Raw genomic sequence first — 72,089 nt, forward strand, 5'->3', positions numbered from 1 at the left:
CATGCTTTGGTGTCCATGACCTACAGTAAGTAGTTATATCCTTGCATTTCCTGCCAGGATCTATTACCTGTGCTCAGGATCCTATTTCTCTGCCTGGTGTATCTTCAAAGCTGAAGAGAGGAGATCTAAATACATACACACAGTAATTTAAACACATAAACACACACACATAGTGCAGTCAACCATGACTCTCTTTTCAGCTGGATTTATGAGTTAATCAATGTTCAACCGACCGTAGCACACAACTGCAGGAGTGTGTGTGTGTTTTCTGAGAGCATCAGCAATAGTGTGTTCGCGCTGTCTAGGATAGAGGAGTATGTTTAAGTGATGTGTGTGTAGCATGTGCTTTTAATTAGAGACATCTTGCAGGTGCATGAGAGCCATTATTAAGTGCATTCCAGTGTACTCAAGTGTGTGTGGCAACTCATCTAATCAGAAATCTGCTTTCAATATCTCACAGACTGATGCTATCAGACATTTAATAACAATGCCAGCCTATGTGGAGAGGGACACATGTGTGTGGGTCTTGCAGAAAGTGGAAGCTGGTGAAGAGGCTATTTTCCAAACCCTAGAGAGTCAACCTGCGGTCTGCTGTCATTTTAAGGCAGATTACAGAACTTTTGACTGTTTTGAAATAATCTTTTGACTGTTTTGAAATAATCTTATATAGGACAACAACTCCATTAACAGGCCCCTAAGGAGAGACATATAAAAGAAATTTGATTTGCTTGTTTCCTTAAAATAAAGTTAATTCCACTAGTCTGACAATATCATGTTACTCATCTTTAATAAAATCAAAAATAGTCCATTTTACATTTCTTAATTTGAAATAAGATGGAACTATTTTCTGTTGGTTACAGACTGTTAGATGCCATTAAGAGTATTGTTTATTCATAAATTGATTGTTTAAAATTCACATTTCAATGTCAGAGGTTTAATTCCCATGGAATGCATGAATTTATCAAATGTATACCTTAATTGCAATTTAAGTCACTTTGGATAAAAGCATCTGCCAAATGCATAAATGTAAACTCTGTCTCCATCTTGAATTAAACTGCTTTAACATTTCCTGGCTAGGTAGGCAGCTGACTAGAGTTTGGAACAGAGCCAGCAGGTGTTTCTCTGTACATTTCATTATGATACTCTTTTAGATTTTTAATGCCTTTAGGTTTCTCTTTGTCAGTTACCAGATACATGACTGGAAACATGCAATCTATGATCTCTGTTGATGATGAAGAACTTCCAAAAGACTTCCATGATTAAAAACCAATGCAAATAGATACATAAAGAAGGGCAAATGTATTATGATGTATATGACAAGCAAAATAATTGGTTACTTCACAGACAAACACGCACCCAATAACATAACTGGCCTGAAGTCACATGACATCGCTTGACTTTGTAGTCCTTGTAGTTCTGGCATTGTGATTCCTCTTCTCTGGGTTTCCATTACTGTTTGCTCTCCTTCAGAGTCCAGGAGAAACAAAAGATGAAATGGCATCTTCAAGAAAAAGAGTCCAACGGTCCTCAAGACAGATTCTGTCTTACTCTGTCTCTAATTGTGTTTTTTATTTATTTTTTTAGAAAATGGCGGGTATAATTACCTCAGTTCACTGCTCCATGTAACATTTTACATATTGTGTAAAAATTCACTGTACAAAAAGGAAGAAACAAAACAAAAAGACAAAAAAGACCAGGAATCCAGCATGTTCTGCAGTTCTCAATGTTTCGTTTCTCTGATAAAACTCACAGAGCTACACAGAAATTCATGTGGCTTGGGCCATGAAACTCATCTGACCAAAGTTTTCTCTCTCTCAGACTCCGTAAAGTCTGAATTCGGGGCTGAGGTAATACTGAGGGTAAGGCCTCAGCTCACTCGACAGAGATACAAAGTCAAAAACACAAAAGATTTCAGAGCATACAACAGAAAAATCTTGTGTTTTCTATTCATACATTTTGGTCAAAGTAATCCATCAAAGCAAATGGTGTACTGCTAATCTTACAAAGCGAATTATGATACGAGGGCCCCGCCCACATATAGTGATGTCACACACAAGTGTTTATTCATGGAAAAAGTATAAACTGATGGAGACAGACAGTGTTGTTATTTGGGGTAATATGGCCCTCTCTATAATTTGGTTATCTTTTATTTTCCCATTTTTATATGCTAAAATAGGTTCAATTCATCTTTCTATGAAACAGTGTTGTACTACTTGAAGCATGAACTCAGACTTGAATGAGCTGGTCTTGAATAAGTCAAAGAAATATGCTCTTTGGACTTGAACTTTAGACAGACTTCAGTCTGAGTCTGATCTTGTCCAGATCTGAGTACTACAACACTGCTATGTATGTTATGAAGATAATGTGAATTTGATGGGCTACAAGAAGTTATAATAGTTTGAACCAATCAGTAATCACTGAGAGAAGCAATTCTTTAGTAAACGTTCTAATATGAAGTTTTTCGTCCAAATCTTTCCTTCTGACCAGTTGACCTGTCCAAATATACTGTACTCCTACAGCATTTACACTGATGCACCTCTTGTGATCTTGTTCGCCAGTAATCACAGCACTTTGTTTCGAATCTGGTGTCGACCATTACTCCAAGGAATTGTTGGGTTCTTTGTCTTATATGGAGTGAACAACTGTCCCATTTCCCAAATGAAATGCTGTCGTTATATCAAACTTACAATCTGCTGAAAGGGGAACCTGCTAAAGAGTGGCTAGGTCTGAACAGATTCAGGGATGGTAGTCTTCAGGATGGCCATGGTTCTTTCTTCCATCTGATAAAAGTGCAAATAAAGTTTGGTAAGCCGCACTCATAGTCAGTCTGCAAGAACCAGAGCTACAGGGAAAAGAACATCTCTGGTCTACACATTTGTGTGATTGTGAGTGATAAATAGAGAGAAGGAAGAGGTGTTTCTAGCTGGAATGGCTGCTTTTCTCATAGTCAGTGAGGTCCATTTTAGCTTGTCCTCATGCAAGCAGTTCCAGACAAATGAGGAAAAGGATGACAAGCAGGTGAGAAAAGAAACAGAGAGAGAGATACAGAGAGCTGCTGTGATTGGCCAGGTTGCGCTCTGCAGTCCACATGAGGTTTCAGCCGCTCATGTTTCAACAATTTCCCGCTTCTCTCATCCTTGGTCCTCCCTGCTCACTGGCCTGCCGGTGTCCGTTCGCTCCCTCCCTTCCCAAGCAGGTGGCTGAAGTCCGCCAGGGTCGATGAGCCCCGGGACCCGTGGAGCACAGAACGAGTCAGTCCTGCAGGATGCTGTGGGGTTGGGGTGTAGTGGTGGCCCGTTGGGGGTATGCCATGACTGCTGAAGATGTAGCCTTCATGGGTCCAGCGAAGAGGCTCTCCGCTGTACTCTATCTGGGTACTGGGGGGCCGACACCACTCTCCGCCGGTCAGGGGAGTCTTGAGGAGTCATGGGGTAGTTGTATTCACCTGCCGACTTGCGAAGAAGAGTGCCTGAGCGTATTCCACGATCCCGGTACTTGGACAGAGAGACATAGCGTTGGCGGTCGATCCCGGTCTCAATGGCTTCCTCGTGACGTCGACCGGTTCCTTGCAAGAGTTTAGAGCTGAGAAACAATGTGGACGGTGGAGGTGGACACTGGGTACCGACCGAGCTCAAGTAGGTCTGACTCTGGTCCCAGCTGGATCCGGAATCGGACAGCCGTAGCCCACGTTTCTGCTGCAGAGGAGTTTGCTCGGGTGTGGGAAGTAGACCTGGATCCAAGTCGCCTGCTTTGACCCAACCATTGGGCATGACGAAGAGTGTCTCTCCCTGTGAGCGTGGCCGATCTGTGCCGCTGTGCCGGGATACGCTCATCACAGAGCCACTTCTGCTTTGTCCCATCATGCAACGCTCCTTCTCGCTCTTCCGCTGACTACTGGACGAAGGAGTGTTGGTGTGCGAACGGTGTCGGTGTTTTTGGCCCATTATCCAGCACACTGCCAGGCCTGAGAGCGCTGCCCCGGTGGAGAATGCAGAGACTGCAGCAACAACCAACAGGTTCAAGGTAACAAGACTTTCAGGCTCATCCATAAAACTCTCATGCAACAGACCTGTGAGAAAGAGAGAAAAATATGATACAATACAAAAACAGCAACATGTTTCAGGGTCTTGAAGGCCAAAACTCAGTTTTAGGACTACTACAAAACACTGTAATGATTACAACTATTGACATGATTAAGCTCGGGAAGACTAATCATTTAAAAATTGACAATCAAATGGCTCACAAATGCATCAAAGAAGCTCCTCATGACTTATGAAGCGGTGTGCAATTGATCTATTGAGTTTCTGTACATTACAGCCCCAGCAATTGATCAGAAAACAAGAGACTGTTGACTACAGTCTCCCCTAATTCAGTAAACTAGTGTGTTTCAGTAGACAGGCCGTGGCCTTCAAGAGATTGCACTTAAAACTCCTGCCTCAAGAACCGTAAACATGCAAACACCACTGTCATCACTGACCATAAAGGCTGATTTATACTTCTGCGTGGAACCTACGCCGTAGCCTACGCATAGACGCACATCCTAAACCGCAGCCTACGCCGTAACCTGACGTACACCTCTACAAAAATCTAGTGCTGTGATTGGTCTGCAAGAACCCCTCCTTCCATATGTACTTGTGTTTTGTGTGTATTTATGTGCACTTTAATATATTTTAATGTTACACCTTTTTATATAAAATAAAACAAGGCAAAGAACAAGGGTCTTATTTATTATACTACACAGCATTATACATAACTAGTTGTCCGTGACAACAATGTTGATCTGCCGTGATTCAAGTCTCAAAAAAATTTTATGATTTGATATTTATTTGCCCCTGTCGCGGCTATAAAACTTTTGTGACGAGCCGCTTCTTCTTCTGCTTTTGTCGTGGTCCTGCAGGTTAGACCAGCAACATGCCCATGGACACTGCAGACTAGTGGCTTGCATGTGTACTGCACCATGACATGGACAACAACGCAGAAGTATAAATGAAAACTGATGCATAGCCTACGGCGTGAAGGCTACAGCGTGGGTCCGATGTACTGTAGAAGTATAAATAGGCCTTAAGTAACCTGTACAATTGAGCTTTATACTGTAAATAAGAGTAGATGTAAGAAATATTCTAACTAAAGGGGTCTAAAGAGATCATTCTGCACATTCAAAGAACGCAGCAGTTTTTGAAGTTGATGACTCATGCTTTTCATACTCTGCTTTCTAATCGTTTCTAGTGGAATTGGCGTGTGTGTAATCCTGGCCTTTCTCTTTCTCTCGTTTAATAACAGCATTTCTTGTACTCTTTCTTCTGCTGTTCCCTGTGAGATGTCCTTGGTTTTAACCTCTATGTTCTCAGTCTACTTCTTTTACTCTATTATCTCCCCGCTTGGCTTTCTTCTCGCTGACTATGTCTCCAATGCCGTTTATGTGTGGGCTGTTAGCCGTCTCAGAAATGAGAAGCTGTCAGACTCTGCGTCTACTTCAGTATCCAAATTAGTAAATATCTTGACAGTAAGAGGACTTTTAAAAGACCAGTTCACCCGAATGTGGATCCAAAACAGTTAGACTTCATTAAAGGTACGATTTTTTAAAAGAAATTAATACTTTTTTATATAGCAATGATGCATTAAATTGATCAAAAGTGACAGTAAAGACATAAATAATAAATTTGTATAATAAAAAAATATAATATTTTGAACTTATATTAACATTCATCGAAGAATCCCCAAGAAAAAAAATCTATTATGGTTTCCACAAAAATGTTAATCAGCACAACTGTATAAACTGTAATAATAATTCACAATTTGGCTGTATTTTTGATCAAATAAATTCAGCCTTGGTGAGCATAAGTACATAAAACGTAAAAAATTTATGTAGCAAATTTATATATTTCAGGAATCCATGAGAAAGCAACTCGCTGCACTTGGCTGGATAACTTAAATAGCTTTCTAATGTAATCCGAAATTTAACATTAACACAAACTCTGGCTATGGCCAATTTAAATGTACTTGGCTGCTTCTGTCAAACTCCAGCAGCATCAAACAGAGTGATTTCAAACAAGCTCTGAACAAACTTCTCTCTCTCTCTCTCTCTCTCTCTCTCTATCCTGATCTTTTTTGGCATTCAGTGTTTCACTCGTCTCAGGCTCTTTAAAATATGACTGAACTTCTGTGTGATGGATGGAGAGAGCGAGGACAGAAGAAGACAGGCGTTTGATGTAGATGAGAGGACGGCTGACCGGCAGACTGGAGCTGTTTCAGCAGGAGTGCTGAGTTTAATGAGCCTGCGACTCGGGTTCATATATCCCAAACCCAAATCATATCAGATTGGCCAGACGACAGCCATTTTACAGATGCATCTCTATGGGCTCATTATATTATATATGTGCCTATACATTTCTTTTCAAGGATCTCTTTAATTAGTTCCCATTTACCTCTAGATATAGGGGTTACTTTTGTTCTAAATGTTAATTCTGTCCCTCCCTTTCCTCTGTCTGTAAATACATACTTCAGCCAACAGCTTTATGTTGAATGTTCATTTAAAGCAAGTAAACACTCTTACTGCATGTGAGGACTTAACACACTGCACAGTGATTCTGAGTTTCAGAAGTCTGACTCTCTGGCTATATTCATACAACCATATTCACCATAACACTGTGACTAGTGAACTGTATTGTACATATAATGCAGACGTGAGAGGTTTGAATATTGTATGCACAGTCAATTCTCTTTGATAATTCACAATCGCTTTAGTTATTCCTGCTGCAAAGACCAACATTTCCAGTCTGGTTTGTGCTGGTTTATGCTGGTTTAGTGCTGGGCTGGTGGAGTTTGCTGAATAAGGTGGTTAAAGTAAACTAAAACTGTTTCTGTTAATTCATATAAATATTTGCTGAAAAAGGCAAATCAGCAATGAAAAAAATAAAAAAATAAAATTAAAATAGGGTAAAAAATGAACAAAAATATCATAATTATAATAATACAAATTACAAAAGTGTAAAACTAAATTACTAAACTACTAAAAAAAGATACAAATAAAAGCTTATTCAAAATATGAATAAATACTACTAAATATTACTAAAATGATGCTAGCACACCAGCCTGGCCAGCACCACCACTCTCATTTCTTTTAGCAATATTTAATAACATAAAATATAATATTATATTGATATATTTTAAAATACAAACATTCTATTATAATATATTTTAAATGGAATATTTGTTCTTTTGTTTTTACAAAACCCACAAGACAAAATGAACTAATGAAAAAAACACAAATAGTATATATAGTATAATGTAAATTTGTATAAACTTGTGTAATAACACTATGAATGTATGAGACGTTATGTCACACGTTATGGCTAGTTTTGAATCAACAAGGTTTTGAATCACAAGACGAATTTTGCAGAATTTTGTCGAGTTGTGACATTTATATGCTTGCGTTTTTTTACAATTAAGTATTTCCCCGGTAGCCCCACTATTGCAGAAAACAAGCAGCTCAGTCATAATTACAGCAGAAATAACAGTCACTTTTGGAAATAGCTGTTAGACAGCAGGGGGCCTTGAGTCAAAAGGGGTAGAACCACTGTTTTTTACGCTAATGGAGAAAGTTGTTGACCTCAACTCCATTCAAACAGCACATATCAATCCAAATGTGCTCTCAAAACTCAGTTGTGTCTCCTAAAAGCTTCAGAAAGTAATAAAAAAGTGTCCCTCATTCTTTTCCTTAAACTGTGCGAAGACCCAACCCAAACAAGGCTTCTGTTTCCCATATTTATCTTCATTGTAACAGATTCCTTGAGTGTACAAACTTACTAAGCCATTGAACTTGATTTTTATTTCATTCTGTGCCCTCTCACTTGCTCTCTTATGTAACTCCGCTGAATCTATACGGCTGCAGTGATATATAACTTCTTCTGTCTGAATCTGTTATGCTCAAGAGCTCTTGAAGATGAGACTCGAGAACCTCACTGCTGTTCCACATTCTGCTAAACCTGAACTTTGGAACAAATGTAAGCGTTTTGAGCCATGAAAACTGGAGAGATTGACAGAGAGTGTTTCATATGCTGCCAGATTCGCAAAATGCCATTAAGAGCGGAAAGCGAATCTAAGCTTCTGATTGTTTGGAAATATTAACCATCTTTGTCTTTTTAACAAAGTAAACACTGTTGCCATCTTGTACCCAGACACCTCATACTTTAAAGAAATCAATTAATTTCTAAAAAGAAAAGATTCAAGGCTCTGTTCCTCTTTCATTATCATCCTCCATCTCTCCCGAAGCAACCTGACTTTCTCGTGACTTTGACTGCTCGAGTAAAACTTTTGAATCAGATCAGAATGGATCTTTTCTGTACTGTTGAAGAGTTGCTAGAGAATTCTCTTGAGGAAAGACAGAGATGCTGAAGATAGACCAGGAAGCTAAAGGTCACATCCCAACAGGTTCACAAACTCACCGTCGCAGTCTCCGAGATGTGAGGTGTTTCCATATTCAACATCCTGCACGAAAGGTAATCTGCAGGAGAAAACAGGAGAAAAACGGATTTGAACATAAACCGCAAATTCACAGATTAGATACACGACACACATTTTATGCAAGTAAGCGACTGCAAATGCTTCTAGTTATGCGAACTCAATTTCATGCGTCATTGCTTTTAGAAATGTGTCCGAACACAATTCAAAACACATTCGATGTCAGTTTTCTTTTTCAGGTCAATGACTGTCATGGCAGACAAAAAATGTAACTGTCATGTTTACCAAGCTACCTGAATAATAATACATCTGGTTTAAAGGTAAACAGTTTATTTTTGTTTATATTAAATTACTTTTTTTTTTTAAATATGCAAATGTAGAACTGTATAACTTTTATAATTGTAACATTTTGTTTTGTGAAAATGTTGTTTGAATGTTCTATGAATGTTATTTCTGAACAATGCAAACTTGAACGAATGAAAAGTAATGTTTTTGTGTCTAACTTTTTGAGAACATTACTAAAGTCAATATAACTTTGAATGAACTTTATATTAATGTTACCAGAAGAACTTGCTGAATGTTTAAGAAACCTGTGTAAAAGCATTTGCATTTTGGTTGACAGTAGTGGCTCAGAAATGTAACTCTTCACCTTTAATGGCCAGAATTTGAGGGTGACTCGATTGCCCGTTTCCGTTGAGTTATGAAGGCATGCTCAGTGTGCACAACGGGGCAGATATATTCATATTTGTGTAGAGTATGTTTCTGATTTCTAACTTACCTGGTGCCTGGCCTCAGGAGTGAGCAGGTACTTCCTCTGGTCCAGCCGCAGTATGGATCTCTGGACGCAATGCAATTTCTACACACACACACACACACACACAATGTTTGTCAATGTTACTACAGAGGTCAGTATGGACCTCCTCAATAATGAATACAGGAAACAAAACTGGAGAACAGAAATCATGATTTATAGAGATTTACAAAGACTGAGAGAGAGAGAGAGAGAGAGAGAGAGAGAGAGAGAGAGAGAGAGACATGAGTCAGACATTCAGCTGCAGACTCATACTTTCTCATATCTGTTTCTCCAGCACTTCAAGGTCACTTCTCTAAAGACAGAACACACACACACACACATACACTCGTGTGTGTGTGTGTAATGTTCATTTTGTAAAATAATATATAAAATAAACAGTCTATTAAATTGAATAGCACAATAAAAATAAATGATTATACCTAAATTTGGCGATGCTTTTACTGCATTTAAAAATAAAAGTAGCTAGATTTACATTCTGAACAGCAACAAATGTAATTAACTTTAATTAATTATTTGTTATTATTTTATTTTAGCCTTATACATAATTATCATTACACAATAATGATTTGTCATTTAAATTTATACTATTTAACAATGCATTTACATTTAGTACTGTATTCTTTGTTCAGCATCTATTTATATGAGCTTGTGCAAGGAAGAAAAGGAGGTTTAAAATCTGTGAACAGTGTAAAAATGATTTACTGGAGTTGCAAATAATACAGAGATTATTGCAGAATATTTGACAAGAAAATACTATTTCAGTTTTTCTACTTCAAAGTGTCATGGTAAAATCAATGTGTTACAATTTTTTTAATTATTAGTACAATTTACTAGTACAATTTAATTGTTTCTATACCATTTTTCATCCAGTGTAGCAATTTCTGGGTGAACAAATTCTTTTTTTTTTGGTTTACCACCCATGGCAGCACGGGCTGCTGGTGCAAGTGATTTGAGCGACACATGGTGCTGCAGACGTACAGTACATAGTGGATTGCCGCAGATGGTATGACTGCACTGTACCGCATCACACAAGACGAGAGAAAACGTCAGCAGACTCAATCAAAGCCTCTACCATTAATCACGGCTGAACTGCACCAGAACTTTACTGCTTCACAGGAAGAGACCGCTCCAAATGTGCCGTACGGAAGCCAGGCCAGAAGGAGTGTGTATGTGTGTGTCTGAAGGAAACTGTAAAAGCTGGGTCACAGTAATTGCAAAGCCGCTGATGAAGCAGTGTGCATTTGGGTGGCACAATTTACTTTAAGATGGAAAAATGGGAATGTGTGTGAATGAGAGTGAGTTTAATCAGTGTGCAGACTGAAGGTGTGTATGTGTTTGTGTGTGTGATCTTACTTCATGCATCTGGAGTGCAGTTGGCAGCGTGCGACAGACACTCTCACCACGCAGGAGTGGAAGGCCAGCAGGAGCGTGTGACTGGGTTTGTCCAGGGTCAGAGAGAGAGGCTGTCTCGCCAGCACAGAGTCATCACCGCACCTACACACACACACACACACACTGAATTCATCAATACAAGCCCACATGCACTTTTACAACTTAACATTTCCTAGAACACGAATACGCACACTCATTAAAACCTCAACTTCACATCAGTGTGAGTCATGAGCACATTAACACACAGTATGAGCACCCACACTGCAGCAGGGCACAGACATACGAAAACATTTCACATGTGAGAAGGTTAGCCAATCACTACAGAGGTTATCTACATATAGAACTTACATACTGTATATGCCATTTACATGTAGTTTTAAAGATACAGTAGCAAAAAGGGGTCAGGAATTAAAAATGAATGAGTAAAACAAAGAAACCTAAAGACATTTTCCAAAAGACTAATAGTTTGGAAAGTGAAACTGGGGACAGGTAAAACGTTCACTATAATGAATTAAAACAATAAAGGAAGGAAGAAAGAAAACAATTATACTTGAGCCAAAGCTATTCAATTATTCAAAATTCACTATTTATACACTTAATTGTGATATTGTGATGAAGAAAATTAACCAATATAAATTCCATCTTAAAAATGGGTATACAATCAAGAAAATTTGATTTAGATCATTTGAACTATTTTTTATATAATTTTACTAGATTATGTTTAGATAATAGGCTTTTTATTAACATTTACTTGAAATACTTTTGAACATTTCATTTTACACATAGGCTGCATTTATTTAAAAAAATACAGTAAAAACAGTAATATTGTGATATATCATTAGAATGTAATGTAACTGTTTTCTCTCTGAATGTATTTAAAAATGTAATTTTAAAATGCTGAATTTTCAACATCATTACTCCAGTCTTCAGTGTCACAAGACCTGTTAGAAATCATTCTAATGTGCACATTTGCTGTTCAAGAAACATTTGAAATATAATTTTTGTTTAACAGTGTAAATATCATTACTTTAAATCAACTTAATGCATTTTTGCTGAATAAAAGTATAATTTACCATACCGACCCAAAATGCCTAAATGGTAAATTTATGGACCAACACAGAATGCATTACCTATTAAATTTACATGAATTATAATTTTGTAAATTCCACTTCCTGTCATTTAACTTTAACTTCCTGTGGGGTGTGGCCAATTCAATTTCCAACTTGTGAAGGCAAATTCTTAAACTTTCTCTTTTTCTTCAGTAAGCTCCTGTTTTTTGGGCTGTTTGCCACTTTTTTATAGTCACGGACAGACTATAAAAAAGTGGCAAACAGCCCAAAAAAATACAGACTAAAAGAGATTCAGTCAGAGTTGGTCTTTTTCCAACACACATTAACTGTCAAGCTGCTAATAAGGCATTAAATTACTGCAACATCTCTGATTAAATTGCGACACCAGCGTCTCAGAGAAACTCCCCAACAGATATCAGACATGTAATCTAAACACTGATAAATAGCTGGAAGACAAGTGAGACATATTACAGGAAGTTGTGTGAGAGTTTGGGATGCCATCCAGAGAACACCTGAGGCAAGCCAGAAGGTCAAGCAGACACAGTGATCTCTTTGTTTCAGGTGTGTGTGTGTGTGTGTTTCCCAGCGAGTGTGGCGTCCTGCTGAGAACATTATCTCAACCGCCACACAACTCGCCTCCATCTCCCAGCATGCATCTCTCTGAACCTTACTGTTCTTCCTCCAGACAGGTATTGCCTTTCATCTTCAAAACCCCAGCCATGTTTTCATCCATCTGAGCACCACACACACACACACACACACAAATTATCAGAAACCCAGCTGAATCATTTTGCCTCCTTTTGCTTTTGAGGACATTTTCAGAGGCGCTGTTTGTGGATTTATTTCTTCAGTTGCATTTGACACTGAATATCTTTTCCTTTGACATTGCTAAAGTTTTTAATCCAGGGCTAAACGTCAACAACAGTAAACAACTGCGGGGCACTTTTTGATAAAAACTGATTTTTGGAAGTCTGGAAACAGATGAAAGGATGCTTAGGACAAAAACAACTTGATCTCTGCTCCTGACTTTTCAATCCTGCAACAATCTGCCTTATCAGGGAAGGCCAAAAGTCATCAAAGTATGTCTGAATCCAGTGTTTGAATAACATCTTGTCTACTAAGCTGCTTTCATCTTTTTAGAGGTAGCATAGATTTATCTCTCGGGTTGTCATATTCTTAGTGTACACTACAGGTAATAAGGTAAATATTTTAACTAATAAATATCACCATTCTTTCCTCAGTTAATTCATGAGTTAATTAATGGCAGGGTAGGCGATTTTGGAGAGTATAGCAATAGCAATCTAGTTTTGAAAGCATAAGATCCCACCCTCGCTGCAGGCCACGCCTCCTGTAGCTTCTTGCCTCAAACTGGTTTCTAACAAAAAGTCCCTTCACCTTTCTTGGTTGTATCCCTCCAGCTCTTCCAGAAAAATATTGGTATTGGAGTACGGGTTCTCCGGGATGGGTGTGATGAGGAACTTGAGAACGGTTCCCCTGGTGGATCCGAGGAACACCACAGTCCGATTGCGATGTGGGCCTGCCTCAGTGTCCACCACCATAGTGTTCAACTGGTACCTTTAAAATTAGGAAAATAAAACAATATGCACACATTACAGAAGCTTATTGCTTTTCTAAAACAGTTGCAACATCAATATGATGAAAGTAATGTTCCGACAACATATTTCATCATGCTAACTCTAAGCTGTTTACACTAGCCAAATAAAACAGTGCTTTAAAATCAACACGAAACTGCATTTGCAAGCCATTTTGCAACCATAATGTGATATTTTTCCAAGTGACACAGAATATTGAATAAGAAAAAAAATGTAACCCTGTGTTATTTCCCTACCCACACGGCCTAGTTACAATTCTGAGGAATAAAACAGTACATTCAGAGTCATTGAAGGTATTGCGATTTGAAAGACACATTTTTTTTTATAGAACATTCATTTCTGAATTGTGCACCGGAACATTAAGGAAGTAAATAGGGTTTGTTTTGATTTGTTGAATTCTGCTGGCGGTCACAGTTTGTCATTTATTTTAGCTTCAAACATTAATCAGATTTTAGTGCCGCCGCTATCTGTTTTAAACCATTCTTGTTGTGTTATTCTTACTACAGCTTAAGGAATAATTAAAAAGGGATGTCAGAGATAAGATGTGTAAATACTCTCTCTGTTGAGACTTGAGAAGATTAGGTGTAAAAAGGCTTATTTGGATCAAAGTTTACAAACACAGAGGATTTTCACCAGAGTCTCTGATGGCTCACAACAACTTTTCATTTCTGAGTACTTTACTTGGTTGTAATTGTGAAAAACCTTTACTTCAAGACATTGAAGTCTTTATGAGGAGTAATTCACTAATGTTTATTCAAGATAAACATTCAGGCAAAACGGTCTGTTATTGAATATGAATCAAATGAACACCAGAGTACCACTCTCTTTTGTGTCAATTTACTTCTTGTTATCATGAAGGAACCCAGTGGCCATTTCAATCAAATTTTTAAAAGTGAGATGATTTACAGCTATATTTTTTTCCTCTTTGCAGAGAAGCTTTGCTTTGGTTCTGAAAGCCTCAGGCAATTTACTCTCCTCAGAAGCACTTCTGGAGTTCAGATTCATATTTTAACTAAGGGTTTTTTCCCCCGTTAACCTTGAGAGACACTGTAGGAACGCTCTTAGCAGGAATGCTCACAGAATGATGTCCTTTGAGTGGCGGTGCTGCTACATTAGCCATATTACAGCAGAGCTCGGGCTCCTGATATCTCAACACGGCTTTTAGCAGGCCTTGAGAATTGTGTTTCACCTTTTCAACTCCCAGCAACACACTTCGTACAACAAGCATCTTGCGGTTTATTGATATTTTTCCATAACACCTGTGTTGAGTAGCTGTACTCATCTTACCGGACCATAGTCTTGACTATCCACGGTCTGTGTCCAAGCAAAGGTACCGCTTCATCCATCAGTGGATGAGTTTTGATGAAATTCAGCACTTCATCAGGAAGGGTGTTGGAGGAGCTGAATCTCGACCCCTGGACAGCACATCCTCCAGGCCTAGGAAAGTCAAATTAACGCATTTCAAGCTACAAACCAGAAGAAGACAACTAGATATCAAGCAGTCAATCAGTAGAATGATGGATAGATGGATGGATGGATGAATGGATGGATCGGTAGAAAGACAGAATTATTAGTATTAGATCAGTAAAATACAAGAACATTGGATGAATGGTAGAATGATAGAACAAAAGATTGATGGATGGATGAATGGATGGGTAGAATCATAGAACGAAAGAGGAATGGATAGATCAGTAGGATGATAGAATGATAGAATGATGATGGGTGGATGGATTGGTAGAAAGATAGAATGATGTATAGATGGACGGGTGGGTAGAGGGATAGATGGATGGATGGATAGATCAGTACTATGATAGAATGATGGATGGATGGATGGATGGGTAGAGGGATAGATGGATGGATGGATGGATAGATCGGTATTATGATAGAATGATGGATGGATGGGTAGAGGGATAGATGGATGGATGGATGGATGGATAGATCAGTATTATGATAGAATGACGGATGGATGGATGGATGGGTAGAGAGATAGATGGATGGATGGATAGATCAGTATTATGATTGAATGATGGATGGATGGATCAGTAGAATGTTAGAATTAAGGATGAATGACAGATCAGTAGAATGATAGAACGATGGATGGATTGATGGATCGGTAGAAAGATAGAATGATGGATGAATGGATGGGTAGAATGATATAATGAAAGATGGATGGATTGGATAGATCAGTAGAATGATAGAATGATGGATGAATGGATGGGTAGAATGATATAATGAAAGATGGATGGATTGGATAGATCAGTAGAATGATAGAATGATGGATGAATGGATGGGTAGAATGATAGAATGATGGATGGATGGATAGGATAGATCAGTAGAATGATAGAATGATGGATGGATGGATAGGATAGATCAGTAGAATGATAGAATGATGGATGGATGGATGGATGGATGGGTAGAATGATAGAATGATGGATGGATGGATAGGATAGATCAGTAGAATGATAGAATGATGGATGGATGGATAGGATAGATCAGTAGAATGATAGAATGATGGATGGATGGATGGATGGGTAGAATGATAGAATGATGGATGGATGGATAGGATAGATCAGTAGAATGATAGAATGATGGATGGATGGGTGGATGATGGCTGGACAGATGGATGGATGGATCAGTAGAAGATAGAATGATGATAGGATGGATATTAGATAGAACAATGGATGGATAATTGGTAAAAAATTAGAACGATGGATGGATGGATAGGATAGATCAGTAGAATGATAGACAGACAGACAGACAGACAGACAGACAGACAGACAGACAGACAGACAGACAGACAGACAGACAGACAGACAGACAGACAGACAGACAGACAGACAGACAGACAGACAGACAGACAGACAGACAGACAGACAGACAGACAGACAGACAGACAGACAGACAGACAGACAGACAGACAGACAGACAGACAGATAGATAGATAGATAGATAGATAGATAGATAGATAGATAGATAGATAGATAGATAGATAGATAGATAGATAGATAGATAGATAGATAGATAGATAGATAGATACCTGGGTTTTGGTACTAGTTCATCAGGTACAGGTGTCCAGATGGATTCTGGAGATTTCTGCTCCTTGAATCTGCCCTCAAACACACGTGCCAGCTGCTGCATGTCAAACGCACACACCGCCGAGCCGGGGATGCTGGGTAAACACAGAGAACAAGAGGGTCAAGACACATCACTGATCCAATCCACACCTCAAACACACACACACACGGTCTGACACATTTTCTGACATAAAAATGATGAATTGTCAAAGCGAAATGTCACAACAAGACTATTAGTTTTTCTGGAGCTGACAGACTAATTGACCAATTATCCTCTACTGCATCTCATTAGAGAGCATCTCCACAGCCATTCCATCAGATTGATAAGAACAAAAAAAAATAAAAAAATAAATCAATTAAAATGCAAATGTGATGTAAATTCAAGAGACTCAACAAGCTCACCATATTGACATACAGCTATTGTGTAGCGCATAGGCTTTATTATCCATATAACTATACAGCACACATTTGGACTGATTTTTCACCTTTTCGTGGTGCTTTTTGGTCACTATATGCTTTCAATGTATGAATATCTGAAATATCTTCTATGTTTCATGAAAGAAAGAAAAATCTCTTTGGAAAGACATGATATTGAATAAACTGTGGAAAAAACTACATATTATAGCTTGATGCACATGAAACAAAAAGAAATCATAGATCAGACACAGAAGGAAACTGTAAAATGAACTGCCAGGAAGAGCAAGTGTACAGCCTGAGGTGTGTGTGTGTGTGTGTTTTCTGGTCTGCAGGTGTTCACCATGTGTTCCAGGGCAGCTTGTGCCTCTCTCCTCCACTTCCAAACGGCGGGAGGTCAGATGGGCTGTTGAGGAAATTTGGATCCTCTTATCTGTCCAGATTTCAGATTTCAGCCCCAACAAGACCACAAACCTTATCGAAGACTTGTTGTGAACGTATTCAGCCTTGTGCAAAACATGGAATTATCATGTCTGGTGTGCTCTGATGCATACACTGAAATTAATAGTTATACACTATCGTTCAATAGTTTGGAGTAGGAAATTCATTGTTATTTGATCAAAAGTAACAGTAAATATATTTATAAATTTGCAAATAAAATAAATGCTGTTGTTTTTCTTTTGTTCAAAAGATAATTCTGAAAAAAAAGATCAGTTTTCACAAAAATATTAAGCATCACAATTTCTTTCAACAATGATAATAATTACCAAATAAGCATGACATTATTATTATATTAGAAGCAAATCAGAATATTAGACTGATTTCTGAAGGATCATGTGACACTGAAGACTGGAGTAATGAAGCTGAAAATTCTGCTTTACAAGCATCATACTAATAAAATATATATAAAATAATATTTCACAATATTACTGTATTTACAGTAGTTTTGATTAAATAAATACAGCCTTGGTACACTATAACAAAATCTATAACAAAAAAATCCTATCAAGCCCAATATTTTTGAAAGGGATTGTTTTTAAAGCAATCTTTTTATTTTATTGTTTTTTTTTAAGTCAAATTTTCTAAGTAAAATTATCTAAATTTTAATTTCTAAATATATTAGATCAAGTTTTAGACTTTTAAAAAGATTATCATTATTTTTAGGTTTCTTTTACCATAATATCAAAAGTTATGCAATAATTTGTATTAAATAATAATAATAATAATAATAATAATAATAACTCCACCCTATCCATTTCTTGGGAATATTGTTTAGATGAAATGTATAAATGAATACATAAATGTAGGTTTTTACTTGTTCTTAATTAAAATTCCCATACTATTAATCTTTTACAAAATCCCCTTAACTTAAAAAAATAAATAAATTCCCTCCAAGATGTGTTATAATTTTGTTAGGAAAACAACAACAGCCCAAACAAGCGCAAATATTAACAATGCATTTATGAATCTTGTGATGTTGTGTGGATTGTAAAACAGGAGCAGGCTGCAGTCACACATGGTCCCATCAGCTTCTCTCAGAACATGTGTGTTTGGACCACGGTGACAGATTTGGCGAGTTCTGCCTGGTGTCCCGCTGGAACTGGAGAGAGAGGGCTTGTCTGCACCCCTCACCTGACACCAGACCTGCTGAGCCAACACTGGACAACATTTGGACAAAACTGTGCCAATGCTGGGCGAGAGATGAACCAAACCTCACTGTCCTTTATCTTAAATGACTGGGACAAAACCAAGCCCCTGCACCTCCACCAAAACTCATAAAGTGTCTCTCACAAAACAAACTTCCATAGACTCAATCCCACAAACGTTGGTCAAAAACAGCAGGTTGGCTGGTTTTAGCTGTTTTATTATCATTATTATTATTATTATTTCATCAGAGAGGTTACTGTCAAACACAATTTTGTTCAAATAGCCTGCGAATGAGGTTTGTACATAAATCAATATAAATCAATATAATTAATTCAACAGCTGGAAAGCATCAATAAGAGGTTAATTAAAGTTTAATAAAAAATTGACCATTTCACTCAGTATTTTTGCATGCTATTTTATTTGTATTAGAGTAGGCGTAGTGTTATTTTAGTAATTTTTTTATACTGTTACAGTTTTTATTACTATTTTGAAATTGCTTTTATTTTAATATTTCCAGATTTCATTTTAACTTACATTTTTAGTCTTCGTTTTTAAAATATATACTTTTATATAGCTTTAATTTAGCTTATTTCAGTTTTTATTTGAGTAATTTTACTTAGTAATTTAAGTTTAAGCTTTTCATCTATGTTTATTTGACTTTAGCTTTATTTCAATTACCAAAAATGATTTCCAAACCTACAGTACATGACTTTATTTCTTGTGTGGAACATAAAGAAATGAGTTTCAGTTTCAGTCTCAGTTCCCACAGACTTCTGTTATACGGACAAAAATGCAATGGAATTCAATGGGAACCAAAACTGTTTGCTTACAAACATTCTTCAAAACATGCTTTTGTCATAGAGATTTGGGACGACATGATGGTAAGTAAATGATGACAGATTTTTGGTTGAAACATGCAGTGAGGAAGCACACTATTTAAAGCTTATGATTGTATAAATTAAAGCACTATATTTGTAAACCAGACAAACGTTACTCAACACAATGAAACCATTTAGGGAAAATAATTGTGATGCAAGCTTGAATTTGAGCCAATAGCTACATTATCCTGATCACAATGAGAGTGCAAATCCACACAGTGACTAAATAAAACTGCAGCAGACAAGACAAGTCCAGTGCACTCATCACATTTGGACATGATGAGGTCTGTTCATTCAATTCTTATCATTTCATTCCTGCTCAGTTTCTCTGTAATATCCCCCACTAATACATACACATAAAATATGGGGTCTGATCTGTTTAATATGGGCTGTTGGTAATTGAAAGGCTTTTGGGAATGAAGGGTCTCATTTGGAAAATTTGGAAAATGTGTGCAGATTGATGGACAGAGACGACGCAGTGGGCTTGGTGTTAATGGCCTGATTTGGAGACGGGCCTGAGCCCACCGCCTGCCGCCCTTATGGAGGACATCTGTGCCAAAAATTACACCAAATTAACAGAGATGTCACTGGATGGCATCTTGCTCTCCTTTACTGAGCTTGCCAGTGTAGCACAACCTTATAATTACATCAACTATTTAAAAAGAATAAAGGGAAAAACAATAATGTTCTACAAGTGCCATTATGGCACTGACACCTTTCTCATTTTACCTCAGCAGGTGACTAAAAATGAAGGTGATTAAAAAAATAATGCACTGTTCTGACACAATGTGATTTCATTAGTACTGTAGTGTTTGCTAATCATTGCTCATAATTAAAAGTCTGCCTTCATTTACTCCCCCTCATGTTGTTTCAAACCTGCATGACTTACTTTCTTCTGTAGAACACAATTGAAGATATTTTGATGAATGATATTTGGAACAAAAACATTAGTGAATCCCATTGACTGTAATTATACTGGCAAAAAAACAACAGCATTAATATATGTATATATTAAATTTCACCTTTATTCCACAAAGAAAGAAAGTCAACATGTTTCTACACTACCTTTTAAAAATTAGCTCTTTATTTTTTTTTTAGTTAAAAAAGTGACCATTTTACTCAATATGTTTTGCATGCTATTTTATCTGTATTAGAGTACTTAATTTAATATATATTTATATATAAATATATATATATATATATATATATATATATATATATATATATGTGTGTGTGTGTGTGTGTGTATATATATATATATATATATATATTAGGGGTGTAACGATACGCGTATTCGTATTGAACCGTTCGGTACGACGCTTTCGGTTCGGTACGCGGTACGCATTATGTATACCGAACGGTTCGTTGGAGTAATTAATTATATTTGAAAAAAAAAAAAAGAGAGAGAGAGAAATATAATGATATGCGTTCAACAAGGTAGCCCAATAACCCAAACAACGTAACAGGCAACGCCCCTGACACTCCCGAAGAAGAAAAAAACACCATCTTATATGTTTATGTTAGGCTACTCAGCAGGCGCTCGCTCACTCAGTACGCGCTGAAGGCTCGTTGCAAAATAGCCAATGCGTTTAACAGACTAGAAATGAGAAGATCCTCCAATAACCAACAGGTCTGGTGTTTGGGTGCACTTTGGATTCCCTTTAAGCTATAATGGTGATGGCAAGAGAGTGGTGGATAAAAAAACAACGGTATGTCGCATCTGCAACATGACAGGGTACACCAGCGGGAATAAAAAAAAAAAAAAAAAAAAACACCAGCGGGAATATCTGGGATATATGCGTCAGTACTATCTGGGAAAAGACGAAAAAAAGGAGAAACATGCACGCAGCAAACTATCCCTGCAGCATTTAGAAACTATAGCTTACAGGGAATCCAACCCAAACACCAGACCTGTTGGTTATTTTAGGATCTTATATTTCTGGTCTGTTAAAGGCATTCGACATTTTGCAACGAGCCTTCAGCGCGTGCTGAGTGAGCGAGCGCCTTAGGGGCCGTTCACATATCGTGCCTAAAAACGCATGGAAAACGCTAAGCGCGTCTTTCTCCTCCTTTCCAAAGCGCTTGGGCAGAAGCGCTCATGAGGCGTCTGTCTTTGCTAAGCAACAATGACGTGCTCTCTCCATGAGACGCGGAAATTTCAGCGAAGGATAAATGGATTTGCAGCTCTAAAAATCGCTTGCAGTAGCGCTGCTACTAAATTTATTTCAAAATTGCAATCCATATACAACTATGATCAGCTGATCCTTCATCTTGGCTGAGCTCTCAACGTTGTTACGGGAAAGGATGAAGCTGATTGGTTAGTTCTTGTCACATGACCCGCGGTGCGCTTGCGGCATTCTGAAAAGTTGAGATGTTTTTACATTTTGCTGTATCTAAAACGTATCGAACCGAACCGAACCGTGACATCAGTGTATCGTATCGAACCGAACCGTGAATTTTGTGAACCGTTACACCCCTAATATATATATATATATATATATAGTTTTTTTCTTCTTCATATTTTCACTTTTCAATTTAAAATTGTAGTTTTGGTTATTTTGTTATGTACTTTTGTAAAGTTTTTCATTTATTTTGTTATATATATAAATGTATATATAAATAACATATAAATAAATTGTTTAAGAGTGACAAAGACGTTTATCATGTTTTATGTATTTTAATATTATATTATTATATTTTAAATAAATGCAAATAAAAATATTAATAAAATATTCTATTCATTAAGGATTTCTGAACATTCAGCTTTGTTCCACAGGAGCAACTTACATTTTAAAATACATTAAATTGAATATAAGAGACTTCATTGAGCATAAGAGACAACACTGAATAATAATAATAATACAAGAAATTTCTTCAAAAATCAGTTTTGGATGTGCATTACCACTGCAAAAAATGAGACGTGCAGACAGGGTTTGAATAGGAGCCACTCGGCGAACACGTCTGAAGCCAGTAAGCTGTCAGAAGTTTGTGGCCTCCAACTCTAATCCAGCCAATGAGCTGTCAGATGCAGTGATCTACAGTCCTGTAAACCTCAAGCTAGACAAACCAGCTCTACTTTCACTCTGTTCTCTCTGGCACTCGGCCCTGGTCACCTATCGTCCACTGCTTTAAAGGCTTTCTGGCACCATGCCTGTGTAACTGCCCAGCCCAGTGGGGTCGAGGTGAACAGGCCAAGATCTCCTCATCACACATTTGAGACAGGACACGACGGGGGGCTGAGAAATGAGGACTAAATAAGAAGAATGGACAGGGCACAAACCAGGAGGGGCTTCATGCTTTTTTAACGGTGGCATAGAAGCTCAGCTAAAACTCTAGAGCGAGTAACACAGCCAGACTATAAGTGGTTACTAAGGTAAGGTGTTTAAAAATACATTTACAAAACAAATGTAAACATCTTAAGTTAAGCAAATGAGCTATATCAATTGCTTTATCAACTTTGTACTTTTTTGTACAATCGTATATTTTTTTATTCTACAATATAATTTTGATTAATAATAATAACTAATAATAAACACTTCTTGCACCAAATAACAGAGTTCATTAGCCTAATTGTAGGCTGTCGTTGATGGTTGCAAAGAAACATACCAAATCTCAAAACATAAATCAGTTAACATTCAATAATAACAGTAACAATAACAGTAATAGCAATAAATAAAAAAATCACCAAAAAAAATAAATACAATTATCCTATGTTTGGTTATATGGCTTATATATGGTTATTTGATGATAATCATAATACAAATCAAACAAAATATTCATAAATAAATGAAATGTGAATGTTCACTACTAATAACAATGATCAGATTTAATAATTCTTGAGCTAAACAATATACTTCATTATCCTAACTGTAGCGTTTTAATGGTTACCAGGTAAAATATACATATTAATATAGAAATCAGTTAATGTTCTATAATAATAATAATAATAATAATAATAATAATAATAATAATAATAATTGTATTTATTTATTTATTTTATTAAAAAGGTAGTAAGTCAGTCAAGGCTGTGTGTTACAGTAATTTTTAATATGGTTAAGAGAGATAAAATCACTGTTATTGACAGCTACTCGTGGCATATTGGGTTATTCATTGTTCACAATGAAGGGAACAAAATCTGGACCAAAATCGGTCACAATATGGCCATAAATAAATGCATATATCAGAAATTTTGGGCACAAAAGGGTACAAACGTTTAATTTCATGAAAACTCCACATTCATCTCATTCTTCTTCCTTTTTCTAAATAATTTGCTCTTCCCTTGTAGAAAAATGACCACATCTAGCAGAGCAGATAAAACACCAAAAGCATTCCCCTGGAAGCTGATGATGAAGCTCATTTTTATTCTAATCATACGAACACAATGAGAGGTAATCTAGTGAAAATGGCCCTCATCATCTGCCTGATGGACTGCAGTATATCATACTGAACACACACTCGTCACACACTCACTCTCTTACAGTGTGTTACGAGCACTCGAAGAGCTGACAGAACAACACGATCTAGAACAGAATCATTCTTTCTCTTTGATAAACCCATGAGCTCAGATTATCGGCTGGTATCTCCTGCCATCTCTCTTGCTTGCTTTGTCTCCGTACCCCTTTTATTCTAGGTCTACAGTATGTAAATGTCTGTTCTCTTTTGGGAGTTATTTCAAGCTTCATGCTGCGCCAAAATGCTAATTCAGTGCGGAATTCAACATCTAATCTTTCGTTTTTCAGCTTGTTCCAGTGATCATTTCTTTCGAGGTACTCCCAGGTATGCTGTGCCACTGTAAAAAAACATTTTAGATTTACTGTATGTGTCAATCATGAAATCTTTGGGACCTATTTTGAAATGTCATGCCACTATTTCCTCTGAGTGGTTTCAAAATAAAATAAAATAAAATAAAATAAAATAAAATAAAATAAAATAAATTTGAACCAGGTAAGTTCTTGAGAAATTCACCTTTACCGTGTCTTACACATAATAGTAACTGGACATATGGAAACTGATAAGATAATAAATGATTTGAGGAAACAATCTTCTCAGATGCTTTTGTCCTTATTTGCATCAGGACTGCATTCTGCATTCATCATTCAAACACCCTGATTGTTCCACTATAATGCTAGTGATCACACCGTCCTCTATATGATTCCTCCTGTATGAGTGTGTGTACCTGTTGGAGGGTGTTGAGAAGACCCCCAGGATGACGTCCCTGCCCTGCATGCGTATGATGGGGCTGGTGGACTGCAGCAGGTTGAAGTAGAAGTGCGAGTCTCCCGGGATCGAGCAGTTCAGACGTGCTTTCAGAAACGACGTCCACTGGCGCTCCAACACCCGCTGAGAGCCTCCCAAATCACCTTTACACACACGAGCCACGCGGGACACCATCACCTAATGCACACACAAACACATATTCAGAAAGAAAACAGTTCAGTTTTATTGCACACAGCTTCTATTCAGTTCTACAATCAAAGTGACTATTCAAAGGACTGCTTTTTAACCTCACACATCAATCGAGAGAATTCAGTCGTTTGACGATAGTGTAAAAACCTAAAAGAACCATACTCTGCTCTACTGCATTTTATTTGTTTTAACAGTCCAATTATAAAGTTGGTCAAGTCTTCTTGTGCCAAAAGCATTCCTAATGTAGTTTTACCCAAACATTTTCCCACTTCTGTTTCACTTAAAGGAACTGGAGAAAACAACATTATGGATAGAGTATAGACTTAGCCAGTATGAAGAAAAACGTATTAATAATGGACTGTTTCTTACAAACATGCAGCTTTTCACTTGATAAGATGTTAATTGATGGACTGGAGTGATGTGGATTATTGTGATGTTTTTATCAGCTGTTTGGACTCTCATTCTGACGGCACCCATTCACTGCAGAGGATCCACTGGTGAGCAAGTGATGAAATGCTACATTACATTAAAAGTCTGTTCCCAAGCTCACCTACATCTTTAATGGCCTTAGAGGCAAATTTTCATTTTTGGGTGAAATATTCCTTTAAATTAATTTTGTTATTGCTACCAGACATTTACAGTACTGTACCTTTAATATGTAAATGACCTCTATTATGATTGGCTGACCTCTGAGTACTGGGCGGTGCACTATCAAGTTCCTCAATACTGAATAGTCATGGATAGCTATCCATGGGCAGTCATTTATTAATGTGCAAGTTATGAGCATGACATTTTGTGAGGTTATCATATTTCACAACATTACACTTTTTACTGTATTTTACTGTAATAAATGCAGCCATCATAAGAATAAAAGACTTCTATCAAAAACAACACATTTTGAAAAACAGTGTAAATCTCTGTCTATACTCTTGTTTCTTACCTTCTCCAGGTAGTTGAACTCCATGGCCATCTCCCTGAAGAAGAAGTAGATATGAGGCCCCCATTCCACGGCGCTCACAAAATAAGGCTCTGTAAGACACACACACACAAACACAGGCTTTCACTTTACAGTCTGAGGGCGTCCTATGGAGAACTTGCAGCTCAAATAAGTAAACACTCATCAGTCATTATAAAGACATTTCATCTGAACAAACAACATATGCACAGTCCCAGACAGGGAGAGAAAGAGATATACAGCGAGAGAACTGAATGAGGCAGATATAGTCCTCATTAAACATGCATGTCCTCTTAAATAAAGCTAAGAGAGTGAAGTGAGGACATTTGAAGGTCTTGGCCTCTCTCTATCTATCTCTCTCTTTTTGAGCAGTACTGGATGTGTTTTATAAAGCAGATGCAGGTCTATGTCAGTCTCACTCCCTCAGTGATTCTTTAAAATTCAACTTATAGCTCTCCAGCATTCAAAGTTCAATCAGAGAGCTCTAAATTATACACACATCCAGCTTTTCTCATCTGAATGAAGCTCCAAGAGCTCCGTGCAGTTTCCTGTGGTTACAAGGTCTCACATATCTGTGAAAAACAACTCAGGTAAAAAAAAAAAAAAAAAAAAATTCCATTTGGTTTTGTTAGCGCTCTCGGTATGTCTGGTGTGAAATCACACTCAGAATTCAGTGCTGTAAACCGCTTGCTGAAATTATTTTAAAATCCACAAAACACACCCCACTTCAGACAGCCAGGGAGATTGCAGAGCGACACGGATGAAACCCATTTTACCAAACATTTCCTGAAACAACTTTAAAGGAACCATCCAGTGCAACTTTTGCTCTATTGACGGTTTATGTGGTTCGATGAACAGAGAATTAGTTTGGCTTTTCCCTCATTTGAATCTGTTGCTGTATCACTAAAAATAATGTTGAATATTTGTTGAATAAAGTTGTCTTTCTGAAAGGCCATATTTAGTGCCCAAAATATCATAATGCTAAAATCACTTCTGATTATGTCTAGTTAGTAGACATAAAACAGCCTTAATTACTTTGGTAATACAAAGCCATAACTCTTTTTTTAATAATAATAATAAAAAAATACTATAATCACAATTAATTGCAAATATTGATGAAAAAAAGCCCATAAATAAGAAAATGTTTTAAAAATTACAAAAAAAATGTAAACATGCTCATGTAAAATTTGTATTTTTAATACAATGAAACTGTAATATTGTGAAATATTACTACAGTTTTAAAAAGCTGTTTTCTGCCTGAATATATTTTAAAGTGTAATTTATTCCTGTGATGCAAAGCTGAATTTTCAGCATTATTACTCCAGTCTATAGTGTCACATGATCCACAGAAATCATTCTAATATGCTGATTTGCTGCTCAAGAAACATTATTTATTATTACCAATGTTGAAAATAGTATATTTGCTTGATATTTTTTGTGGAATATTTTTTTCAGGATTTTTTGTTGAACAGAAATTCCAAAAGAACAGCATTTATTTAAAGCGATTATTGTGACATCATAAACATTATAAAATGTCAACAGTCACTTTTGATCAAATCTTGCAAATGAAAGTATAACCATTTTTTTTATTATTACTAACCCCAAAATGTTTGACTGGTAGTGAGTATACTGTACATTGGAGGGGAAAAGTGCATTAGGAATGCTTAAATCATTTTCCATTCTTTAAAAGAGAAAAAATTCTGTGTCAATTAAGAACATTCATAAAATCAAAAACAAAACAGATGACAAATAAAACCAATGTATTGATATTACCAAACATTCAAAGTTTTATTATGTATGAAACAGTACCTCTGAACCATTTGGAATCATGCTTGATCGTTCGCAGAGCAGGACTCTCTCCCAAACTGCGATAAATGACAGCGTCGATGGCCAGGAAGTCAGTCACTGTCCCCGTGAACAAGCTGCCCTCTGAGGTCAAAGGGCAGAGGTCAGCGGTCAATAACCAGAAGTGAGGATCGACACTGTGCCAGGATGATATATGTGCCAAAGTGTTCAAACAGAAAGTCCTTGAGCTTAATGATGTTAAGAAGATGGTAAACACATTAATGGAAGCAAATAAAACAAGGCGATATTAAATATTATTATGTGGTGCATCCACTGGGTGTATGGCTCACATTATCACAGATTTTAAAAAAATGCTAAACAAATCAGTACACACTTAGCCAGGAAAGTGTGTGGGTTACCTGCAAACAGAGCCACGTTAGCGTGTTTGGGATCGTAAGGACATCGAGCCATTCCACTGATGGGCTCGCCGACCAGTTCCAGAGTGTCTCTCTGAACACACACACACACACTGTTTGTGATGACGGGATACGACACTTTCTGAGAGGATGAGAGCTGCTATAAACCACACATATCTCCAAACACATTCACAAGCTCTGCTATCTATTTCTACACGCTTCCAGCAACAGTCCAGAGTGTTAGTGAGCGTGAGATATCTATAGCACGTGTCCATTTATCTTACAAATAAAACAAACCTACCAAACTGTCTCCAGAAAGGTTTTTTTTTTTCAATTTTATATGAAACAATAAATAAGCTCTGCTGTTGAAATATACTGTAAAAACAAAGGTTTGAAGATTTAACAACATCATGTGGTTTAGAATTGGTTAGAAATTCTTCTCAAAACAAAAAGGGTGACTCTCATGAAGCATCCATGTGATTTTACCCCAAATTCAAAGGAAAAAAAGAAAATATATGTTGCATTAAGTAGATGAAGCATTACATACCGTATGACCAAGTGATCATGTAAAAAAATAAAACAATAAAAAAAACTATTCTTTGGCCATTAGTGTATGGAAGCCCATTTCCGTCATGGAATAAAAAAAAAGTCAGAACTACAATATATGAACTCAGAATTGCGATATATATATATATATATATATATAAGAAAGGGCCAAATAAAATAGTCACAACTATCGTTTCATATTTTGTTCTGTGGCTAAGAAAAAAAGTGGGATGTAAACAAAGTATTGCGAGAAAAATAAATCTGTTTGAAATCTGAGTTTATATCAAGTTTAGTTTATATCTTGCAATTCTGTTTTTACAGTATATCTAGCAATTCAGACTCAGAATTGCGAGAAATTAAGTACAAATTGTGAGAAAAAAAGTCAAGATTTTTTTGTTTTGTTATTCTATTGTGGAAATAGGCTTCCATATTAATGCTTAATTTTCTTAATGCAAAATAATTTCTTATTTTTTCCCTTTAAATTGAGGGTGATATATAATCCAGACATGTTCCTAAAAAATTCACCCAAAAAACAATATAAATATGCATTCATACTTTTGATTCAATTCAAATGAACATCTCTTCAGGTTCTCCAATGTAATTATATGTGCATCCATTTATTGATTTTTAATAATTACATCAATTGCACTTCAATCAATACTGATCCACTGTCATTACTGTTAATCCATAATAAACATGCATTTGAGTTCAACTGAACCAATTCTTTCTGAAGATTCAGTGGATCCGACTTAGAAAGCATTTCTGAATAACTGGACTGTAAAAGAACATTTATTTTAGCAGTAAAACTGTGAGGTGGGTGACATGTTGCAAACAACACAGAATATGTAGCTTAATCAAAACAGCAGTATTAATCTAGATGTTTGCTTTGCTACCTTTTAAAACAATAAAATGCTGATGAATTTCTTCAGCAGTATATGTAGTAGGATGAAGAGAATTGTATCTTGTATTGTTTGTGTAGAATTGCACTCTACATGTTTGCTGATGTTAAACTCAGGGGAGACTCACCGTGTAATTGGCACACAGCGGGTTGAAAGCGTTTGTCCCGCACACAAATAGCCCTCCATCATGGCTCAACAACACCTTAATATAGTTACGACACTCTTCCTGAAGGAAACAGAGAGAAAAGACAAGGATTACTCTGGTCGAATTTATTTATGGTTCATGTCCATTTACAAACTTCACAAAACACTACGGAGGTTGCATCAGATATATTTCGGTTTTCAGTATTTTGAGGTCAGCTTTTAACCATAGTAGTGAATGATGACATATTGTCATACTATAGTATTTTGCAAGGTACAGTACTTGCAAAATAACCTTGCAGGGAAGATGATATATGTCCGAGAATCTAGGATATTATGATGATTCCATGTCCGATGTACTATTCCATGAAATGCAATGCAATGAAATACCTTTATAAACATTATTGTCAAATTAATTTGCCCTGTTTATATTTTATTATATTATACAGCAATGCCTGAGAGCACATTGGGAATCTGGGATCCAAAATCTCTTTTAAACCTGAATATAAACAAACCATTTTAGGATTAAAACTGAAAGAGAGAGTGAGAGTTTGTATAATGATGTTGTCTCAATTGGCATAAACACTATAGAAATGGGTATTCTTATTAATTATTGTGTGGAAACATCAGTGATGATATCTCATCAGTGTATTTGTTTTGCCAGACTGATCCTCTTTGAATCACAATGACTTGGCAGCATTTGACGTTCGTGTCATTTAACAAAGTCGTTTGAATCCTAATTAAAATTTGAGTGAAGAAGAGAGAGATGAACAAAACATTGTGTGTGTGTGTTGGGTCACACGTGAAAGGGTAAGAGAGGATGGACAAAAGAATAATGCTGAAAATATTGACTCAGCTTCACAAGTCATTTTCCCCCAGACGTCATTATTTTGAGAGCTGTGTTTGTTTTGGAAGACAGACACCAGATAATTAGGTCCCAGCTTGCAGCTCCACCACAGAGCCCACACTGTGGACATCACCCAAAAACACATTTTCCCCAGGATTTACATTGTATTTGGAATAGATTTGCACAGTTCGATTTAAACAGGAAGTAGCCGGACTTGAATGCATCACAATGTGGGTCCAGCTATAAAAGCAGTCCTGAAAGCTACTGGATAGCCAGCTGCGAACACTCATGCATCAGGAATGCCTTTGTTCCTTGACGGACATCAATGGAACGTTTTGAAGTGGTTTTGTGTATTTTGCTGAAACCTCTGCATGTGGGCCCCATCACGCAGCTCCACCGTAGGGCCCATTCACTGCTCTCCCCATTGAGTTTGACTGGGCCTCCTGGTGGAGCCGAAACCCGAGGGGGCCGACACTGAGGTCAGGCTCTTTGAGGTGATTAGCAGGACTGCCGAGGGTCTATGTGTTGTTACAGATGCAACTCCAGCGTTCACTGTGTGTGTGTGTTTGCACAAGAGATGTTGTTACAAATGCATTCAAGCTGCTCACAGCATTAAACACAAACTCCCTAGTGATAGATCAACTTACAGCGTGTGTGTGCATGTGTTTGAATAAGAGAATGGACAGGGACCTTTTCATTTTTGATAAGCTGAAGAGAAAGTGTGTGTGTTTGAGCATATACAATTACGCAACCTTTCACCTTTTATTATAGTGAGTATTTCCACCTGATTTGTTGAGTTATGCTCTAACATTACCACATCAACACTGCCAGTTTCTCACCTCTGTCTTGGTGATCATCAGGATACAATGCAAATTATGGTGGCAAAATTAAACAACCGTTTCCCGATAATTACCCACCAATTAGAAGACAATAGAGCTGATCTTCACTCTAAAACTGAACCCAGACAGAAATGTGTGTTGAGTACATCATTAAACAGCATTCACAATAAATGTAACTTCTCTCATGCAACATTTTCAAGTGCAACTGAATATTTAGCTCTGAATAATGTAATGTGTGGCAGGATATCTTGACTTTGTGTTCTTGATTGGATCGTAATGTAAGGCAATGATAGTAATGATGCTTGCTAAGGCAGCTAAGGCTGTTTTACAGAGGGAAACTAGAAACTATTGCTCATTCTTAGATGAGGAGAGATTAACTACTACTTTTCTAATTCTGCAGACTTGCAGTTTTTATCTGGTGAATGATAAACTGATTAGGAATGTAGGCGGACCAGGTCTCTTTCAGTTGGGCTCAGTTGATGTTCGCAGTAAGTAGATGAAACTGTATAAAGATTATAAACTTTTACAATTCAAGAACATTGTCATTTCCACAATGATTTTTCTACATGTTTAATATTTGTGACTGATGCCAGTGATTGTAAGTGAGGCTATGCAATGGAGAAAAAAACCTTCAGAACGAATTGAAAAAAAAAGACACCTGTAAAAAAACTATGTATAAGACGTTTAATTATAGATATTCAAGGAAATTATAGTGCCTTGAAAAAACACACTAGAGATGTTATAATTAAGCATATTACACAAATCTGAAAAGACCTGAGAAATGTCTACTCAGGCAAGAACACTTATTGATTTTTTTTTTTTTATACTCACTGTTTTGACAATTACTACCAGCACCAACATAATAGGACAGATAATGTTAAGCACATAATAAGAAAAACAAACCTTCTACATTTCAATAATTAAATAAAATCACCAGTATCCACAGTGCAATTTTTTAAAAATCAATTTTAATCATTAAGTGTAGCAGTTATGAAGTGACTGATTTGGTTTGTTTTTCTCTCTGACTGTCAATCTGCTCCAGGCGATGGAAAGTTTAATCTTAGAATGTTAGAATGTGTAAATTGCATTCCGGGGAATGGGGTGTTTTTCTTCATCCCAAGGCAACAGTTTAAAAGAAGCCAAATTCTGTGGGAAAAAATGGATTTGGCAACACTGGCCCAAGCAACCACCTAGCAAAGCTGTAGTAACCATCCAAAATGCCATAGCAACCCACTGGAGAGTTGCTAGGAACCAGCCAGAAGATCATAGCACCTCAAAACAACTCTCAAAAAAAACACTCAATATAAAAGATCTAGTTGGTTAATATCAGTTTCCCTGCCCACAATACCTTGCTCACATCATCAAGATAGGTTCATCATAAACATCCCGCTGAACGTGAGCACAACAGTGTGCTGTAAACTCTCTGCAGGGGGTGGGGAGATATTATGTTCCGCTTCATAAACTGTAAAATTGAATTCATCAGAGATGCACGCGGGTCGATCCGTACGCCCGTCTGAGGTGTAAAAAGCAGGATTCGCTGTGGGGAAGAGCACACGTGGTTCAGGTCTCTGTGAAACACTATCAAGAAAGTGTCAAGATTTATCCTTCAGATAAGAGTGTGTGATGAACTCCTTTCTACTCTGATCAAAGTCTGACTTCTCCTCCCTTATTCCCTTGCTCTCCTGTCTTTCTTCTCACCTTTCTCACTCTCCACCACTCCTTGTTCTCTCTCCGCAGGTCTCCTTTCACTCACCGTTTCTCCCACTCCACTGGCTTTTCGCTTCTTTCTGCACCAAAACCACTCGCTGTCAGATTAGTGCACATTCAACACTTAACCATTTAAAGATTCTCACATTTCTAAGGCCTCTAAATGATCAACATGATCAAAACTGTTGTTCCTTGAAAACCTGATGTACACCATCTACTGCATCCCTTCTGTCGTCTGATTTTAAGCAAGTAAAAGGCCTTTTAATATCATTTAAAAACATCGACCTTCAGTTCACAATTTTATATATAGGGTTCACATACTTTTCACAAAACAAAGGGTTCACATACTTTTTCCTGCATTTTTATAGCTCCCAACGATTATCTCACTGTGCCTATTTTATTTCTCCTAAGACATTTTAGAAGAAGCATCTGAGACAAACCTGCTCAAGTGCCTAAAGCTAAAATAGCAATATCAGAGAAATAACATTTTCTTCAGGGTCGGACAAAAAGATATTCAGTGAATTGCTCATGAAGAGATCTTGTTGCTCATTTTCATTCAGAACGACTCCACAAATGGAGTTCTCATCCTGCAATGCCCTTCAAGCCAATAAAAATGACAATTGGAACACATTGAGAGAGAGAATAGATACTGGAAGTGAGTGTATCTATTACACCACACACACACACACACACACACACACACGTTCCTATACTCCATGTAAGAGTATCGCAGGCAGCAGATGTCATCTTTTTGTAGTTAGTCACTGTGTTATTGCTGTAGAAATCTGTTTATCTTGCACTTCATAAAAGCCAATCAAAGCAGCACAAGTGACATCAATTCAAATCCTGTTTATTCATATTAATTATAAATGATCCATTTATTCACCTCTGAAGATGTTATTGTGTTATCTATTATTAAACATGTGTGATGCAATGACTGTAGTTTTAAGTTGTTTATTTAGTTAGTTCCAGTAATTTTGTGATTTATATTTAATTTATTTCAGTTTACTAATTTTAGTACTTTAATTATTAAAGTATTATATTTCAATTGATTGCATAGCAATATTTCTTGTTTTCTTTTTTTATAGTTCTATATTTTTCATCATGTTTCAGTGTTAAGTAAAACTTTTTTTAGTAATACCTTATGATTTTGCCATTTGTATTCATTTTTTTGATTTACTAAAAGTATAGTAGTAATTTAGTAGTTACGTAATTTTGTTACTGTTATATTATTTTGTCACTGTTTTACTTTTAAAATATTTCTATTTAGATTAAATTTATTTATTTTCATTTTCATTTTATGTTTTAGTACTTCAACACATTACATTTCAGTTAACTGTCATTTTTGTTTAAGTTATGTTTAAGTACAAGTTTAAGAGTTTTTCATTCATGTTTTAATTTTAATTAAGAGTTAAGTAAGTTTTAAATGCTTCTTTTTAAATAATTAAAATTTTATTTAATGTATTTATTTCAGTTATCCTTTTAGTAATTTTAGTACTTCAATTCATTACTTTTCTATTAATTGCAAAGGCTACATTTCATATAAGTATAATTTATATATTTAACATATATATATGATATTTATTTATTTTATTTCAGATTTATTTCAATAAAAACAATTCTCTTCACATGAGCACAATGCTATTTTACAGATCCTCACTGTAGTAAGTGTGTGTGTGTGTGAGTGTGAGGAGTCAGAATAAGGATATTGAATTTCCACCTTCATTATGAAATCATGTCAGCTTAAATCAAGCAGCAAGACCACAATTACTGCAGGAACATGCTACATCAGATCAAACACATTTCATCTGACAGCACTCCTAGAGTCCATCTAATCTTATTCCAGAGCAGATGAAGTGCAAAAAACGGCTCATGGACCAGCAGTCTCAGTTTTAGGTCTGATACCAGTGGTGTGTGTAGGGGTGCGCTCAGATCTCTTACAGAAGGACGGATAATTGGATATATGTCTCAAACGAACTCATTTCTGGGTCGTCTATGCTAATATTCTTTCTATCTCACACAATTAGATTTGATTGCTGTGGAAAACCCGTTTATAGTTTATGAGGTAATTAGCGATCATGAACAAAAACAGCACAGAAAGACCAAGAAAGAGAACGCAAGGAGAGTGTGAGAGCCTGTTGCAGAACTTGCCGGAGGCAGAGATTCGCAGGTGTGTGTTTGATGTCTCAGATTTGTGTGAACATGTGGGTGGGTGGCAGACAGGTCTCATTTGTAAGCTCCCTCTTGCCAGACAATAATCCTTGTCCAGGTTTGACACTCAGTCTCTTGAAGTTCTCTCCCTGCAGTCATACACATCTATTAAAACGGCCTGGTTTGTGAAATAGTGGCAATGCGCGACTCTTACATTATGAAGGTGGGCAGAAGGCAGAAGGTAATTAGCCTCTGCACTGAAGAATAAGAACAGATTTATCACAAAAACATCAAAGAGAGAAACAATCAAGTCTGAGGTTGCAGCTTACAAAACAGGGCTTCACAAACTCTCCAATCGGCTCAAGTTAAAGAGAATATTGAACAAAGACTTCTGGAGAATTATTGGGGCAGGACAGATCAAGGGATGTGGGAAAACAAAAACACATTTTCAAAATCAACTAGATGGAACTTGAGGGACTCGAGATGTGCTTTCAAAGGTTCAAGATTTTTTTACTTCATGCAGTCTTAAAAATACAGAACTCGTGGCATTATATTATAAAATGAATATTAATCACTAATCGGGAAAACATACAATTGCGATAATTAAAATGTTATTTAACAAAAAACTAAACAAAAAAATCTTGGTTTGCTCTGCTTGTTGTGCAATTAGGCCACAATGTTGGGATTATACTCCATCAATATGACTATAAAATTATAGCTAGATATATGGATGGATGGATGGATAGATAGATAGTATATTTATTATATATATATATGTATTATTATTATTAATAATAATAATATTATTACTAAATCAAAATCAAAATAAGAAATATTACTTTTTTATATTTTACTGTAAAAAAATATTTTATTTTATTATATTTTAGAATGTAAAATTATAATCATTTTAATAATTACTGAAGTCTTGATTTGTGGACTGCAAATTTATTTGAACAAAAAAAAAAAGCAGGGATTCTTTAAACTTTCTATTTTCTTGACAACAGCTTTTTTTTAAGTATTTCTAATTATGGGAAGATAGTTTCAGTTTTATTTCAATTAATCATGTTCAAATGACTTAACATGATCCATCCCTCGACTGAGATCTCTTGCAATAAAGGCCACATTTACTGCTAAAGTGCCAACTCACCTTCTTAAAATCATCTTAGATCAAGAAATACAGTAGCATCTAAAAATAACCACAGTTCTGAAATGATCTTTAGCACATTAATCTGGGTCTACATGTGCTTTTGTATCAATATGCCAGTTATGCATTTTATTTCATTAGGCAAAGTTAACGAGGCTTTTTGTAGAATTTTTGCCTTAATGCAATTACTATATTGATACAGTTCATGGAAAGCTGGTGGTAAATGTAATTTTACTGAAAGGCAATAGTCTGGTACTTTTTGCTGTAGCAGGTTATGTGTGAATCACTGGTTTAACTGGCATCACAATTGAAACAGTTTTGGCTTTTATTAAGCACATTTGGATCTGACAGCTCCTGCAGCAGTTCACTTATGTTCTGCTTTTTTGCATGTTGCACCTGATGAAGGACAGAAGTTAAGAATGTGTGGAATTAATCCAAAATATTTTCTAAGCATTTCAAATGCAGTTGTCATTGCATACTTTGAATATTGTTGGCTCTATTGTTCTATTGTAAGCCCCTTGAAAAAAGTGTTTGCTAAATGAATAAATGTAACTGTAAAAACACAGTTTGAATGGCATTAGTGTTTGAATGCTAACATAAGTCTAGCATGTCTAACATTAGACACACATTAGCTGTAGGGAAATTATATGTGATAAAACACAAAGAGAGCCATAAAAGATAACTGGCAGTATGAAAGTAAATCTAATTTTAGTAAGAGTTAAATAACATCCCTCAATAACATCCAATAAGTAACCAAGGCTGTAAGTAATCATCTGTAATAAGGCTAAAAGCATCCGCCGAGAGGCTAGAGTTACATGTCCTTGTGAACCAGCAGAAAAAGCCAAATCCTTATATCGTACATTTACTCTCCAGGAGAATTTATTTGTGTGAGACTGTCTCCAGCTCTGCCACAGGTCTGAAACATCAAGCGCTTGGCAATAGCAAATCACTCAAAGTGCTGTGAATTAATTTCCTCGCTAAGACGGTTCTAAAAATGGCCGTGAAATGCGAAAAAACGTTGTGTTATTTGAACGCTCACCTCATGTTTGCCCTTCATTCTACAGATGCGGATGTCATTCTTATTGGACTCCCACGTCCTTTTCTGTAAAACAGCAAAGGAGTACAATTATCACCGACATTTATGGGAAAACATGCAATTATGTGTGTGTGTGAGAGAGAGAGAGAGAGAGAGAGAGAGAGGTACAAGGTCTCACCTTGCTGTAGAACATTTCATCTCCAGATACATGGTCCAGTTCCACTCGATAAAGGTCATCTCTGCACCAACACACACACACACACACACACACACCAGCATTAGCAGTAACATTAAAAATGGGCCTTAATTTAACATTAAGAAGGCGAATCATAAATCATATACTATTTCTACTACAGAGTATGCACCACACAACAAACATAAATAAAAAATAAAAATGCAATCAGTATTTTGGCCATGAAACTGGACTGGAGAAGCGAATTTGTGTAGAGTTATCAGTAAATATATGTACAATTTGATTTGATTAACTTGATTAATCCCAAAGGGAAATTCCAATGTCACAACGGAGCTCACCACACAATAATAAATAAATACATGAATAAAATACTACATTTTATATAGCACTCCTTTGTTTGAAGGGATATCATGATTATACACTATATCATGATTATACAATATACAAATAAGATTCTAAAATAAATCATCTAATCTGATAATAATTATAGAGTAATAGCTGTTGGTAAAAGTGACTTTCTATATCGTTTCTTGTAACACCTAGGCTGAATTTGATTAAATATATTCAGTTTATTATGACAGTTTCTTGGTTTTTAGCATAAAATCTACCAAAAATAAATTAGGATTATGCTTTAAAAAACTGAGTAGAAATACTAATACTAATTGTGTTTAAAAATGCACTTAATTTAAGACATTTTCAAACAATCTAAATAATTTGAAGAATTATTTTCTTAAACTATTAGAAAATAAAATATAAATTAAAAAATTTAATTAGACTCAAAAGTATTTTTTTTTACTTTTTATTTTAGAAATTAGAAATGTTGAACTGAACTCAAATAAAGTAATTGCTGAAATTAGCCTACTAAAACTGAAATGTTAAAATAAACGCTCCATTGTTTGTTCAGGTTAGTTCAAACTGCATTAACTAACATTAACAAACAACTCTAGATTTTTTTAAAATTTGTTAGTAAATGTAAAAAATAATATTAACTAAGATGAATAAATGTTGTAGAAATATTGCTCATAGATAGTTCATGTTAATGCTAACAAATGAAACCTAATTGTAAAGAGTTACCATAATTTATCAACAATTCTATGTTTCAGTATGTCTGATTTACTGTCTGACTACATACAAATATTTTAACACTGTCAGTAAAGTATAGAGAATATTAGAAGCATGCAAATCAAATTACAGCCCAAATCATGTGACAAACTGAGACAAGACAGAAAGTCTGTGAAGATATATTTCACCACCTACAGGAATACAGTGAAGCATTGAAGGCTTTTGATAAAACAAATCCATCAAGCTGTCTATGAGAGCAGTCTTAATGTGAGTTCTCAGCTCTGGAGATGTCAGCCTCAGAGTTCTGTGGTGTCAGTAACCGGTTTATAAGAGTTTACACTTTCCACAATGTGCTCGGAGTGCTCGGAAACGTAAAATAGAATATATATATATGACCCTGGACCACAAAACCTTAAGTGTCATTTTTTTTTCGAAATTGAGAATTATATATCATTTGAAAGCTGAATAAATAATCTTTCCATTGATGTATGTTTTATTATTTGTTATTTATTATTTGGCCGAGATACAACTATTTGAAAATCTGGAATCTGAGGGTGCAAAAAAATCTAAATACTGAGAAAATCACCTTTTAATTTGTCCAAATGAATTCTAAGCTATGCATATTACTAATCAAAAATTAAGTTTTGGTATATTTACGGTAGGAAATTTTAAAAATATCTTCATGGAACATTATCTTTACTTATTATCCTAATGATTTTTGGCTTAAAAGAAAAATCAATATTTTTGACCCATTGTTCTTTGGCTATTGCTAAAAATATACCCCAGCGACTTAAGACTGGTTTTGTGGTCCAGGGTCACATATCTGTTCCCCAGCTTCAGAGAAAGCAAGTGTTTAAGTGGCTTGACTGCGTAATGGTTAGAGGTCAGCGAACAGGGGTTTAACTTTCAACCACCGCTTAACTAGGACCACATGTCACTCCCTCGGGAGTCAAAATCCTTTGAAGACCTGTCTATGTGACGGATTTCAAAGATGTAAATAAATGTAAGACCATTCAAACTGGACACAGATTTCCCCTCAAACATCCACATGCACACTTTGAATGCGTGGAAAGAACATGCTGCTATACTGCTGAGTCTGTTGAGTTAGAAGAACAGAGTGTTCATGTCAGAGCTTTGAAACATAAAGAAATGTTCTCATTGTGTAACCTGTCATTTCCATTTAAGACCAATTAGGTACCGTGATGGTGTAGCGAAATAGAAAGGTTTTAATAACAGAGAGGATATTATAGTACTCATGTCACATTAATTCATAATGTAAAACCAAATACAGTGAAGTTGCTGTGTGAACAGAGTGGGCAACACTGAAGTTAACATGTTGTTAATTACTACAATAAATATTATAATTATTAAAAACATATCATATCATAAAATCTAAAAATATTAGAAGAAGAACTAAACAAAAATCGAACATTTTGCCATGGCAAGTTGAAGAACTAAAATTATTCACTGGAAATAAACAAAAACTCAAACTGAACAAAATATTAAAAATTAAATAAAAATTAATTAAACCTAATTATGAAAAAATAAAAAATAAAATAATAAAATAATAATAATAGAAATAGAAATACTAATAAAATGACAAAGCACATACTGTAACAAAATGACAAAAATAATTAGAAAAAGACAAATATAAAATAAACCATTTATATATAAAAAATATTATATTATTTAATATTTAAAAATTAAAAATGATAAAATTTTATTTTAATAAAAAAAATTGCTTTGCTAGCTTAAAAATGTATATATATATCATACTTTAATAACAATGATTACCACAGAGAATAATTTTCACTTCTTCCTTAGTACAGTATGTGCAGCAATATGCAAAATGAACACAACAGTTTTTATTTTGATTGCTCTGAAAAGACGTGCAATATGCAAAATATAATGTACAAATATTTCTGATGTGAAGCGTGCATGTTGAATTGTTGTGAATGCAGTTGGATGTTACCTGGCTCCGATGTAGAGTGTACGGTTGACTTTCAGTACGGTCTGAATGTAGAGTGGCTCCTGACGGGTGTAAGAGTGATGCGCTCGGCCCACAAACACTGGATATCGTCTCACCACTGACAAATACAGAAACAGAGACGGTTCAGAAGAGAGGAAAGTCAAAATGTGGAAAAATGACTAGTTGAGATAGAAGACAGTGACAACCAAACAAAAGAGCCAAAACATGAAGAATAGATGGAGGAAAAAGAGACTAAAGCACAGGCAGGAATGTGTCCATCACTTTCCCAGAAGAGTTATGCCCCTTTCACACTGAGTTTCTGGACCACTGAGAGACAGAAGTCCTCAGAGACAAAAAAGTACACACATCATTGTCCTCTGCATGCAGAGCCCAAAAACAAGCTGTCTTAAAGCAGAAGTTCAACAAATCTGTCATATTTACTCACCCTTTTGTAGTTCCAAACCTGTATGACTTTATCTCTCCTAAAATATTCTGCATGCTCTTTTCAAAGTAATGACAATAAAGATTCAGGCATCAAAAAGGACACAACGGTAACATAAAAGCATCATAAGCTTGGTTTATACAACTTGTGTCCTACATTCTAAATCATGCGACAGGTTTTTGTGAGAAATAGGAATACGCATCATTACTCAATACATTACAGTCAACTGTTAACCACTAAATAATTGAATCAGTGAGCTGAACTCAAGAACTGCATTAGTTCAATTCATTAATGAAACTTTCAGACCCTTTTTCATAAAAAAAAAAAAAAAAAAAAAACATTAAAGTGCGACTATTATGGTTAATGAAAGGTTCATATTTTGATTTTGGGAGTCCCAAACAAGAGGTGGACATGCATGCAAGGTCAATAAACACTTTCATTGTCTATAATATGCATTTTTTTAAAGCTTACTTGCTAAGCGAATCTCAACCGATTTGCTCAATGATTAATTTTTCCAAACCCCTTCTTTGCCAGACACTAATCTGCAGTGATCGGTCTGATTGGTCTCATTTTCATTTGACTTGCCTGTAACGCCCGATAAAGCAGCGTTTGTGAGTGCAGTGCTGCTGAGTGTACAGTGTTAACGGGAAACCAATATTTTTACCGCACCAAAAGCAGCACCTAGTGGCAAAGAATGAATTTGCATTTTCATTCAGACCAGTGCAAAAGAGCATCAAGTGGGCGGACACTATGCAAATGATTCAGGTTGACCTCAACATGAAACGGCTTGAGATTCATTTTAAAACGATTCGTTTCAATGATTCAGAGTAGACTCTTTCTTTTAAGAAACAATACACGGTGCACTTTCAGATTTAAAGATTTGCAAGATGTTTTTATTCACTTAAAGCTGTTTTGTACTGCATGAAAAATGTTTTTCAAAAATCCAGAATAGGTGAACTTTAAACGATTCATTAAAAAAGTAAAAAATAGAAAAATAGATTTGTTCACATTATGAATATATCATATGGACCAGTTACATATGTTGCATACTAATATGATATGCTTTCCTGGTGCTTTTTTTTGTCATTTTAGAACTTTCAAATTATTTACTTTCATTATACTGAATAGATTACAAGGGCATTCGTGTAAAATATCCCCTTTTCTTTTTGAATGAATGAATAAACGCACACAGCATTGTTTCTTTTAACTGAAAGTAAAATCAAAACTCTTTAAAACATTTTACGAATTAAAATAAAATATAAATATTATTAAAAACAAATGCAACCTGCCCTGACTGTCAGACTATTGGTCCAGTGTCCTGTCACATCAAAGCAAAGCGGATACGTTTTATATTACATCCCCATTACACTCCTGCATAAAATGCAGTTGAAAATAGTCGCCAGCAACAGCAAACTGCTTTCCAAATGCTGTGGAAAGAGGTTAAACACAATTAGAAAACCGATTACCACGGAAAAAACTAACAAGAATGTGTCCTCCAAGCGCAGATGGATCTGTACTCTGTGTCTGAGGGCTGAGAAGCCTGAGGACACCCACAGATTTATTGTGAAAGCTAATGAAATTTCTTACAGTTTCTGCTACTAATTAATTCCACTGTTACACGGAGAGAAGGATAGAGATGTTGTTGTTGCTGGCCTGTTCTTTGCCTCTAGTTGTTTGGACACATTTCACAAGGGTTTAAATGTTTTTGCGCTTTGGAAAGAGTAATTAAGTGTGGAAAACCCTTTAAAAGGTCACATTATTTCACTTTGATTCACACACACACACACACACACACACAAGCCCGCCATGTTTATTTTGTTCTTTACTGACTTCTGTTGTTTTTACACTGAGAGAAGGATATTTTCTTTCCTCTACCTCTTTCTCATTAAGACATTATTTAGTATGTCTACTAAGCCGTTTTCTTTATAGAGAGCAGACATTGGCAGGACCCCACAGTGTAGGTGATTTCAGGTTTAACTGTCCTTCTGGGGAGAAAATGTGACCCACATAAACACCAACTACATTGTGCTGGATGACCTTTAACCCCTGGTCTCTACTGAATCATTAGAGATGCATGAGTGGTTGTTCATCAATGTCACTGATTCTGTTTTGTGGGATCTATAGGGAATACGGGTGCTTGTACACACACACACAGTTTTTGTGTCAGTTGTTCTAACACAATTATGTTAAAAGGCTTTTAAAACGATCACAGCCATATGGTGTATTTCATCCATTCACAAACGCTAATGTGCGAAACTATTTACAAACAGTGTGACATGTCCACATCACATGTCAACCATATGTACATTTAAAAGAACAACCTGTTTAACATAACCACAAGAAAGTATGCATTACAGTGATTTTACCACATTTAAAGGGGCAGTACAACTAAAAAAAGAAAATATAGCTTACTTTTATAGCTTACTTATAGTTTAAGTCATTCCAAACCTAAATTACATAATTTCTTCTGTATATATATATATATATATATATATATATATATATATATATAATGTATAATGTATTATGTACTTAATAATAGGAAGAAAATGTTTTCTATTTTATGATCATGGAAACTTAGCAGAGTTTGGAATTCCGCTGATTTTCTCAAAGCTAATTCATGACGCAGAAATCGTAGTTGCTGATTGTGCTGTTATGCTCTAAGTGAATGAAAGATCCTAAATGTGGCATTTATCATGTCTAACTGAAAAAGAACCTGCTTGGGTTGTTTAACTGGTAGACTGTAATTGGTGAGGGGGCGTGTTCTTACCCTCAGCAGGGGCAGAGATTAAAGGGCCAGGTTCCTCTGGAAACGAGCAGACAGCCAATTGGAGGACAGCAAAGATCCGTAAGAAGCAGGGGGTCAGGGTCGCCATGGCAGCGACACACCAGAGCTGTGAAGGCAGGAATAGAGAAGTGATGTTAAATCATAAAAACAGTGGAAAAAAACATAATACAATGCTAATGAGGAGCTTTGACATTTTAAAATAAACAACACCCTTTCAATGAATCCTTATGAATGATTAATTTGAAATGCTATTAATGGACAGAAGTTCCACAAAAAACCTTTGTCACATGAAAGCATGAGAGAACTGATGCTAAGCTAAAAAAAATTGCAATGCAAAACATAAATATTGCATTCAGCTGTGTATTTCAAATTGAAAAATGTCCATATAAATAATTTAGCTTTAGTATTGAATAAGAGATATTTAACATTATCCTAAATTTATAAATATATAATTTTATAATAGAAATATATAATCAACATTTTCCTCTGTCAGCCATCTTGGTTGGAGCATTAAAATTACTAACTGGAAATAAAATAAATAAATAAAATTTAAAAATGTAAATTTAAATTTAAAATGAATTAAATCTAAATGGTAAAACAGTATTTAGCAAGACAAAATAAAATAAAATAATTAAAAATATTAATAAAAACAAAATATGTTTAGTTTATGTATAGTGTAAATATATATACAGCATTCAGATAATACCATTTGGATAAAAATTTTGCTAACTGAGCTTGTCCAAAGCCCTTATTAGATCAACTTATTTTCTACTGTAGCTCATACACTTTAAGAACTAATATCTCAAAAATCACAATAAATAAATGATTGAATGAATGCATGAATGAATGAATGAATGAATGAATGAATATTTTATTATATTGAAAACAGTAATGATATTAGGATTTTTTTAACTCATTTATTTAGTCATTTATGTATTTATTTAATTTCAAATCACACTAAGACCCTCTATATTTCATGTTTTGTCCTGAAAAAATGAATTGAACATTGATTATGGCCAGAAAATGTGTAGCATAAGTTTCCAGTTTATTGTTAAAACAACCTTCGTGTAAAAAACACACCAATATTATGCCTAAAACGTTGCCTAGGTAGGCAGCATATCAGGTTTTAGGGCAAAACATATAACAAACAGTCTCTGAAAATATAAAGGCAAAAATGTTTAATGATACAAAGAAGTATTGAGTGTTCGACATGCCTCATGCCTTCAATGACTTCATATGAAAATGAAACAATCTGCACAGACGACTCCACATGAGAGTGAGGCAAAACAGAAGCGGTTTATTACTTAACATTTGACATTTATTAGGCACTTTATGAGTAACAGACTGCTTCCAAAACCCACAATACCTGTCTGTAAAGCAAAACAGACTTTTAACAGGTGTGAGGAAACCGTCTGTCTATACGAGTGAGTGTAAGTGGGGCATAAAACTGTTTAACAAAAGCTTTCATCTCCGCCAATCAGATGGAAACCAGATGAGAGTCGTGAGGGCTTCTCTTTCACAGACAACCCTCAATTACTGAAGAGACCCGAGCCCACACACACACACACACACCGCAATTCATCTTCAGCAACTTTTTCATTGAGTGTGTGGAGGAAGGAGTGGTCGGTGGCTTTAGCAGGAGGACCAGAATGATGCCACCATCTGCTCTTTTCTTTTCCACACTCCTTTTTCATCTGTCCTTTTCTTTTTGTCGCTCTGCGTGATTGCTGTAATTGAGTAATTTATGAGTGTGTCAGGCCTCCCTACTGCAGTATATTACTGACACAAACACACACGAGACGTGGAGGGTGAATCGCGGTCAAGCTACATACGTCACATAATCTGAACAGTCTCACACAGCCATACTCATAACTATTGGTATAAAGCAAATATAGTTGATTTTTTTAGTGGTTGATGAATATCAATGAGAATCATGGTGAGGGTGTAGAAAGATCCCAGTCCATTTGAAATCAACACAGAAGAAATCAATGGAATATGTGTTTAGAATATAATACAAATCAAAAGATTTAAGTGTTTATGCTCACCAAGGCTGTACTGATTTCATTACAAATACAAATACAATTCAAAACTGTAATATTGTGAAATATTATTCTAATTCAAAACAACTGCTTTCTCTTTGAATATATTTTGAAATGTAATTTATTTCTGTATTTTCAGCATCATTACTCCAGTCTTCAGTGTCACATGTCCCTTCAGAAATCATTTGAATATGCTGATTTCCTGTCAAGAAGTACCTCTTATTATTATCAATGCTGAAAACACTTTTTACTCTTTTTCAATTTCCCGTTTTCATTTTTCCCGTTTGTATAATCTCAGTTAAAGTTTTCTTTATTTCAAGTAACTTTTGTTTGTTTGTTTGTTTTGTTTTAGTTTCCCATAATGCCCTGGTCCTTGGTGAATAAAAGCATTTAAAAAACTCCTGAATGGTCATTTCAACAACATAAACAATACAGAATATACAGTTGCTTTCAAGTATGCCTCAAACCGAAAAGCCAGCCAATCAGATTTGAGTTTGCAGTTTTCAGTTCATTGTGTAAAACAGTATATATATATATATATATATATATATATATATATATATATATGTTTAAAAAAAATTATAATGATGATTTTCATCATTAAAAACCTAAAATTCAGAAGTGTTTTAATTACAGAGATGGAGATTGTTTTGCCTCAGAGGATTTGTTTGAGAACTTTCTCTATCATCCCTTCTTCTGCTTTCAACGTGTCCCCAACAATACACGCATTACCACTTAAATGAGATGAAACAATGAATAATGTAATTAAGACATCCCTCAGGATGACGGAAATAAAAGAGATGGAAAAACTAATTGAAAGAACTCTAGATGCCTTTGGTTTTGAAATGAATAGTGGCCTTTTGAGGGTTTAAATTCATAAGGCAGAAATGAATCTCAATGGCATTAGAGAGAGACGAGCGACTCTATTAGTCCATTAGCACAGCGCACACAATGTTTATCTACCACACACATAAAATGAAGAACATTGTCAAAAACACTGCTTTACATAGGCCACATCTTATAAGTTTTATATACAGTGCCACTTGCAGGACAAATATCACAATTACTGCATTTACTTACACTTGAGGTTAGGGGTCCGAACAAATCACCAACCCCTAGGTAGTAAACTTCAGCATTGTTTGTGCATCGTTTGTGCTACGGTCATGAATGTTGCCTTAAATCATGCACACAGCTTGTTGTAGTGAAGTTTCTTTTCTAAGAAATCAGACAGAATTCAGAAATCAATCCACTCAAAAATTAAAATGTGCATATATGTGTTTTTGTAAAGAAAACCTTACAGACCCCAAACTTTTGAATGGTACAACAAACTATTTTATTCCAAAAGTGCCAGGAAATCTGTTTTCCATGTTACGACCCCTTTAAGTTGAGAAACAAAAAAATCATATTGAACAAAATGGTGTGTGTATTAGTGTGTGTGCGTGTGTGTTTCCAGGCTGTTTATAAGGGGCACTAAAAGGACAAAAGTACTGGTGGGCACACAGAGCTTCTGAATGCTTCATAAAGAAACCATTCATTGTCTAGAGCCTTCAGAACTGCTCTCTCTCTCTCTTTAATCTCCTTCATCCCCCTGTCCCACTCAAGCTTGAACCCTTTTGCCCGAAGGAAAGGTCAGAGGTCAGTATAGGTATCCTCCCGTGGGGTTTTTACAACAGAAAAGACATCTCTAGTACAGAACTGGTCTGTAATTTGGTTTAAGGGGGTCGTGACCAAGCCACAGACACATTACGTTTTGTGATAGCTCTAAATTAAACCTAATAGGCAGTGATACCACCTCAATTGTTCCTTATTAATGGAACACACACACCTCACAAACTCTCTCACTTCCTTCCTCTCTCACACACTCAAGCAACGAGGCCTGAATAACACAGGAGCCGTCCAAGTCTTTGTTGGCAGGCTGATGGTGCTAACAGCCGTTAAAATGAAATGCTTTAAACAGCAGTCAGAGACACAGCGGATGGAAATCCCTCACAGAAGCACGTCCAAAACATTTAAACAATTACTGGAATGTCATTGAGGCCGAGACTATTGTCCACAAAAGTCTAACCCACAAGTGCCTTAAAATTCACTGCACCTGGTCACAGTAACCCGACAGTGAACCACAAAACACATAATATAAAGGGACCGTTCTTATATTATGTGTTTTGTGGTTCACTGTCAGGCTACTTTGACCAGTTTACATACTTCCATAGTAGAGTATGTTGACCGTTTATATGCGTTTACTCTTCTCTCTCTCTCTCTCTCTCTCTCTCTCTCTCTCTCTCTATATATATATATATATTCACTGTATTTATATAGAGGGACCGTTCTTATATTATGTGTTTTGTGGTTAATTGTCAGGTTACTTTGACCAGGTTTTATTTTTCAGCAAGGATGCATTAAATCGATCAAAATTGACAGTAAAATACATGTATAATGTATTTCATAAATTGCTTTTGGGTAATGAAAGGTTCATATTTTGGTTTTGGGAGTTCCAAACAAGAGGTTGAAATGCATGCAAGGTCAAAAAACACTTTCAATGTCTTATAATATGCATTTATTTTACCTTATTTGCTCAACGACTCCCAAACAATTAGTTTAACGATTAATTTTTCCAAACTCCTCCTTTGCTTGACGCTAATCTGTGGTGATTGGTCGATTTCATTTTCATTTCATCATGCCTGAACTTCCTGATAAAGCAGCGTTTGTGAGCGCAGTGCTGCTTTGTGTACAGCGTTACCATGGAAACCGCTATCTTTATCACCTAGTGGCATTGCATTTTCATTCAAAGACCAATGCAAAAAGACTAACAAGTTGGTGGACAATATGCAAATGTTTCACGTTGACGTCACTGAAAGTCAAATCTTTCTTTTAAGAGACAATAACTTTATACATGGTGCACTTTCAGGTTTAAAACTTTGCAGGATGTTTTCATCCACTTAGAGCTGCGTTACACACTGCATGAAAGGTAATTTTCAGAAATCCATAATAGGGGCACTTGAATTCAATGCCAAAGCAAATTAAGCTGCTTTGCCATTTACTGTATTGATTAAAACATTAAGTTTTCAGGATTCGTGCATTTAATTAATTTTAATTCAGTAATTAACTAAATTAGATTGAAATTTGTTATAAAGCTGTATACAAGCAAATCTAAAAAAAAAAAGATCTTCTGGTGTTTGTTGTTCAGGCAAATATGAGACACTAATGTCTTGCTCCCTTTAGAGTGCTCACGTCAGGAACCCTTTTTAATGTGGAATGTTTTCCAAATCAGTCACCTTTTAGGGTCTATTTCAGTTAGACTGCCTTCGAAGACAGCTGCCAATAGACCTTCATCAGGGTAGCACCATATTTGATTTTTGACAGAAATGAAATTACCAACAAGACTGTGAGGAATTCAAATACAGTGCGTTCAATGGATTGTCGTGTTGTATAACAACATACTTGTTCAGCTGATGAAACATCTTTCCCCTAAACACTTTTGGCAGACAAACACTTCATAAATCAATCCCGAAAGTTGTTAAAATTATGTGATCTAGGACATTTATACAGGTTGTGTTTTCCTTTCCTTTCCTTCATACAACCTTTTTTTCATCCAATATGGCGTCTAACCTGAGTAAGGCCTATGGAGGCAGTCTAGAACCATTTCTGAAACAAAGATATTAAAATATCTCACAATACTACTGTTCTATATTTTGAGTCCTATAACACATGATAACATCAGAAGATAGCCTAGAAGAGACATTTTAGGGGGTGCATAAACATTGCTGTGACCACGCTGTCCTCACTCACTCAAGACCACCAAATTAATCTGATGTATTGGACCACTTTATCTCTAAACTCAGCTAAAACCAAATAAACACCTTAAAAAATGCAGAGACCAAATATGGTGTTGATAATTAGAATGACCTCCTTCTAACCACTTGCATAGCAAAAGTCTGAAATCTTCCAAAACACGCCTCGGAGGTCAAAAAGTCGAACCTCAACCTTTGTCAGACAAATAAAACAAACCACGGCAACTGGTACAGCGACACTGGTGTTCAAACACAGACCAGTAGACCTCGATATTTTCCTATCGGGTCTCTTGAGGCTTGCTTTCGGGCCTCCATAAATACACACAGGATGTCATATCTCAGCAGGGTCTGTGCTATCTCTCAGCAAGCTTCCCGCCTTTACGTCAGTGACCTCTTTACATGGTCTGAAGTAGGTGAAGTTTAACTCTGTGGAAACAACCGCGGCTCTGTGTTTGATGCAGAATGACAGGAAGGAGAAGTAAAGGGCCTCATTCTTGTTATTCTAATGAAGAAATAATGCATGGAATGATATGAGCATGGTGAGATATCATAGACGAGGAGCCAAAAATGAGAGACAGGATTACACAATGCTGCTGATTTGCTCTGTTACATTATATCTTTTGAATCTATATATTTAAAGATGGATATCATTGCTGATAGTAGATTTGTATATATTCTAACCAGTAGAGTATCAGAAATATTGAAGCCTCTCTGTGAACCATGAGATGCCTGTCATGCATGGATGGAATATTGCTGATGGAAACAGGCAAGATTTTATACTGACCAATTTATCTCTCTCTTAAGCACTTTGATATTGATTTATCACTCTAGATTTAACCATAACTATAATATAACTGGCTTTGTGTAATGCTTTGTGTAATGTAAAAATGTAATCTAAATCATGATACTTGTATGTTTTACAGTACAATTACACATAGTAACACAATATTTAGTACCAATTAAACAATGTTAAAGAATCTATTATTAATTTTGCATGTTAATTTATCACTGCCATTTAATATTTTAAGTAATATATTTTTTAAATATACTTTTATAAAGCAAAGACACATCAAATTGACATTTAATAAATGTATTCTATTATAAATAAATTACATTATATATTTATTTTATTTCAAATAAAGGCTGTTCTTTTTTAACTTATTTAAGCACAATTTTCACAAAAATACAGTAAGCAACACAACTGTTTTCAGCATTGATGATAATTAAGATTTTTTTCTTAAACACAAAATCTGCATATTAGAATGATTTTTGAAGAATTAAAAATAAATCATTTTAAATTGTAACACTCACTTCTCACACCCTCAAATTGAAATTAAAACTGAAAACCAGAAATGTAAAGTGGTTCACCCGAAACTACAATTGCATCGTCATTCCAAACCTCTCTTTCTTTTATCCTTAAACATAAAAAAAAAAACTTTAAAAGTATATTCTTAACATAAAATAGCTGAAACATCTTTCATGAGATTTAAATGCTACTGTGGAAAGAAAGATGTTTCATCTTTCTTTCCACAGTAGCATTTAAATCTCATTTACACTTTTTAGGTTTAATAGCTCTCTAAATGTGTCCAAAGATCCATTATGGGTGTTTAGAAGCAGATTTATTCGGTAATATATTTTTTCCAATATGAATCATCAGTGTTCAGAATTTTAAACGCTGTATATGATGTGCTGATTGTGATGGGCACATTAGAATTCTCTCTCACACAGGTCTGTCACCTCCATCTGGAGTCCAACGGGACTCATTCAAATAAGAGTCAAAAAGGGGTGAGTCCCTGAGAGTAATACATCCATGAACACGGATGGATGGATGGATGGATGGACAGAGAAGGGAGAAAGCATAAGGAATTGCTGTCTAATTTTCAGAAAACACCATAGAGTCCAAAAAACTTTGCAATGCTTATATCATGTTTTTAATGGTGCTTGCTAAAGCAAGATTATTACTATTACCATACGTCAAGTTAGTCTTCTGAACAAACCCTTAACCCTAAACATGGTACTGGAGTCCATTACCATCACTGTACCGTGGTACCTACTCAGTAGCTTCAAGCCAAATTAATGTGTGCATGTGTACATTGCTCATGTTTTCATACAGAAAATCAATAATGAGGCACCTTTTCAAATGAAGGGAAAAAGGCAGTGGAAACTCATCAGTTTTCCTGCTGAACATGCTGCTTCTCTCTCACGTACACACATGCTAATACTGTTTTCCTCATTAGCATACACTAAATGTATACAACAACACAGTGTTTCACCTTTAGCTTCTGACTCCTGTTGGAATCCATTAAAACCACGTAGAGCTGTAACCTTCACACACACAGACACAAACTGAACCACAGTTGATCCCTCTTTTAAGATTTTAAAATGTCTAAACATTTTCTGATTTGCATCTGTCTTGATAAAGATCCCAGCCGACAGCTACTTTCTCAGTATCTGTTGTGATTCATAACTCATTGTCTAAATTTATACAATGCATGCTCTTCTATATTCAAGAGGAAAAGCCCAAGTCTCTATACAGGCTTTAATGTGGCACAGATATGATGTATGAAGTCATTTTACAGCACAGCGCACAATCTAAATCACAGTGTCTTATGTAAACTTCTTTAATATACTTTATGTAATATTGGACTCCCAAAGCACATCGTAATAACTAGCCTGTCATTTTATGTAGCGCATATGTGAGAAAAACACAATAAACATTCACAGCACAGCGACTACCGCAAACTTCATGATAAACACAATGTGGATATTAATCATGACTGCAAATGCACAGAACAGCTGCATAAACTATTTTTGTATTGTGCACATCTAAAAAAAATATCTAGAAAAGCAAGCTAGGTAGAATGAAATACAAACAGAGAGAATGATCAAATAACAGACAGACAGACATTTGACAGACTACAAACAGACATTAAACCGAAATTAGACAGACAACAAACAGACATTAGACTGATGACAAACAGACATTAGACAGATAGACAGATATTATACACGCGACAGACATACATTAGACAGATGACAGACATACATTAAACAGACAGACAGACAGACAGACAGACAGACAGACGGACATTAGACAGACAACAGACAGACATTAGACAGATGTCAGACAGGCATTAAACAGACAGACAGATGAACATTAGACAGACATTAGACAGATGACAAACAGACATTAGACAGACAGACAGATATTAGAAAGACGACAGACAGATATTAAACAAACAGACAGACAGAGAGACAGACAGATGGACATTAGACAGACATTAGACAGATGACAGACAGACATTATACAGACATCAAAAAGACATCAAACAGACAGACATTAGACAGATGACAGACAGATATACATTAAACATACAGACAGACAGACAGACATTAGACAGACAACAGACAGACAGACAGACATTAGACAGGCGACAGACAGACATTAGACAGACATTAGACAGACGACAGACGACAGACAGACATTACACACGACAGACAGACATTAGACAGACAGACAGACAGACATTACACACGACAGACATTAGACAGACAGACAGACAGACAGACATTACACACGACAGACAGACATTAGCCAGACATTAGCCAGACATTAGACAGGCATTAGACAGACATTAGACAGACATTAGACAGACATTAGACAGACGACAGACGACAGACAGACATTACACACGACAGACAGACATTAGACAGACAGACAGACAGACATTACACACGACAGACATTAGACAGACAGACAGACAGACATTACACACGACAGACAGACATTAGCCAGACATTAGCCAGACATTAGACAGGCATTAGACAGACATTAGACAGGCATTAGACAGACATTAGACAGATGACAAACAGACATTAAAAATATATTAGACAGACAGACATTAGACAGAAGACAGACAGAAATACAATAGAAAAGGACTTAAGGCCAGTTATAAAAATATACCATGGTAAACACAGTTTTAATTCAAATACTTTTGTGTTAACAGTTGTTAGACAGACAGATCGACTGACAGATGGACGGATGGATAGACAGACAGACATAAATAGAATGACAAAATAAAAGAACAACAGAATGATAGACAGACAGATAGATCTGGCTTCAATTAATATAGGCAGTTTACACTATCCTAGTACTCATTCAGATAAGGATTCAGTTAAAGATTACACACTCCACCCTCACACTGCGTTCTAATTAGAGCCCAGATCTCTCCTTACATGACTAACTAAAACACATTGAATCAGCATTCTCATTAGAATGTTTATTAACTAATCTGTTAAGGTTAGCATTAGCATTTGCGCTAGTCACAGGTTCCCGGTGATTTTTAGCAGACCTTGTTTAACCCAGAAAGAACCGCAAGGTTTTAATCTCTGCGGCGTTCAGCCTTTGATCTCGACTAAATCACTGCACTCCCGCCCATCATACTAAGATGCACAATATAACTAATGGAACAGAGAATGAAAGAGAAGGGGATCAGGCCAGGAAATACGAGTTTGTAGCTGCTTTAAAGATACTTGTAAGGTTTTAGCAATTTCCTGAGAGACATGTCGGCTGGAACATAATTTTAATGGGTTTTCGGAGTCCTCTGTGGGATGTGGGATGTCATCCAGTGCTCCTTCCAGCATGCTAACATCAAGCTTGACCTGTGTTATTATAAATTTAGCAATGAGAGTTGATCGCAGCACCATCTGAACGCTGTATGTCACTGCAACGTGGGTTTACAGCCCACTCAGCACAAGGTCTTGTAGGACAGAGAGTAAGGAAATGAATCATGGACATTTTGATTGAGTCAGCTGTTTTCTGGGGGCATGGGGGCACATGCTAATGAATAAGAAAGAGCGAGACACAGGATATCAATGTTACAGATTTAGATGATACCAAAACTGCATACATTGATCCAACACAGAAGCTGTTGTAACTGCCTCTTACGTAAAAATGAAAGAAAAAGCCGCCTATTTTAAGTCCAATCAATGTCAATTTTCCACAGCATTGTGCAAACAATGTGCACATCGTGTAAATGTACAGAGTGTTTTATTTCAGGGAAACAAAACACTGCTTACCAATTATGCAACCTCATCCGGATAATGTGGCATGGCACAGGAAACACAATAGTGAAGTGACATTCAGCCAAGTATGGTGACCCATACTCAGAATTTGTGCTCTGCATTTAACCCATCCGAAATGCACACACACAGAGCAGTGAACACACACACACACTGTGAGCACACACCCGGAGCAGTGGGCAGCCATTTATGCTGTGGCGCCCGGGGAGCAGTTGGGGGTACCTAAGCTCAAGGGCACCTAAGTCGTGGTATTGAAGGTGGAGAGAGAGCTGTTCATGCACTACCCCCACCGACAATTCCGTCCGGCCCGAGACTAGAACTCACAACACTTCGATTGGGAGTCCAACCCTCTAACCATTAGGCCACGATTTCCAGTTAAAAAAATATGCCATGGTAAACACAGTTTTCTCAAAATACTTTTGTTTTAACAGTTGTTATTATAATGCAAGATGGGATCTAATAACCATAGTATTTTTGTATGGTAATGGTAATTGTAGTTGCTATGGTTTAATTTAATGAGGAAAGCACACGAACATTGTATTTATTGTGGTATTCTCCAAAGTACACCACGCATATACCTTATATTCTAGATTAATATGGTATTGATTGAATATCATATGTAAGATATCCATGATATCCCTGACATGTCACTGATATCTGATATACTGCATTGTTATTGATAACTATTAAAAACTGTTTTTGGTAACTGAAAGTTTACATTGGATGAAAAACTATATGAACTATATATAAATAACTAACTAACTAGCAACTAACTATATATCAAAACTATATTGGGGTTAATGAAAATAGTTTTTGGTAGCTGAAATAAAGCTTAAATAAGATATAAACATTAGATGAAAAACTTAAATGAAATTTTTAAATTAATGTTTATGTTATTAAATTACAAAAATGAAAATAAAAAATAAATTAAAGTTAAATAGAAATATTATTTAAAAATGACCAAAAACTAAAATGAACTGAAAATTGAAAATATAAAAATAGAAGTAAATTCAAAACATTAAAACAAACTAAAATAGTAATAATACTAAAATAACACTACTGATATTACTGACATACTGTGGTTTTAAATCAATGACCTTGACAGTTTACACATAGAAATGTAAGTGGGAAAATCAAAATTCCCATCAAGAACCCCAACTATTATAACTGCAGCAAACAGAGTTACACGGGTTAAAAACTTCACTACTCGCAGTGTGTGTGTAATGTGCTCTGCGTTGGAGACCAGGATAATAAAGCTGTTTATGGGGCTGCTTTATGAGAGGGATGTTTTAAAGGGGGAGGCAGAAGGCCTGAGGGACAGAAGCTGCTAACTAACGGTTATTAATACAGAACATTACAACAAAATGACTAACGTAATATTAGTTATTTAAAAATGTAAATACAGCTGCCTGTATTCATATATTATTGATATATTTATATATTATGAATAATACTTTTTGAATAAAAAAAATTACATTCCCAAAGGGAGTTTTTATTCAGATTTAGCTCATTCATGCGGACAGTCATTAATTCTGTTTATCAGTAAACGATGGAGAACAGACTCTTTATGGCAAATGTTATATATATATATATATATATATATATATATATATATATATATATATATATATATATATATATATAGTTGTTTTTTACAGTACTGTTCTAAAGCAGTCGAGTGACTGCTTTTTTTTGGTAAAAGTCAAATTTTTGCGTACATACAGACAGATAGACAGATAGACAGACAGACAGACAGACAGACAAACAGATAGATAGATAGATAGATAGATAGATAGATAGATAGATAGATAGATAGATAGATAGATAGATAGATAGATAGATAGATAAAAAAAACATAGGTGTCTTTAGGGCCTTATAGCAACAAGGAACCACGATCTGCTATCAAACACAACACAAATTTTTAAAAGGTGGCAGCTCCGTTCTTAGCCAAAGGCAATCACAATGCATAAAGCAATAAGAAAGCAATTTTGTCTAGACCTCTAATCCTTGCAAATAAAAATTAGCCAGTCGATAAGATGGAAACAGCTCATTTTGACAAGCCTTCAGTCAAATCCCTGTTCAGATTCATTTCTCTTCAACAACAAGAGATTCAATCCTTCGCTCTCTCATGATTTTGCTTGTTTAGCATCTCAAAAGGAAACTGAAAAAGCATGATGGAGCTGCAGACTGAATGTAGATTGGGAAAGATAGAAATGGAAAGGAAGAATTATGCTGGAAACAGCATCACCACATGTTATTTACACACATTTTTTGTATGCATGGAAACTGTTTTCTTAATGGGTTATTGATTTATAAAGTTAATTGATTCTGTTGGCACTTTCTAAAATAAAATTAATTTTCCATTCACATGTATGCACATTTCGGAAAACAGCATAAAAACAGCAGTATGTTACACTGTTGTCATGGCCATTTACTTTATTTTATCTAGCTACATACATTTTCACATACTATTTGGAAACAGTATGCAGTAGGCAGTATATTGGTAATAGATTTCAAACACAGCCACACAATCTGAATAAACCACATGGACTGTGTTGTGCATGAACAAATGTACTTCTCACAATCCTAAAGTATTGCTCTCTGCTTATACTAAAACCAGAGTCAGCTTCTAAAGCCAAGACTCTGCATTAGTGCAGCAACATTTGCATTTCTGACAGCTTAAAATCTGGAGTAGGCTGTAAATATGCACACGCACATGAAACTCAAATGAATATGAGGTATAATAAATAAAAAACGTTATCAGTCAAGATCTTATTTAGAAGCGCTGATGAAAGGCAATCTATCTTTGGCACAAATGCGCCGTCACCATGGAGAACAAGCTTAAAGTTTTGTGTTTGTATTTGTGTTGAACTTGTATATACAGATTTCATGTGCACAGTCTTCAGATCTTCAGATCTGTTAGTGTGACACACACACACACGGAGTATATACTGCAAACTGTCAGTCCCTATTTTAAAAGCTCCCTGTTGATTTTTCCATTTCCTATTTATGTGTCAACAGAAAATGTCGCTGTGAGTGTGATGTTTAAATAATGAGACAGGTTCAGATCTGTGACTTTGTTTAATAATTAATGAGCGGAGGCTAATTACCAGAACGCAAGCTGAGTGTGAGAGGAAGAGTGGGATGCAGTGGCGGCTCGTGGGTTTTAAAATAGAGGTGGCACACTAATTGTAAAGGTCTGGGCTGGGGCAATTCCAGGATATTCATTTTGAGGTCAAAAGTTTGGGATCAGAACATTTTTTATGTTTTCTTTTACAGGAGTACCTATGCTCATCAAGGCTGCATTTATTTGATCAAAAATACAGGGGAAAAATTATATTGTGAAACATTATTATGATGTAAAATAAAAAAATTATATTTTAATATACATTAAAAATATAGTTTATTCCTGTGATGCAAAGCTGAATTTGCATCAGCCATTACTCCAGAAAAAGTGTGACATGACACTGTAAATAAATAATATTCCAGAAAACTATAACTAAGCTTAGACCAAAAAAGAAAGAAAGAAAGAAAGAAAAAACTGAAAGTGAAAAAAGGAAAACAAACATTCTATGTTCTATTCTAACTAAACTAAAAACTAGAAAAAAGAAAACTAAACCAAAACTAAAGAACATAGTTTACAGACTAAAATAAAATAAAATAAAATAAAAACAATTAAAAAAAAAACGTCCTATTATCACGGCCATTAGCTGTTCACAGGAAAGAAATGTTCAATTTCTTCAGGAAATGTAAAGATCATACATACATTTTTTACATAAAGTACACGTCTATTTAAAATACATATTTCAGTTCTTGTCTGACAGTTAAAAAATCACAGTCTCTTACTTTGTCCCTTGTGCATAAGTAATTATTTTTATTCTTAGTTTGATTTCTCTGTCAAATTCTAGTTTTTTAAGAGTTTCTTCATTGTTAATAACTGTTGCTGTGAGGAGGCCATTTCCTATAACCTTATAACAAACTTTAAACGTAGTTTTCCACTCAGACACCTAAATGTAATAAATGCAGAGGCTTGTGTCGTGCTGAAATGTCCCCCTCAGGTCCCAATGAAAGCTAGAGACCGTTAGTTGACCGTGTGTCGCTGCTTTAATGCAATAAGCAGAGAAAGAGAGAGAAAGGGGGTGGCTAAATGCTGCAGATGGATCTTCTGTGGAGACTTTGACTCTTTCTCTCTCTCTCACACACACACAAGTCTGTCTACTGAGGTCTAATGCCTGTTGATTTACGATCATGGCACAGGAAGACCGCAGTGTTGTTGTAATCCACCCGGCTCAAAACTGCAAGGACTATTAGTGCAGCTCAGCACAATCTACACACTTCACCAAATCACGCCGAAACAGTGACAACAAAATGTGTCAGACTCAGTGGCCCCGCAAACATTAAAGGCCGGGCTTCCGGCCCGAGAAGACTAAAGACATTGCATCCTATTCTAGTCACAGTCCATATGGGTAAATATGACATCGAATATAACTCTGAGAACAAAAATGAGAAAAATGATCTAAAAATCAATCAAACAACGTACATTTACTCAGGCATGAGCCATTAAGGCTCGTTTCCAAAGACCCTGTAAAAACTAAAGTGCATTTTGTCACACACTTGTGTAGATAAGAAACATACTTGTAAAGAATAAGGTTTTATGAGTTTTTGATTAGTACTTTTTGGACTTTTTCAAGCAAAAATGATCTAAATATCCATGAAACAAGATTTATTTATGTATGCAACACTGCATGAGCCATTAAGCATTGTTTCCATAGATTCTACTATATCTTACAAGAGAATTATTTCTTTTTTTCACTTGTTTTCACATTTATACTTAAAATATAAAGCAGCAAGACAAAACATGCTTGTATAACACATTGTCTGGAAACAAGTCTTACAATATCTTATGCATGTGAAGAAAACTTACTTAAAGTATTTGTGGTAGCACTTTAGAATAGGTAACACTTGTTAACTATTAACTACGACATTTCTCTCAATAAATTCTTCATTTGCTGCTTATTAATAGTTAGTAAGGTATTTGTTAAGTTTGGGTATTGGGTAAGATTAGGGATGTAGAATAAGGTCAAGTAGAATAAGGCATTAATATGCTCTTAATTAGCACAAATACATGGCTAATAATCTAGTAATATGCATGCTAATAAGCAAGTAATAGGTGTTACCTATTCTAAAGTGTTACCGGATTTTTTGATATTTTAGCTGAAAAATAAGACAAACATACTTGTTTAGAATAAGATTATTGCAGTTTACTTCTAATACAACTCTTGAATATATTTCAGAGACTCAATGTTGTAACATTGCAGCAATGACAGTTACTTCAGAAGTGCTCATGGGGTTTCATTCATGTAACAAACAGAAAGACTTTCAGTCGTACTGCTATACTGTATTTTTTATTAAATAAATGTAGCCTTGGTCACCATAAGAGACTAATTTCAAATTCAAAAAATCTAACAGATGCCAAAATGTTCAACGGTAGTCCAAGACCCAGCGTGTCTCAAGCACAAACTTTCACCACTGCCTTGTAGCTCCCACCATTTATAATACTATGCAAATGTGCAAGGACTTTAGGTTGATATCAAATACAAGCTGCAAATTGATGTATTGAAGAATACTTCAGCTTCAGAAAAATCTCAAGCAGATCTTTAAAACACTGATTTTCAACATGTAGAACCCCGGTTCTCACGCAAAACCAGAAGAGAATCCACGGCTTTACAACACAACAAATATTTTCCACACGGCTAAGCCCGAGAGGGAAACACAACACTGACAGACCGTACAGAAACGGCTGCAGTCAAAGCATGAATGTGCAGAAAACAGGCAAGAGAAGAGAGGAACGGCAGAGCTGGACGAGTCTGTTCCTGGTCTACTTTGCCGGAGGGCGGCTATAAGATGAGATGTCTGCATGTGTGTGTGTGTGTGTGTGTGTGTGTGAGAGAGAGAGAGATTGCCGCAGTGTCTCAGGCACACGCTCTTCTGCTAACAGTTGGACACTCTCTGTTATTCTGACCATGTCAAATACACTTTCAGTTTCCCCTTTCCTCAGTTATTTCATACCAGTATCAACTTGTTTCTCTCTACACAGTTCCTCTGAAGAAACAACATTCAAATAAAAGAAGACAATTGCAGAAATGCAGCAAAAGAAAAGAGCTATAAAATCAAATCTGGACCTCATAGATCATGTAGTCTCGGATGATAAATAAATCATATTAATAACTCTGACATTTGATCTTAGACACTGCTATCTTGAAACACATTTTGACATACTGTTGAAATAATCTCTGAAAATTTTGTCTAATCTATTCATCTTTTATTTGAGAGAAAATACAATTTTGTTCTCAAGTTAACCTCTCCACTGTTTAGGTGGAGTTGGAGGTGGGGGATATTAATGGAACAATTATTGTAATATAAAATTTCTGTCATCATTTACTCAACCTCATGCCGTTCTAAATCTCTATGACACTTTTTTTTTAAGCTGAATACGAATAAGTTATAGCAGAATGTTCACACTGCTTTTTTTCCATGCAGTGAAAGTAGAAGGTGACCATCGTTTTTAACTTTAACAATAAAAATGTGTCCATATCACTCTTGCAATTTTTCAAACATCTCCATTTGTGTTCTAATGAAGAAAGACAGGTGAGTAAATCATTTAAGAATTTTCTCACCTATACATGTTTTTTTTTTCTTTTTTTTGTCTATGCCTAAATATGTAGTTAATTCCAAAAGCAATGGTCTGCAAGATTTTTATATTGTTTGTAAAAATAAAAAAAAGTATCTTATATTCACCAGGGCTGCATTTATCTGAATCCATTAAATACAGTAAAATTGTGAAATATTATTACAGTTCAAAATAAAAATTTGTTTTTCTATTTGAACATATTTTAAAATATAATTTATTCCTGTGATGCAACGCTGAATTTTCAGCATCATTCCTCCAGTCTTCAGCGTCACGATCCGTCAGAAATCATTCTGATATGCTGAGATCTGCTGTTCAAGAAACATTTCTGATTATTATCAATGTTAAAAGACTTGATCTGCTTCATATTTTTTGGAAACAAAAATTTTTTTGGATTTAAGATTTAAAAGTACAGCATAGAACAGAACACAAATCTAAATTCTTTACTGTAACTTTTGATCAATTAATAGTGTACTTGCTGAATAAAAATATTCATTTCTTTCACTAAAACATCATACTGACCCCAAACCTTTGAACAGTAGTGTATCACACAAGAACAATTATTCTTAAACTCACTGTTTTACCAATCCTGACACGTGTTTCCACATTACACACACACACACACACACTCACACACACACACACACTTGTGCTTCTGCATGCTGGGACGCAGTCAAACTCATTTCCCAGCAGAAGTGGAAGCCATTACAGAGTCATTGTTTCATAGATGCCCTGCCACAGTTTGAAGGCGTCCCGCATGTTGTTGAGTCTGTGAGCTGGCAACAGATTGGTCCACTCGTACGGTGAGTGGGCAGGTTCAAGTGATCTCGCTGCTAAAACGTCCAACTGAACCCCCTCAAATGTGTTCTGACACCACGACGGGCGGCACTCGCAGATTTCCCACTATATGACGAGGACGGCTGGTGAGGGTTGATCAAATTACATTTGGAAACAGAACAGTGACCTGGGGGGATGTGAAAAAGATTTCTATCTCCCTATCCCATGCAAGAGATGTATGAAAGGATAGTTCAATGTCATCGATCGCTTGCAGGCAATTAATGTCCTGATTAATTGCTTAAGTCTATCAACAGCCTTCAATTTGGCTTGAATGGCGTTCTCTTCTCTCTCTTTTGCTGCAATCACAAGACACTAAACCAAAATATGCAAATAACTGCCAGAGTGAGATATTACATCCGGATCTCTAACCATTAGATGGGGATTTGTGTTTATTAGTATAATAAAAAGGATATTTTGGAAAGCATCAAGCGCAGGTGTCAGAGTCCTTTTTCCTCCTTCTTTCACAAACACACACACACACACACACACACACACACACACACACACACACAGATAATAAGAATGTTTTCAACACGAATACCCTGCCCTCCCTACTGATTTTTCCTCTCCGTTTCGGTTGCCGTGGAAACAGTAAGCGATGTTCAATGGGGCTGGAGAAAGAGAGAAATCTATCGCCGTCAGTCTCATTCTCACCCACTGAGAGCATATGTGTGATCAAATATTTGACTTTTGTTTGACACATACATGTGTTGGGATACGCCAGCCATTGGGCTGAGAAGGTAATTGTATGAAGGACAGCTTCAGTGTGGGATTGAAGGTTGCCAATGTTTTCAATATCTGTGATATCTGAGGGTTTTCTTTTTTGGAGGACCACACACACACACACACACACACACACATATACACACACATATATATATATATATATATATATATATATATATATATATATATATATATATATATATATATATATATATATATATATATATATATATATATATATATATATATATATATATATATATATATACATATATATAGCTTTTGGCATATTACTATAAACAATATATTGTATCAACCAATATAAATTTTTTTATTATTATTTATTATTATCTGTAATGGTCTAATTAGGCTAATATTAGGCTGATAATATATATATATATATATATATATATATATATATATATATATATATATATATATATATATATATATATATATATATATATATATATATAAATAATAAATGCTATAAAGATATATTAAAGAAATAATAAATGCTATAGAGATATATTTTAAAAAATAAATGAATAATAAATGCAAGATATAAAAAAAATAATAAATGATAAATGCTATAGAGATATATTTACAAAAAATAATAAATAATAAATGCTATAGAGATATATTGAAAAATAATAAATGCTATAAAGAATTTAAAAATAATAATAATAAAAACGACAAAAACAAATTTACTTTTCTTTTTATTTTGTTGAAAATCATAAAACTATTATACGCCTCAGATGCAGTTCTGAAATCAGTTTTGAAAAGTGCATAAATGTGAAGAAAAACATTTAGCAGTAACTACAATGACTTTTTAATTAGATTCAGATTGTACACAAACACTAATCAACCATCAAAAAGAACCGATTCCTTCCACATTTGGTATCTGAACAATCAGTCCCCTCCTTGTAACCAAATAATTACACTTCTACATAATTCCATTTGAAGGCCGCTGAGACGTTGATGGTTTCTTCCTGTTCCACTCCTGAGGCCATACAGTCCTTGACGATCCCTGATGCCTGCCGAAACTGTGGCAACCGTCAACTCATTATCTCACGACGAGACCCCCATGGCAACCGCGAGGGAAGTCAAATCAAATCATATCATAAACGTCGACTGGGGATAACCATTTAAAAACATTCTAAACCAGGCAGCTCATTAATGAACCATGTTACCATGCACTTCATATTGCGTCTGTTAAAAAGCAATTACAGCAAACCCTACTTAAGCGAGATAGATATCCAGCCAAATGGGTACATGTGAGGCTGTGCTGAGACTTAATTATGTTATACGGAGATGTTTAATGATCATTTACTTATCAGATGATCAAACACGTATGCGTGAAATCGATCACTGACGCCAGGCTTCTCATTTGCCACAGCTTAGTCAAACTGATTTGTATTAATTAAATGAGCAAGCACCTGATTGTCTGTGCTCCATCATATTCTCCAGTCAGTGAAAATGTTACTAAAACAAAATAAATGACATCTACTAAGATTATAAGAAGCATTTTTCTCATGTCTTGATCCCACTCTTCCTTTCTCACCTCTATTTTCCTGTTTACACTTGATCCTATAAGAGTAAATGACAAATAGAATGTCTGTGTTAAAAGTAAAAGTCCTTTGAAATAAAGGAAAAAAATTATGTTTAAAACACGTAAAATGTTTTGAAAACGTATGGGATTTTCAAAAATGTAAATTAAAGACCTTAAAGACCCCCAAATATTATAATTATAATTATAATTTGTATAATTTTAAATTCCTAAACACTATTAAGGTTTGGGGGGGTTGCACGACATTACATTTTAAAGCTTAAATTAATGATTAAGTAACTTAAATAAACAACAAACTAAACTAAACTGAAATAAAACAAAAAAGTGAATAAATTAAAAAAAACATGCTCATCATAGAAGATGTGTTATTCATAGCTGCATTCTAAATGCAATAAAAATTTATTTAAATGTATTTTTGAATAAAAAGACATTTTAAAAAATCATCAATATTGGCCAATAAAATAAAGATAAAAACTATTTGCGCCATTAAGTAACCACCTAGCAAACACCCAGAACAACCTCAAAGCTTAATAAAGGAATTTAAACTTTTAACTTTTAACCTCTAAAAAAAGTTAACACCTTTATTAATGTTCATTAGTTCATTAAATTGTGATTTTAAAAGATAATTTACAGATGGCAACTTTAATAAAAGTTGGCTGCTTATGCATTATTACACGACTAGAGAAAATTGTGGCCAAAAAAGGTAGGAAAAGTTCAACACCCATAATGCACTGGGCTCGATTAGACTATCTACCAGCAAGGAAAACAAACATGTGATCTGTAGATTTCACAAAAGCCCTGGAGCTGTCAAAAGATGTGAAAAATGCATTATCCAGCAAAAATGCATTATATTAGTGTGAGTTAAACAGAAAATTAAGACACATTGTTCATTTATACTATTGACATTGTAGCAAAACTTACCCTTCAAGTCCCAAGAACACCTTTCACCCTGGCATTTTAAAAGAGGAACTGTTGTGATTTCTACATCAACAAATGTAATAAAAAAAACAAAAAAAATTACCAACAGTTTCACTGTAATATTCTCCTTGTCTGTCACTGGTCATCAAAAACTTAGCCCCGCCCTAAACTCACCCCATTGGCTGAGTTAATGTTGCTGTGTCAGGCTAACCAACCAAAACAACTTTTTATAACAACATTTATTTTTCAGGCCAGTCATCCTACAAACGTCTTACTTATAGTTATCTGCATATTAATTACGTGTTTTAACACGACACAACATATATTTCAGACATTACAATCGCAAAGTGAGACAAATTGTGAACCGATCAGCTGTGCAACAGGCGTTCTCCAAGTGACGACGCAGACTGCACAAGATAGATGTGTTTTTCTGCCTCTCAACAAAGGCATTTCTCTCTCTTTCTCTCTGCATGTGTCAATCTGACAGTCTTGTCAGATTAACTGCCTAGTTAAGAACCACAGTTGTTTGCTTGTTTGTGTGTGTGTGTGTGTGTGTGTGTGTGTGTACAGCTTCATTGTTCCCTGCAGTGATTTCTGTTTCCGTTTCCAGACACAGTGAGTGAGCAGTTAGTGGATTAACTCTCTCCTACAGGGAATCGTGGGCAATACTGCGCTGTACGACAGGCGTAATAAAATATAAGGCCTGTCTTTAGTAACAATAAAAGCTGTTAGGCAGAAGCATTGGGGTCTATAGTGCTCTTCAGTTCTGGTGATTAGGGAAATCATGTGAAATTCAACGCTGAAATTACACTATTGGGTTCAGTGCTCTATTTATCAACAGAGACAGATGAGAATGTGTCGTCATACGTACAGAAGATAAGACGTGAGGTGATTTGTGTATTAACTGGCTTGTTGGTTAAATGTGTTACTCAGTGGACGGGGATAGCAAGCATTGCTATCATGTTGCCAGGGTGTTTGGTAATTTCCCCAGCAAAGTTTAATTGCGTAGAAAGTAATAGCACACCTCTTCTGAACAAGCTGCATGATTTGAGGCATCATTCAAAGTCTGTAGTGAAAACAGTGTGAGACAGGTTATGTGCTACAGTTAAATGCTTAGGATGAGCTGTAACACAAATAAAATATAACTCAATTTAGCTCAGTCTTGTAGAGTTCCTTCCCCACCTCATAACATCACACTTATCAGTGGGCTAAAATACATTTTCAATTATTTTGGGCTTTTATGACTAATGCACTGGCATTTGGATTTCACACATTATTCACGAATGAATTCATGAAAACAAAGCATATTTTCATTTTCTTTATCAGTCTTGGAAATATTGCTGTTGTGTGTGTTTGTGTGTGTGTGTGTGTTGGCTTTTGGAAAATTGCATAATTACTTTGTTTTTCCAATTAAACAGATACAAAACGTATACTTTGGAAGTATTACTTTCATAGTTATTAAAAATCGGCGAATCCAAGCAGCAACAGCCTTCATACACAATGTTTCAGAAAGTATTATATAGGATAGATAAATGAATGATGAATCAGAATTTGCATACTATATATTTATGCATATATAATAATAATCTATAATAATGTAATAATGCATATACATATATAATGCAGGACAGATAGTTCAGTTTAACCAGAATTTACTCAGGTTGGATTTGCCTACTTGGAAAAGCAAGAGAATGCAAACTGAATTCACACTTCCAACATGGAAACTTACGGGTATATGACACCTTCAGGTTTGGGATTCGGAGTAAGAATTTCCCACATTTGAATTGAACAACCCTAACCCTAACCCTACACTAAAAATAGTATGTCAAAGAAGCCTGACTGGTGTATTATCCAGGTTGTTTTCAAAATATGCATCTTTTAATACTTCTAATATCCAATATGCAATCCCTTGCACTACAGAAGAACATTGTTTTGCCGTGTCCCTACTTGCATAGTGTCCTACTACATACTCCAAAGTACATAATATCCATTAATTGGGACTTCACCTAGAAATGCTCAAGGAAAGACAGAACTGTAAGCACTGACCACATGGACTAGAGGGTGAGTGTTCAAAAGCAACAGTCAGTTTGAATGAGGGATAAAGACAGGGACGGTACGGGAAATCAGTATTCCACAGTCATTCCTTACGACTGTGACAGCTAAGGACACCTCAAGAACGCCAGCGCCTCTACACACACACACACACACACACACAACCACAATGATTTCTTATTGCTAACTGTGCTCTCCCATCATGCCCTCCTCCCTCTCACCTGTAAACTGTCATCACAAACACACACCAACATAAATATTCACACACTCAATCTAGCTTGCTCTCCATATATCTTCAGATGAGAGGTTAAACCCATTGAATAAAACAAGAGAAACTAAAGCTGTACAATAATCTAGGTCACCTTTACCTCAATCAAACACACACACACTCACACACATGCACTATGTGGCTTCTTGACTTTGTGTTCTGGGCCCATTCATCATACTCCTAATTCTTCATATTGATTTGTGGCAAACACAAGCACAGAACCCTTTCCGAGCTCGGAGCAGCTGTAATAGTGTTTCTGTTAGTTCGTCTGGACACATTGGGCTTTAGATAAAGTGACTCTGCGGAGACATCAACTACCTTTGTGATACTAGTGCATTGCATATTGTGCAGTCTTTCCATCTATCTATCTATCTATCTATCTATCTATCTATCTATCTATCTATCTATCTATCTATCTATCTATCTATCTATCTATCTATCTATCTATCTATCTATCTATCTATCTATCAGTGGCTGCATATCCTCTGTTTATCTATTCTATTCTGTATTTATTATTCAAATATTCAGAAGTAAACAATGCATTTTGAATGGAGGAATAAATAAATAAATACTAACAATGAATAAATAACTAATACACAAATAAATAAATACATTAAACAAATAAATATTGAATAATAAAGAAATTATAGATAGGTTTATTCATTTCACTTTTAGTGTGAAAGGGCCTTTACAGTTGCCAAAAATATAATTGTCGGGTTTTTGCTTTTAAAAACAAGTAAGCAAGCCAATCCCAGGTGACAAAAGGGAACATAATGCATTACTTTCCATAAAAAATAAAAAAAATAAAAAAAAAAGAATTTGTTGCCTTTTTATGGCGTAACATTCATTTAAAAAACAAAAATTTCCCCAGCACTGATTGCAAGTCAGATCACTTGGGAAACTAACAGAACACTTCAAATCAATTTGAGCGTATTGCATTCTGGGATACAATACTCACAATCAGTATAATCTACTTGCATATTGCACATTTTTACAACTGTGATAGGCCATCCTTTCATTTCATGCATACAACATTATGAATAGTATTCGGTGGTATAAATATACTGCTATAATAGAATGAGAAGTATGTGCCACTCATTACATACCCACAAGCACTGCATTACCAGCTGATGAATGAATCATCTTTATTTTATCACATAGACAGTCTTATTGGATAATATGCTCTTTCCTTAAGAGCTTGTCTTTCTGCCCATTTTTCCGTAAATAGACTTAAGGCAATACTGGATTTTTTTTTTTATATTGGGGTGGAAGCTAAATGTCGTAATGCACTTTTCAATTTTCAGGCCAATTTATATGCTAATGAGCAGGGTACATCGACATTAGATTGGCTGGCAGACAGCAGGGCGATCAGGTGATTTTCTGCTCTCTTTCTCCCTCTGTGTAATTAAAGGGGCCGACGAACAGCTCAACATGGCTGCACAAACACACCCCTTCACCTCTCTCCAGCTCTCCTTCTCTCCCAGGGCGGTTTCATAGGACAGAACTGCTTATGTATGGCGAGTGTGTTTCTGGGTTTAACAGGTCTGCATGCTCTTTTTACGGCTGCTGGAATGGGATCGCTATCGAGGGCAGAAAAGCTCAGTATCTGTAGCTTTCTTAGAGTATCTCATTGTATTCTCTGCACTTCTCACCTTCTTTTATCTCTATGGTACACTGCAAAAAAAAAACATCACAGAATGCCTACAAGAACGCCATCACAGATACCTCTGACATATCAGCAAGTCTGGTCCACATTGCAGCTTATTCTGGCTAAGAACCGCCCACTTATATGGGAGGAGTGCATCTGACTGACGTGAAGTGTCATGTGACTGTGTGGCAATTGGACTTAAAGGGGTGCTTCACCTAAAAATTTAAATGTATATCAAAATAATTTATTCACCTTCGAGTTGTTTCAGACCTGTATGGTTTTCTTTCTGTAAACACTGAAAAAGATAATTTGAAGAATGTTAGTAACCAAACAGTTGATGTAGTTATTGATGTCCATAGTATTTTTTGCCATATTATGCAAGTCGATGGCTACCGTCAACTCCATGGTTATCCACTGTTATGAATGGCACATCACAATGGGAGCCCCTTTCATCTGCTGTAATGAAAGGAACAGTAAGTTTACTGGACCCTCAACCCACACCTCCACAGAGGTACAACAAACAAAGAGCCAGTTGGGCAAAGAAGATAAGACTGAAAATACGATTGGCAGCTGTAACTAGTGGATGACAAGAATGACTTCTTCAGCAACCCATTGATCACAGACTGGCTTTGTTATCATTTTTCCTTGGTTCGCCACAGTCTATTCTAGAGACCTACATGTGAACAACTGTGACCATCTCCAACTCACCAAAACCCGTTAACTGGCCTGACCATGTGGCCTGTGTAGAGACTGCTCATCTGGGGTCAGTTTATAACATTAGGCTATCTGTAGAAACAGCAAACAAACCTTTTGCTATCAACCCCATTGTCCATAAGACTGTTTACAGCACAACCCTCTCTCCCATTGCTTTGCCCAATCCCTCTGCTTTAACCATTTGCTTAAAATGATGGTTCATTGATGGTTTTGTGTGTTAGTCTGTGGTTATTTCTAATATTTGATTTTAATTGTTCTGTAGTAGTTTTAGTTATTCTCCAGTGTGGTACATAGCTTGTGTAATATTTTACTTTTGGTCAATAAATGAGTTCTCATTGCAACTGTGTTCTTCTTGTGTTGATAATCAGAGGCTCTACAAGTTAGCTTTGATCTCCCAAACCTTCAAGGCAAAATTCCTGGCTAGTGTTCCATAAGAGAGGGAGAAAGTGTCTGATACTCTCACATATATTTCGTTTTTCTTCTGAAATGTTCACCATACCATGCTAAAAAAAACACTCAGAACACCCTAGCAACCACACAGATAAAAAAGCTAAAAAAGAATTAAAAATACAGTAAAAACAGTAATATTCTGAAATAGTATTACAATCTAAAATAAATATTTTGTATTTTAATAAGTATTTTGATGTAATTTATTTCTGTGAAGAAAAGCTGAATTTTCAGCATCATTACTCCAGTCTTCAGTGTCACATGATTCTTCAGAAATCATTCTAATATGTTGATTTGCTGTTAAAGGAACATTTTTATTGTGATCAGTGTTGAAAACTGTTTTATCATGTAAAATCATACTTTTTCAGTATTCCTTTATTGTCACTTTTGAACAACTGCATGCATCATTGATGAATAAAAAATAATACATTAAAACTGTATTTCAAAAGAAAACTGTGTGTGTACATGCTTGACCTTTAAGGTCCAAATTTTGTCTGCAAACTTGTAAACATAAATATGTTCATTTGCAACCTGATAAATATTTGTGCATCCTGACTCTGCCTGACACCCTGCATAAAAAACTCACTGGAGCTTGCCATTTTAAAAATGCTTTTGCAATTACGGCATGCAATATGCATTTGACAATCTGAGGCCTTCCCTGACATAATGTTCCTTTATATTAGTCAGTTTGGCCCATTCCCAGCCCAGTCGCCATCAAACGATAAGACATGCTTGCACTTTGTCTTTTAATGTTGACAGCAAATCATCAGAAAAAAAAAAACTGACAGTGTGCCATAAGATCAGTCTCCTAAACCGCATGCCAATGTCACAATAATGTCATTCCAAAGCGAGAGAAATACATTTCTGCAGCACTGTAAAGGCCTTGCAATATTCCACCCATGTCACAGAGACAACAACACTGTGATATTGCATCAAACACAATATTGAGCGATGTAATGAGCTCTGCAGAAAGACCAATGAGACAAATACTCATACAGTAGAAGCAGAGATGGACGAAGTGAAAGCAAGAGAGATGGATGGGGAGAAAGAGAAAGAAAGATGCCGGCAGACTAATTAAGCCAAAGAAAGTTTCAATATATAGGTTTTAATTCAACGGTGGGACATTCTGATAGATGTGACAAACTTGACAGCAAATTAAAGTGATAATAAGAGCTGATACTCAAACTTGCAAAATCAAAAACAAATGAAGGTGTTGAATGAATTGCCATCCTTTTTATTCATCTCACACTAAATTTAACACAGTTTAACAAACTCTAGGAGATGCTGTCATCTCTTATGCTAAAGGTGATGTCATTTTCTATGTCAAAATAATGGGAAAATCTGTGCTATTATTTATTGTGCAAACATTTGGAGTTTGACTTGTAACATAAACAACTGTGACGTGCAGTGCTGTCAAAAAACCTTAAATGGTGAAGCTTCTTTGGGAGAGATGCTATGCCTTTTCTAAGTAATAAAAAAAACTTTTCTTCAACTGGCAAATGACCAAATGTCACGACGCACACTGGGAGCACTGGAACATAGGAGTGAGGAGACGAGGAGTAAAGCAAAATCCAAAGTATTTAATAAACACTAAGCAGGTAACACAGGAAGACAGGAAACACAG

General features: G+C 35.7%; 1 pseudogene; it reads right to left on the bottom strand.

The window, feature by feature from the left end:
• Window positions 1-2,800: 2,800 nt before the first annotated feature.
• LOC113073813 (semaphorin-6B-like) lies at window positions 2,801-43,796 on the bottom strand (annotated as a pseudogene).
• Window positions 43,797-72,089: the final 28,293 nt, after the last annotated feature.

This window comes from Carassius auratus, unplaced genomic scaffold (assembly GCF_003368295.1).
Source record: "Carassius auratus strain Wakin unplaced genomic scaffold, ASM336829v1 scaf_tig00012911, whole genome shotgun sequence".
NCBI classification, from domain to species: domain Eukaryota; kingdom Metazoa; phylum Chordata; class Actinopteri; order Cypriniformes; family Cyprinidae; genus Carassius; species Carassius auratus.